Genomic DNA, 70024 nt, shown 5'->3' on the forward strand with positions numbered 1-70024 from the left:
ATGTGGATTTATAAAACACTGCACCAAAAGGTCTTTATAATAGAGTCATGTGAGTTCATACTAAATGTAATATTTCATAAAAATGCAGAAAGGATAATATGACACAATTATAATGAATGTCCTTGAAAACAGAGGTTGTTCATACAGGAAAATTGTTCCACATCTTGTTGTCTGCATGACCTTACTTTGTCTTTGCTCAGGTTAGGGCTGTTGCCAGGATACTATTTCCTATGGCAACACTTGAGCCAGCGAGGTGAGCAGCTCTGAAAGGATCCACATAACTGGCTGCTCTGTACCCAGTGGACCGGAAGTCCATACATGACCATAGAAAAACTTGCACAACCGCACACAGCCACACACAAAAAAAACCTCAAAGTTTAGTTTGCCTCAGCGTGTGGGATAATGTTTATCTCCCAAGCAAGGCAAAATGACTTCCGGTTATACCTTTGGAGGATATTTTTCATTAGATCATGTGTAGTATCTGCCATTTGGGAAACAAGGATGCTTTTGAAATTATTAGTATCAGTAACTCTTTACAAGTAATCAGTTATTTTGTTTTGTTGCAGTTGAGTTATTTGACGAATGCAGCACAATAATGAATATGTATATTTATTGTTCTGTCTGAAACTCAATCCTCGTTTGAAGCAACGTGCAGCTCTCGCTGTCGTCCATTACAGTAGAAGAAGGAATTGTTATATATGAATGCTAAATGAAGCTTATATCCATTTTCACTGCAAGACACATGGTCTCTGTCTATACGAGAGTCTACTGCCACCATTTGTTGCAAGAGTGTAACTACCTCTGGTGTGCAAATGCATCTCATGTCCAAAATGTATCTTCAGGTGTTTCAATCTAACTTTGAAAAGAAAGTACAATTCTTCAGTTTGCGGATCTTACTCATCTTACTCAGTTGCACAACGTCCAAGTTGTGTAAAAGCTTTTATCCCTTTCATTACATGTAATCTATACCATAGATATTACAGAACACAGTGGACAAACAGCTATGAATGGCTCTTTTCACAGGAGCATTGGGAACATCTTGGTCATCGCTGAACCCAAACAGCTGAACAGGATGAGGTACGTCATCACCACAGCACTACACCTACATGTGCCCACTGATCATGAACTCTGGTGGATTCAGACGAAGGAAGGGAAGTGTCAGGGACGCAGAGCTCATACAACACTGTGCTGTGATGAGCATGGTATGGCAGGGAGGACTGTTCATCAGTGGGACTCCATTATGACTAATCTGTACTAAACACCCACCTCCACTCTGTACTGGAAGCTTTCCTTTGTGCTGCTGAGTGTGTCTCACCTAGCACCTGAGAGGTGAGCATTGCTCATCCTTTTTGAATAATAAGCCAACAACACAAGGATGTCATATTGCTGCATAAGTATGTAGATAGTGGTAACAAAATGTGATCATGGCATTATTTACAAAGGCTTGCAAAGCTTTTTAGCAGTGTTCATTTATGCTGAAATATAAGCTTTAATCCAATACATGTATGAAGTAACTTTAGGTAGTAATTAGGCCTACCTACTAGATTCAGATCACATACAACATGTAATCAATGATTTATGATATTATTACTGCATGGTAATTGTACTGCATTGCTCCTCAGCGAAATCTACAATACCAATTGAATAAGGTTATAAAACATATCATGTAAAAATATCTATAAATCTAAACACATAAATAGCACACTACAACTTTTGCACCAGCACACCTTCAGTGCAGGTTGCAAAATTTGCCACTTAATATTACATTTATGTAGTGGTGTAAAGTAATTAAGTACATTTACTCAAGTACTGTATTTAAGATCAATTTTGACATACTTGTACTTTACTTGAGTATTTTGCTAATTTTGTACTTCTACTTCACCACAATTCAGAGGTAAATGGTGTACTTTTACTCCTGTTTGTTTGTTTGTAGCCTTTATTTAACCAGGTGAAAGCCCCTTGAGATCAAAAGATCTCTTTTTCAAGGGTGACCTGCAAACATTTATGTAATACCTTTAGTTACTTTACAGATTTGGATTAATTATGTGAATATAATCAAGTCTTAAATCAGACTTTAGTTACACCTGGAGTAAATTCACAAGCTACCCTGCAGTATACAAAGTCATTAAAACTAGCTGCACCTTTACCAGCTTTGATATCACTTTAATGCATCAATAATTATAATCAAAACATATTATATATATTATTCTGAAATGGGCCAATCTGCAGAAAGAGTACTTTTACTTTTGATACTTTAAGTATATTTTGATGCTAATACTTGTGTACTTTTAATTGAGTAACCTTTTGAATGCAGGCATTTTACTTGTACGAGTATTCCTACACAGTCTATGATTCCTACACTTTCGTACTTCTACTTTTACTCAAGTACAAGATCTGAGTACTTGTTCCACCTCTGCATTTATGTAAGCGAAGAAAATATACGAGCTACTTGCATAGTTTAGTGCTGGCCATAGACTGTATATTTAAAGGTCCTGGCCCACTGTACATACCCTCTGCATTCTTACCCCTCGCCGCCTGGTGGCAGCAAGTAAGCAAACATGTATCAGAGGTGCCTCTGTAAACGCCCCCTTATGAGGCGTTTACTACCTTCAAGTGTCCGTGTTTTGGATCGGTCACCTAAGTTTTTATCTGCCCTGTTGCAGTTTTACATATAAAAAAATGGCACGATTTCTCCTCAGAGCAGACCTCCGGAGGTGCGTCGCCTCTCAGATACGGATGGCATCTGATCAGGTACTGTCACACTGCGGTGGACTGGTGACAGATGTTGACTTTCTGTTAGCATTAGCTTGCTCATATCAGCAGGAGTAGTTGTTTTCGGACTAAGTTAGCAAGGCTAGCTACTTGCTTAATTATATTTAGGGGTCAACTATATTGTGCGGGTCGTCAAGACTGCAGCATGTTGCTTATGGCTACAATTTAATGTTGCTAATCTTGAACTCTGAAATATATAAATCCTGTTTAACTGGCAGGGCTTGAATCTAAGGAATAACATTTTACTCAATTGATGTTACTATTTAATTAGATGCTACTTAACACTTATGTTTTTCATTATGATATTGCCAGTGAGTAAATCATCTTAGTACTTTCCCCACATCTTGTGACACAGTCATAACATACATTTAGGTTTTTCCAAAAATACACACGTCTGCATAGACAGCAAGTAGGTTAAGGAGCAAGGAGTTACATGTGTGTCACCTTTCGCAGTGAGAGTATAGAAACATACATTAAATGTGCTTTGCCATGTCTTCCAAAAAAAGAATGAACTGTTTCCCTGTGCCTTTGCTGAGATTGTTAAAGGGTTATGTAATATGTTTTATCAATCGTTGTGTTGTTCTTGATTTATGGCTATTATCTTTCCCTTACAGATAAAGACATTGATTGTATTGTATTAGACATTGATTGTATTGTATTGTAGTTCAGTTCACACAATGAGCAATAGGAGGAAGACTTTAATTTAGTTATTTGTTAGATATAAGTTATTCAAATATTTTAAGCAACCTCATTTGATTTACAAACAAGAGGATCCTTTAAATGTGTATTTTTGATATCTAACAAATACAATTCTGTTGACCACCAGCTTGGAGAGTTGGGCAAGGGAGCGGGCAAAGGTGGAGGTGGAGGAGGCTCTGTGAGGGAGGCAGGGGGTGCATTTGGAAAGAGACAAGTGGCACAAGAGGAGCATTACTTTAGGTGAGAAACACGCCGGTATATTTGTTATCACATTGTAATAGGCTCATGCCTGTGGCCATGGTTTCACACATGATTTTAACCCAGCCACTTTTAACCTGCAGGCAAAAGGAGAAGGCGCAGATGGAGGCACTGAGGAAGCATCATTCAGAGGAGATTGAGCACCACAAAAAGGAGATTGAGCGCCTACAAAGGGAGATTGACCGCCATAAGGGCAAAATTAGAAAGCTGAACCATGACGACTAAAGCCAGTTATCATCATCTGATTCCAAAGTCAATCAATATCTTCTATTGATTGGTTTACTGCTGGCCAAGGCAGGTCCACTTTGAACTGCCTTAATTATTACCAATAAAGCACTTAATTTTTTTATTTCATGAAAGCTTTTGCAAATGTGTGTGGCTTTTTGTATGTCCTTTGTTTATTTCCAAAATGTCAGCTGTTTGTATGCTTTGGGTCAACTGTGTTTATTCGAAAATAAGGTTGAACCTGTTTTAGTTCTGCACAAAACAGATGAATATCATTGGGCACCTAGTAAGGATGCCACCTGGGCGCCTCCCTAGGGAGGTGTTCCAGGCACGTCCAGCTGGGAAGAGACCAAGGGGTAGACCTAGGACCAGGTGGAGGGATTATATCTCTTCGCTGGCCTGAGAGCGCCTTGGGATCCCCCAGTCAGAGCTGGTTGATGTGGCCAGGGAAAGGAAAGTTTGGGGCTCTCTGCTGGAACTGCTACCCCCGCGACCCGACCACGGATAAGCGGGAGAAGATGGATGGATGGATGGATGGATCATTGGGCTGAAGTCGTGTCAGTCAAAGTTCATCCTCTGTGGTTGGGTAGTTGATGATGAAGCACTTGTTTTTAAGTCCCCGCGTTGCCCGATTACGTGCTGAATATCTTTGCTACTTCAATTGGATGTAACTGTATCCTCTAATTTTGTTAGTGTGGAATGAAATATTCTTCCCTAATTTGTGTCAAGTATTATTTCATACTTTTCACAAGATACAGGAATGATATTAAGGATATAATACATCTGTGACATTACAGTTGGCGGGGACTATGCTGCAAATCGCCATGAAAAGTAGTCAAAACGAACACCCGTCCCACTGCGCGTTTCCCCACCAAATCTCGCGAGCGTTGCTGAGCGGTGGCGTTGTTCGGGCGAGCCGACGACGAGACCGTAGCTGTCTGGAAATTTGTCTCGTGGGTTGGACTCAAACGTATTCTTCATAATTGTCTTTTTTTTTTACGTGCGACAAGTTAATCGTCCCGCATTTTAACACACGCCATTGTTAGCGTCCCGAATCAGACTGGTGAGTTATGCTAACTATGTGTTGACACCTTGTACAAAGCATGTGTCTGAAAGCTGTCTTTCTGCACGCCGAGGCCTTCGCATAAGCTCGTTAGCTAGCCCGCTAAACAATAGCACTGTTGGCTCAAGATTATAATTTAACATATATTATGCAATGAAAACTGCCCATTTTATGTGACTGTAAATATATAGCGTTCGCCCAGTGTATGACTACATGTAAATATGAAAATAAAATGTGTCAACCTCGGTAGCTAGCAGGCTGCATGTGAAGGGGGCGGGACGGTGTCTTCCTAAGTCACCGTGTTATGTTACCGTGCAATATCTTCTCCTTTTCACATGCATTTCATTTGTCTAACAGTGTTTATAATGCATGTAATTCATAGTTTGCTGATTTTACGGTTTTTAGAAATTCCTTGTATTGCATCAATAAAGTAACGTTTATGGTTCAAAGTCAGATCACAACATCCATCCGTTTGAAAACAAGTTGCTTAATAACAGTTTCTTATTTATGAAATGTCTCTACTGTGAGACTAATAAAGGGTTATCTTATCCGTCTACAGGACAATGGCTGCCGCTGAGGTAAACGGTAGCTCTGCCCCGGTTAAGGAGGAAGAAGAGCCCATGGATGTGACAACAACACACACAGAAAACTACCAGACGCTCATTGATGCTGGGCTGCCCCAGAAAGTGGCTGAAAGTTTGGATAACATTTTCCTGACAGGTGGGTGAGAGTTTTTTTGTCTCTAAGAGCTTTAACATGTCATATTAAGAAGCTGGGCTGGAGTATAGCAGATGTAGCTTGTACTGACTCTGAACATGCTTTTTAAATGTAGGCTTGGTGGCGTATGTTGACCTCGATGAAAGGGCCATTGATGCCCTGCGTGAGTTCAATGAGGAGGGAGCACTGACTGTGCTGCAGCAGTTCAAAGAGAGCGACCTGTCCCATGTGCAGGTAAATACTTGAATGGATTACTGCCTTTCTGTCTTGGTGAGGAGTTTCATGTTATTGTAGACAAAATAATAACTTTTTTTTCTTTTTGTTATATAGAATAAAAGTGCTTTCCTTTGTGGAGTCATGAAGACTTACAGACAGAGAGAAAAACAAGGAAGTAAAGTACAGGAATCTACAAAGGGCCCAGATGAGGCAAAAATAAAGGTAAACAAACTACTGAAGCAGAGCTTTGCTGCATAAATGGATTAGAATGAATGTCATTCAAACATTCCTGCGCAGTCATGCTGCTCAGTTAATGTTTTTTGTTGTTGTTGTTTTTCAGACTCTGTTGGAGCGGACGGGATACACCCTGGATGTCACCACAGGGCAGAGAAAGTACGGAGGTCCCCCACCTGAGGATGTGTTCAAAGGAATACAACCAGGGATTGGAACAGAGGTAGATTAGAGACGTCTATACAGCAGCCTCTCATCATTCAATGTCTCATATTTATGGGGGAAACGGCATTAGATCTGTGTTACAGCACCATTTATAATTCTGCAAAACATGATATGTATTTATGAACAAATCCTAACACTTGTCCACCTGTTTCTCCTTTCTTTTTCAGGTGTTTGTTGGAAAAATCCCAAGGGATTTGTATGAAGATGAGCTGGTGCCTCTCTTTGAGTCGGCCGGTTCCATCTGGGACCTTAGGCTAATGATGGACCCTCTCTCTGGTCAGAACAGGGGTTACGCCTTCATCACCTACTGCAATAAGGATGATGCACAAAAGGCTGTGAAGCTTGTAAGTAGCATGGTATAGCCTTTTGAAGAAATGCATCAAATTATATAACAACTGAGTTAGTTTTAAAGGAATGCTGGAGACAGTTTGAAATAGTCCTATTTGATATATGGAGTATTATTTAAAAGGATACAAGCTTAAAATGGCCTAATTCTTAAAGTTGGTGTTCATTTATAATGAGTTTCACATGATTTCATTTTCAGTGTGATAACCATGAAATCCGCCCTGGCAAGTACTTGGGAGTCTGTATATCTGTTGCAAACAATCGCCTGTTTGTCGGATCAATTCCAAAGAACAAGACAAGGGAAAGTATATTGGAAGACTTTGGCAAAGTTACAGGTCAGTCCCAAAGCAAGGAGGGAGATTTTTGTCAGTAACTTCTTTAAAATAAATTAATTTAGGATTATAGACAGGACAACTGTTTTGGAAGTTAGAGATGTTATTGTCTATCTCACAGAGGGTCTCCAAGAAGTCATATTGTACCACCAGCCGGATGACAAGAAGAAGAACCGCGGCTTCTGTTTCCTGGAGTACGAAGATCACAAGTCTGCAGCGCAGGCTCGCCGCCGCCTGATGAGCGGCAAAGTGAAGGTGTGGGGGAACCCGGTCACTGTGGAGTGGGCCGACCCTGTTGCTGAGCCAGACGCCGAGGTCATGGCCAAGGTTGGTCCCATATATTTTCTCTTTAAAACACAAACATGCATTTTCTACAGGGCAACAAACTGTCTCTCTTTGTTTTTGATTTCATAGGTCAAGGTGCTCTTTGTAAGAAAGCTGGCCACATCAGTGACTGAAGAGCTTCTTGAAAAGACCTTCTCTCAGTTTGGAAAGCTGGAGCGAGTGAAGAAATTGAAAGATTATGCTTTTGTCCATTTTGAGGAGAGGGATGCTGCTGTAAAGGTGTGTTTTTCATTATTTGGACAAGATATGTTGCATGTCTGATTATCGCCATGTATGTTACAGTAGTTTATCGTTTTGTTTGGTTAGGCAATGGATGAGATGAACGGGAAGGAGCTAGGAGGAGAGGAAATTGAGATCGTCCTGGCAAAGCCGCCAGATAAAAAGAGGAAAGAGCGACAAGCAGCTCGCCAGACCACTAGGAATTCTGGGTGAGTAACAGAGACATGGGACTCCTGTGTTTTCCCTGAAAGCTCAGTATGTGAGTTAATACACATTTTACTGTTGAGGTAGTTTCTCTCTCTTCGCTGAACTCAGTTTTTCCCAGAGGGTTGGGCTTTGCAAACACACATAGAGACATAATTCAAACACTTGGCAGAACGCCGACTTGTTGTTCTTTCTAGCAATATTAGCTGCTGTGTTTCAGCAAAATTGGAAAAAAACTAAATGCCAAACCGCGATGCTCTGTTCTGTCGGAGAGTGACTTAAACTAAGTAAGAGTAAAAGAGATATGAACAAAGTTAAGTTTAGCTGCTTAACTTTGTTAGCTGCTAGGCTAATTTACAGTTTAAAATGCTTTAGGCATAAGTGTATTCTCTCATAAGGAATCATTAAATGAACTTGTCCTCCCCTCTGCAGGTATGATGACTATTACTACTACCCCCCTCCCCGCATGCCGCCACCAGGCCGAGGCAGGGGTCGCGGTGGCCGGGGGGGCTATTCCTATCCCCCTGATTACTATGGGTATGACGACTACTATGATGACTACTATGGCTACGACTATCATGACTACCGTGGTGGCTATGAAGACCCTTACTACGGCTATGAAGATGTCTACAGCATGAGGGGCCGTGGTACTCGTCCTAGCAGGGGGGGGCCTCCTCCACCTAGAGCTCGTGGGGCACCCCCGGCGCGAGGCCGTGGGGGCTACGCCCAAAGGGGACCACCCCTCGGTGGTCCTAGGGGTGGCCGCGGGGGGCGGGGAGCCCCTTTCCAGCCGCAGAGAGGCCGCGGGCCACGCGGGGCCAGAGGAAACCGCGGGGGGAACGTCGGCGGGAAGAGGAAGGCAGACGTGTTCAACCAGCCTGACTCCAAGCGCCGCCAGACCAACAACCAGCAGAACTGGGGGTCCCAGCCCATCGCCCAGCAGCCCCTGCAGCAGGGGGCCGACTATTCCGGTAACTATGGTTACAGTAATGACACCATGGAGTTTTCACAGGATTCTTATGGGCAGCAGTGGAAGTAGATGCACCCAAAGGTATTTGGCAAAGTGACAACAAAAAAAGAGAAAAACAACAATAAAAAGGAAAAAGAATTACAGGAGATTGGCCACAATTTTTTGATTGACTTTTTATTCTTCACCCCTCATGAAAAAAAAAAGATCTGTACATATGTCAGAAAAAAATGGACAGACCCCAGAATTGGCTCGAAGTGATTGGCTGGAAAGCCTTTTGGCTGAAGAAGTGAACGTAACCGTTGTGGTGAATCATTTCTTACTCTTACGGTTACATTGGGACATTTAAAAAAATACACAAAACACTTTTATTGTTACATTTTGTTCCTGATTCATTTAAAGCCAACAATGAACATTTACAAAAAGTGGACATTGATTCCCAAAAATCTGAGAGGACATTAAATAATGATATTGCCTTGTAGGAAGTTTTTGTCCATGCCCCTTCCCCCCTTCCCTTCTTGTACTCCCTTTATTTGTGGTTTCTCATAGTTGCTTAGGGACTTGCTTGTAAATAAATGCATATGGTTAGAGCTTCATACTTCATTTTTTGCACTGGTGGAGAAAAGAATCCACAGGAAGGAAGAAATCAAAGTTTTGTAATGGTCAAAGTGTATGCCTAGCATTTCTAGCGGTAGACAAATTGTGTTTTTAACTGATACCATAACTTCCTATGTTTTCTTTGAACTTGCCCAATAGAATTTGGTTTGGCTTACCTTAAGAGCCATAGCAGTTTGTTCTGATGTTCTTTGTATTTATAACTTTTACGTTTGTTCCGTTTCAATAAAACTCAGCTGAGCATCAATCAATTGTCAGATACTCAAATTCAGTGTTGTCAGTATTTGATTTGATTTTACCTCAATTCTCTCATTTGGATGAAGATCTTCTTTCCAAGTCAAATTTCTTGCCTCAAAGGAATAATAAAAATACTGAAAATGCACAAGAGGATGATAACAGGATTTTAACCCTTTTTAATTTTCAGTGCATGTTACGTCGGACTACAGTCATTTCCTGCACTCAATTTTATTTACAGAATATCACAGAAATACCAACAACTGCAAATGTGACTTATTGCTGTTACTCAAGATTGTACCTGTCAGTTTGTTTTCACAGGTAAACAGTGTATGCCTCACTAAATCCACTTATCTGCCATTCATGAAGAAAAGGAAAACACTGAGTGCTTCATATAGGTACATTTATCTTTGTGAAAATTGTGGGTGCCAAATGAGCTTAAAAATCTTTAAATTAGAACTGTCCTTTTTCTTTCCATTTGACCTCTTCTGCGCCATCCAAATACATATTTTTGGGATACGGCTAAGGAACCAATTTCATGTGCAGAACATTAGCATGTTGTGCATATTATTATGGGATGAAGTTTAGTCGTGCTCCAATTTTTTTTTGTCTTGGCAGGTGAACATTTATTGAAGCATATACCTTGTATACCTGTGCAAACAAACTTTACTGACGGACAATCTTGAATAATGGTGGAATGTCACTTGCACTGGTATGATCCTGATACTGACACCTTTACAACAGCTGGAACATCATATTTAACTGAATGGATTTGTACGTGTATGCTGAGTTTTCTCAATTTGGTTTTTAATCATCTGAACCATCTCTGCTCCCTTTTTTGAAGACACCAAGGATCTGACCATCCAAAGGGTTACAATTCTAAAACGTGCCTTCTGCCATAACAAGTGACCACCTAATTTGTTTACCATAGAAAGTGTTTTTAGCATCTGCCTTGTGGTTCCATGGTATCATTGTATTTTGTTTCATGTGTCTGTCTCTTATTCCAACCTGCCTAGGTGGTGAAGCATTGAGAGCCGCAGCGCTAGAATGAGGAACTCCCCTGAACGGTACTCGAGGGTGAGCTAGCCTTGCACAGAGTACTGTCTCCTCTCCTAGCTAATGTAATCACTGGAGAAACACTAGCCGTAATTATGCTTTATTCTTTTAATTGTTTTCTTACTAATATACTGCACTATGAATCAAGCTTCTGTTAATTCAGTAGGAGAGTCAATTGTTATTTTCCAGGCTATGACGAACCCAAGTCATAAAAGTTGACTGAAGAATCATTGGGAATATTACAATTAATTTTAGCAGTATGTTTCTGGGGCTTAAACACATGAGGAATGTGTATTTCCTCCAGACATAGTGAATATTTTCCCCCTTAGGCAAAATGAAAAGTCCTGCACAAGCCGGAATATCTGGAAAGTGCTGTGAACCCTTAAACCCTGCAAACACCTGTTGCTTGTCTTGGCTCCCTGCACCAAAATCTTCTCAGCTGTCTGCACACACACACACACACACTCTGAAAGGGAGGGTGGTGGTGGTGAACGTTTCCCTTCCCACACCTCTAGAGGCAGCAGTTTCACACCAGCACGAATAATGATCCATTGTTCCTTTTATCCGACGCTGCGTTTATTGGGCATTTCCTGAACTGGAAATGCATTGAGTAAAATGTAGATAACACTTTAGAAGCTGTTGTTTAAATGTATTTAACTAGCAGGGGGGGATCCGAATGAAATACTGATTAAATTGGCTGATGTTGGAACAATGGCCGTGCCTCTAAACAGATGTCTGTACATCATAACTCCACAAGATGGCAGTAGATAGACCACAGTATTTATATTGCACAGGTAAGGATGAAAAAGGGAGCACATGGTAACATCAGGAAGCTCATTGTTTCACACGTTTTGTTTTGCATTAAAGTGCCATCAAATGCTGGAGTTTCCTTTACAGTTTCTCACATCAGAACTGTGTCTCTATATGTTGCCTCTTGTCACCAGGCAGTAAAGGAGCTGCCCCATCCTGAATGGGTTCACACAAATGGAAGGGATGGATTGGTAAGATTGTTCATTATCTGTACTAATGCTCAGAAAGTTGCACTATATTTCTGCCTCTTTTAAATGACTAGTATTTTGGAGCATAATGTTTGATTTCGTTGTCTATTAAGTTGAAATGTATTATGGCAAAATTATTTGTATTTTTACCTCCAAACACACAGAAACAGAGATATACTCAGAGCCACACATGGCAGCACCTAATAACATACAAATATTGACAGTACACAAGAAAGTAATGTATGCATTCAATGAATTATCCTTGCAAACTGTTCAAGGCTGCAAAAGGAACAATTGTTCACCTTTTTATGACCTTATTTCCCAGAGCAAATATATTCTGTAACTTTTTTTTTTTTAAAGATACGACCCAGCTTCCTGTTCCATATCTGGCATATACTTTTTTTTTCAGATGTTTTAGCTATTATTGCATCATTTTGAAGATAATGGAGTATGTCTCCTGTGTTTTGATGGTGGTGATGGTCATGTTGATGCTTAGGAATGGATTACCATGGTTGGTTAACATGTCCTTTTCTGTGTGGCCCTTTTCTAGCTCCGAGTCAGGAGACTGCTCGCTGTGAGCCAGATGGTTTCACAGCGCTCAGGATGAACTGCTGGCTGGACCGGGGCCAGAACTCGTTGGAACATGAGCTGAATGCCCTTTTTCCAGGTCAGCAGCCGACACAGGTGAGAAATAATTGTGGATTAGTGCGTCAACTCTTATATTGGATTCAGTTTTGGCTTGGAGTCTTTATATTGCTAAAATCAACTTCTTGGTGTCCTCAGGTTAATGACAAGTCTTTATTGGATCAAAGACTAGTGCATATAAATCTATTTATATATATGTAGTACAGCAGTCTTGAGTAATGTCATAGATCTCACGGATCCTTGAAAGTCTTTACATTTGTGAGGTAAGACTTGAACGTTTTAGTAAATAGACATTGGTTATTAAAAATGCTTGAATTTATATATGTGCAAAATAAAGACTTTTATCAACTCTGTAAATATGTCTCTGTCTTTGTCGCTATACTTACACATATTAATGTGCGGTGTCAAACCTCTTTTTAATTGTGTCTGTGAGCCTGCTAGTTCTCATTCTAGCAGTTAATTAACCTTGACCCTTGTCTCAAGCTATACCGTGTTCTGTCCTTGAATTTTAAGAAATTGGTCATTGAAAGTCATTGGATTTGATATTCAGAGCTGTTCTATTGTTGTACCCAAATTGTACTTCTAGCACTCCGCTTAACATCAACAGTGAGGAGCAACCAATAACAAGTGGTATACATGTAGGTAGGTAGTTTTTCTTTATTTTTTATAATAATTGAAATATTGTTCAGAAGTTGCCTTAAGTATTTTTTTTAGCTTTTTGTGAAGTTGTTTAACTTTTTATGTTATTATTCTAGTATTACATCTTTTTTCAGATGTATCATTTGCACTTAAAACGGTTGCTTGTTTTTTATTGTGCCAATAAAAATAAATTATAATAATAATTGAATGTTGCATGAATCGTATTCAAGGCAAGGCAACTTTATTAACAACACATTTAAAGTAGTACATTCACTGAAAAAGCAGAGGGACATTGCTCCACCATAAGGTTTACATTAGGAATCATTGACACAAAGTCTGTAATGAGAGCATTAGTGATGCTTATCCTATTCCACACAGGAAATTAGAATATATTAGTGGGATGTCTAACCGTGGGGCATGTAAACACAATGGGTGGAACACTGTCAGTTTTTCACTGTGCTGCGAAATCGAGGTTAAAGGTAGGGTGGTTTATGCCAAACCCGTTGTGGAGGAGCAGGGTTTTTAACCATGATATAGATTACGTAATTCAGAAAATGTACAACCGTTTTAGTCCATCGTTCTTAAATATGGGGTTTTAATTGAGCTCGTGCAGGAGTTGTAGATTACTGATGTTCACGAGATGCATTCACGTAACTTTACAGGAAATGTAAAGGCTGGTAACGACCATGGACTGTATACTGTCCTGGTTCTTGGTGTAATGTGTGCGATAGAGAACCAATGCAAGGCTCTGTTGAATGGTCTCAAGTGAATCTAAACAAAAAAAGGTGAAGGAGTCGAGATCACCTTTGTTAAATGTCATTGGGTAATCTTTCAAGTGTTGTCATATTGCGCACAATAACACTGATTATCCTGCATTTTCCCAATTTGACACATGGGCCGTTTCTCAATGTCGAGGAAGGCTGCTCCAGAGCCACTATTTCAAGCATACTACGTCATCGAGTGCCGCCGAAGGACTGGCTGTTCCAATGTCCAGCATACTTGGAATTCTACCGAGGCCGGCGTACTTCGTAGCGAGAAATTTCGAGGCTGCACATGTGTAGACTTCACTTCTCCTCATGGATCTACTTTATGGAACAATAGAGTGATTATCATAAACAGAAAATCCTTGTTTAGGAGTGATTGGCATGAGAGGGGTATTTTGTTTGTTAATGATTTACTAGATTGCAATGGTAAACTGCTAGATTTGTTGGCCTTTTCAACTAAATACAATATAACGTGTACTGCTAAAGATTATAACAAAATCTGTAAAGCAATTCCTGTACCACTTATTGGAATGATTCATAATACTTTACTGTACTCAAATGTTGTATCAGTTTTACCTAATTTGGAAATTATTGGCGATACTCTTAAGAATAACAAATCTATTAATGCTTCCCTGAAATCCCACATTTTTCACAATTTTAACAGAGGCTTATTTCCTCAAGTGACCGATTTAGACACTTTATCTGTAATGGAAAAAGCTCTATCTTATTTTATAAAATGGCCTATTTCCCCTAAAGCAAAAGAAACTCATTTTAAAATTGTTCATAAAATCTACCCGGTTTCTACTTTTTTTTAATTCAAGATTTAAATTTGAAGTGGAATCATGTTCCTTTTGTAATTTATCTGATGGATAGTTGGAACATTTATTTTTCGCATGCCCTTTTTCTGAATTGTTTTGGTCGAATGTGAGAGATTGGTTGTTACTTAAATTAACAAATATTCCGGCCTTCAAAATATATCACATTTTATATTATATTGATAATTTGGACTCTCCCATTTCTGATTTGGTAAATATAATTATTATTTTGGGTAAATACCATTTACATTGTAGTAAATGGAGAGGAGGCAAGCCCTCCTTTCCCTGTTTCATAAATGAGTTCAAGTCCTTTTTTCTGTCCCTTAGAAAAATACAATCTTGTAACCTGTCTATAAAGATTTGCAATGACATTTCCAAATGGTTATTATTTTAAGTAAGCTTAATGCCTCTTAAATGTTTTTGTGCCTTTATGCTTTTTTCTTTCCCCCTGGCTCTTATTGGATGTATTATTTATGTTTTTTTTGTCTTATTGTGAATGAATGTCTTGAACTTATGTTGATAAGTTGATGATATCCTCACCGAGCTTTTGTATGTTTAAAAAATGTTCAATAAAACATTTTTTTTTTTTTAAAGTAAAAAAATGTGTAGACTTCTTAAAATCCCCACAATGCTTTGCGCACGGACCAATTTACAAATCTTTGGCGGAAATCGCGCTCCATTTAAAGCTCCCATGTCATGCTTTTCCGGTTATTACCCGTCCCCTTGTGTGTTATGAAGGTTTTTATGCATGTAAACGGTGTGCAGAGTCAAAACCCTCAAAGTACACCCTGTAGCGAGTAAAACTCTAACACAGAAAATACCTCCCCAAAACGCCTCGTTGGAGATACGTCACTGCCCATTTGATTCTTCTGGGTACCGCATGATGTCATGCGGTACCCGGAACGAAATGGACCAATCCCGAAGAGCTATGGCCACACCAGCAGCGGCGTGTTCCTCCTCCAGAGGTTCGAAGAACCGGCATTTCACAGACGAAAGCTTCCAAAACATTGCCCAGTTTGAGGCCGGATATGCACAGCTTGTTTGGACCGTTTGGAGCAGGGGAAGATCTGGGTATACAACCTGTAAGTTTGCATTGTTATTTGTGTATTTATCAAACAAGACTGTTTAAATGTGTAAACTGTGTTGGACTGCTAAGCCATTGACACAGTGCTAACTAAGTTGCTAGAGTTTCCATATATCAACTCTAATATCAGCAGATGGCCTTGCATACATGTATCTCATAGCAGGAGAATGTCTGCATTCACACACAAAATACCTATTGACAGTATACTCCGGGTGATTTGCCGGTCAGTCGCGAAACGTAATTACATTATAGCTGGCGTAGCGATCTAACACACGGAGCTAGAGCTAGTTTCGGTCAGAAAAACATTTTTGTGATGCTACGTTGCTAGCGTTTAAATATATCAACTACAATGTCAGCAGATGGCCTTACATGTTTGTCATGGCAGGAGAATGTCTGCAGTCACACACACGGAATACTCATACAGTATACTGTACTGTGATTTACCGTACATTGTGACCGTACATATACTGCATGTAGCTAACGAGGCTAGCTGTATGCTAGCGCAAAACAATGTATTCATGCAAGTTACATTGTATGGTAGCAGAATACCCGTATACGATTGCAATTATAAACACGTTATTGCTAGCCTAATATGAACCACTAGCTTTTGTTCATAGTAGTTTTATTACACTGCATTATAGTTGCCTTTCCTCCAAGCTAACGTTCATATCGTGTTAGCTACCAAGGTAAACAAAGCTAGGTTAGCATATTAGCAGGCAAGCTGTTCATTACACAACTACTACTAACTAATCTAAAACAACTAAGTTTCTCTAATATTTTGTGATTTGCATTTGATTTCGTCCAGCCAGATCCTGGCGGACAATCCATGACGGGGAAGGGATTCTACTACTACTGAGGGTGCTAAAAGGCACCGCACCGACTGTGCGCAGGCAAGATGCGAGGAGGAGGAATGAATGATATACCGTGTGTATATATGTATATTTATGTTCATTTTGTACATTTCTAAAAATAAAGTTTAATGGAAATACTTAGTAGGCCTATCCTTTCTTCCCTGAATTCATGTATAGCAAACCATGATTTGATTTCTCATCAAACAGTAGTAGTTTATAACGGGTAAAAATAACTTACTCTTTGTTATGAGAGTAGCTCGTAGGCCACAACGGAAAGACAAGGAGACATACACGAGTTTACAAAACCACGGCACATTTATTGTGGTAAATGCAAAGATAGGTGGTTGAGAGGATCGCAGAGTTAGTCTTCCTGCAGCCGCTTTGGAGAGAGACTGTGTCCGGAGGTGTCCGTGATCGTGCTGATTAGCCTCTTCAGCTCCACCCCATCGTAAGACAAAGGCCCTGGGGCCGTCACACTCTTCTATAACAACAGTTAAAAATATATATGTATATAAAATATACCGCTGTACCGACGCCATGATAAGACTGATGTTACGCTGAGAGCAGCCGGGAAAAGCACTGACATGGGCGCAGCCTCTCTGGTGGTTGACTAATCAGAACGAGTGGCCGAGCTGACCAATCGGAGCACACTAGGCTCACAGGGAGGGGGGGGCAAGAGCTCCAACGAGTCGTTTAGTGGAGAAAGTGAATACTGCTGAATACACATGCTTGACAGAGATGCTGTATGCGAAACCAATGTGAGTTTGGAAAATTGCACAGTATAAATCTATTTTAGTATACCTCAACAATGTAATTATGATCAGTGGAAATGGCCATGACATGGGCCCTTTAAGGCGGGGCCTCGCATATGACGCACACCTGTTAGCCTGTTAGCCGGCTAGGAAGGATTCTTGCCTCGCTTGCCATGTGCTACCAAGCAAGCGTCCTCGACATTGAGAAACACCCACGGATATATTTGCTTGAGTCAAAGCGGAAGTTCCTGAATTTTCAAAATAAGGCAAGGATATATCTATTTATTTATGAAACAAATTAAAACCACGTGTCCTTTTACTAATGAAATGTTTTGTATTTTCCGTGCTAATTACAGGTTATTAATAATAGGAAAAAAGCAGTTTCGAAATAAGCAGCGCTATTATATAAGTTGTTTTTTAATATGCATTCTAAAATAACCATATCCTTTCCATTTATATAATTTAATTCATTATTATTGACGTACATTTATTCATAAGATGAAGTTGTAGAAAGCAGATAAACTTTGAACGACTTGCTGTAAATGAACTGCATGGTCACGTGGTTCCTCTACGTCACATAAGCCAGGGGGAAGATGGCGGCCGCCGGAGGAGAGTCTTCTACCACGAATGTGTCGGATGAATTATTTCAAAACTTTTACACGGAGGTATGATAAAGCTAATGAGACTTTGTGTTTTTTGAAAGTGTTGCTCGCTGTCTCTTCATCGGCTGAAGCCGGCTACTCAAAAGCTCTCGTGTTTATTAGCTAACAGGCCTCAGACATGAACACAAGCTAACGATGAGAAGCTAACGATAATATTCACAGAGGTGTTTTCTTTCTGGTGTTCAGGACACCCCCACATATAGTCTCAGGCTTATTCTTTCCTGTTTTTGAACTACCACAAGTCACTTAATCTTTATCACAGTTGGATAACTATAATTATCCTCAATGCAGTTGCTGTTAGCCTACTATCTAGCAGCTTTATCAATCGCAGTGCAGTGTACACACGCTTTGACCAGTAACATCATATCAAATGAATGAGGTCAGGCTCCCAAAAAAGCTGCAGAGGATCCTCCTGTCCACCACTAACACTCCTGCATGCTGGCTGTGATCACAGAAACCCCCAGAAGAGAATAATACTCAGAACATCCCCAGAAAGTGCAGCTTACGATGGACGCTGCAGTTCGACTTTGAACTAATCTTTATTTATATTGCATCTTTCTTACAAGCATGTATGCAAAAGAGGTTCACATAGAGATAAAACAACAATAAGTTGGCAATGTAAAGGCAAAAATCACAACAACATATTAAGAATAAGTAAATAAGCCAATAGAATAAAATAAAGACCAGGATTAAAAATAATGTAGAAAATGGATTCAAGAGGGAGAGGTTTTCCATTTCCTTTTTGAAATGCATAGCAAACTTTGATATTTTTCAGCATTAAACCACCATACAGTTTCCTTTTCTTTTTACAAACTGCTACTTTGTGAAGGAAGTGTTCATGATCATAATGTGTTTTTTTTTTACAGGTGAAGCAGATTGAGAAGAGAGACTCTGTGCTGACCAACAAACAGCAGATTGACAGACTGCTCAGACCTGGCTCTTCCTACTTCAATCTCAATCCCTTTGAGGTGAGTACACCACCAATGAAGTATGTTGCTGAGGTTTGTTTTGATTAGTTTAATGGTTAATACATTTAAATATATACAAACGTTAACTGCCAATCATCAAGTTATGAGACATTAACATATATCTGATTAAATCGCTAATCAACTCAAGTATTGATTTCTAATAACATAACTGTTAGGGAATAATTTGCTTAGGTATTCAACCTTCGACACAGTTCATCGTTTTCTCTTTCTTCTGTCTCTTTTCCCATGGCATAGTTCTACGGCCTTGGGTATTGCTGCTATCTCTCTTAAGGAGGAGCAGCTTGGGCGCATTGTTGTTGCCACTCTATGACAGAGCACAAGCTGCCATGAGGTAGTTTACTGTTCAGGGACGAAGGTTCCCTGGCGCACATTCTTTCTAGTTAGATTCAGGGTCCATAATTGTTTAGTCTCACTGATAAAGTATGTTGATTATTACACTCCGAACTAGTTAAAACCTCGAGCTGCAGAAGAGTTCTTCAGAATTGGTTTGGCAACCGCTGTGTCAACTCGTGACACACAACCTGTCTTGTCAATTCTCCGGTCGTAACTCCAAATAAACCGTCAGTGTTTGCCATCAAAGCTCCAGCTCTCCTCATGTCTCTCTGAGTCCTGTTTCCATTGCTTCAGAAGTTTCCATCACAATAACATTTTGGGGAATCAGATCTTGAAATGTATACAAATGTCCTTTTTTCTTTACTTAATGACTAGCCATTTATAATCAATGTAATACAAATCCAATCTGTGACATAAAATCTTACTCCCTACTTTATAGGTTTTTTTTTTTATTTCCCCCCCAAAAAGAATCAGAAAAATGTGTTGAACTTTTGGGTGAATTTTATTTACAATCTCAATAGGCTGAAAAATCTGCTGTCGTCAAGCCCTCATCAGAGTATGAGCCACCAATTACTGTCTTAACAATATGATCACAGCAGAAATATTCCTCTTGTGTTGGCACTTTGGTTAAGATCTCGATGCGATATAAACTTACCAATGTTCACCTCATGCTCAGGTGCTCCAAATTGATCCCGAGGCAACAGATGATCAATTGAAGAAAAGATTTCGGGCGGTAAGAATACAACAAAACAATTGTCAGCGCTCTCCACTGTGACTAGCTGTGGATGTGGTGCCATAATGTGTTTTGTAACTACATTTCTAATATTTGCTCTCTTTAATCTGCAGTTATCCATCTTGGTCCATCCAGACAAAAATCAGGATGAACAAGTCAGATCGCAGAAAGCCTTTGAAGGTAAAATCTTTACCACCATGTATGTGTTGTAAATTCAGAGACTTTAACTGTCACATGCACAGAAGCTACAGGGTAGTTGTTGGCAATACAAATGTTTAGTCGTCGGCTCCTCCAACAATGCAACATACATAAGACATATAAGTACTTCTATATATTGATGTTAGCTTATTCGGTATTATTGCATGCCACTTTTGCTGTAACAATGTACATTTCCCCCGCTGTGGGACTAATAAAGGATTTCTGATCTGAGAAAGAAAAAAGAAAAAATATTGCAAATTATATAATGGTGCAAGTAGGAATAAGCAGGAAAAAGTCAACTATATATGTGTAAAGCCAATGGAGATAAAACAGAATGCAAAAATAAAGTATTTCCAGTAGAATACAATCCTGTATTTTAAACAATGTTATAACTATTTGGACTAAAAATGTATGTAGGTGAATACACTTCACAGACCTCAGGGGAATGAATATGCTCTAAATTGGCTGTAATTTAAATTGATCAATTGTTCTCATCTTAGCCGTTGACAAGGCGTACAAGCTCCTCCTGGAACCAGACCAGAGGAAGAGAGCGTTGGACGTGATCCACGCAGGACAGGAATATGTGGAGCATCATGTGAGTTTTCAACACATCTCTTACTCTTCAAACACTCAAGGCATTTTGCCTGCATGTTACTCAGCTCTCCTGGTCTTTATTTGTTTGGTAACATTTTCCCTGCCATCCTGTGCTCCCAACAGGTAAAGGAGAAAAAGAAACAGCTGAAGAAGGACGGGAAGTCGTTGGATATGGAGGAGGACAACCCTGAAGTGGTAAGTGAAAGTTACAAATATATCTTGCATACAATATAGCTGTCATAAAAATGAAATGGAGTCATTGTGATTACATGCACTCTCTGTCTATTAGTTTAAATTAATTAAACTAATAAATAGGATTTTCACAAAGTTGAGATAGCGTATATTTGTAATGTTACCAAATATAAGTTGACTTGTCTTTTTACAGTTCAAGCAAGCCGTGTACAAACAGACCATGAAGCTGTTTGCAGAGCTCGAAATCAAGAGGAAGGAAAGGGAAGCAAAAGACATGCACGAAAGGTAAATCACACACTGTTTATAACTCCTTTTTTTTTTTAAAGAAAATTAAAAAAGGTATCCTACCTAAACCTCTTTTTTATTTAAATGTCCGAATGTAAATCATTTTGATTCTAAATGTTATCACGGACTCTCTAACACAGATTGTCATTACCTCTTTCTCTCAATTCACCAGAAAAAGGGCAAGAGAGGAAGAAATCGAGGTGGCAGACAAAGCAAAGCGGGACCGAGAATGGCAGAAAAACTTTGAGGTGGGTTCCTCCAACAATGCGGTCACTATCTTATAAATAGAACCACGGCTGCTTTTGGCATTCAAAGGAAAATGTTCACCCATTTTTTTTTTTTTATGTGGATGCCTTATCGGGGTTAATGGTAAATGTTGTCAACTGCAGCAACAAATTATCCAGTGTGTGTTGTATTGACAGAAAAAGTTATTCAAACTGATTCTGAACTTCTTATTTGTGACTTTTTTACGCCTTTTATATTATTACTTTTTCTAATACATGAAAAAGTAATAGTAATAGTAATAGTAGGACATACTATGACTTTTAATTACATTTTATGAGATGCTTAACTCATCTTGTTTTATGACTTGGACACACATTTCTCCTTTTTTTTAAATTTTTTATATTTCTGCAACACATTTTCAGGAAACAAGAGATGGACGTGTGGACAGTTGGAGGACCTTCCAGGCTAAAGGAAAGAAGAGCAAGGAGAAAAAGCCCAGGTCCTTCCTCAAGCCCCCGAAAGTCAAGATGGAACAGAGGGAATGATGCTGAAAAATGGGACTTTATTAGATTAACATCCTCTGTTCTAAAAACCCTAGTTCTGTGTCATCACCTCGTCGTCTGCAGTCAACTGTGAAGTCTTCTCTCGGATACTTCGTACAACAAATCTCTCATCCAACCCTGACAAACGTAGTTTTGTACTTGGTTTTCTAATGTACATATTTGTGATCTGGACCCGGAGATCATACCTGCCTCATGAAAGAGAAAACTATGTATCTTCCACTTCTGTCACTGATGAGAAAAATGTGCTCTGTCATTGTTGTTGTCCTTTTTCTTTTTCTTTTTTACTAAATAAAGCTTGGTCCTAACAAGCCTACATTACAGCGTGCTACGAAGATGAGTCTCAAATATGCACCAAAAAAAGGTATTAAAAAAACAAGTTTTGAGGTACTTGTTGGACACTTTACTAAGCCAAAATACTGACTGGATTCACACCAACCTTAAAACATGCTGTTGGATCAAAGCAGAACAGAATATGATCTGGAAACTTTACAGAAATATTTTCAGTTGTCTGCAATGTCTTAAGGTATTCATTAAGATGCTGTCAATAAAGGTATCTGACTGGTGTCTGCTGCACATACTTTTATATTTATGTTGGATAAAATCCCCTTTAGTTTCTGCTTTTGTATTTTAAATGATTCCACCAAAAAAAGCAGTCCAGGAGTGAACACCAGATCAGTAAAATTGTAGTCATTCAAGGTCAAAGTGTCAGAGATTTACTCAATATCAACATATTCCATTTTCACAAGTAGCTACAATGCAAAACAACCATCATGAACAATTAATATCAACTGAAAGAAACCAAGACAGACGAATATATTGGCCTTCTCCCCTCTTCCTGGGTTAAGGTGCGAGCCTCTCCCTTTCCTCCGTGAGCTGTCTGTCCTTTCAGTCTCTTGAGGACCATTTGATTGTCGTGCAGTCAGGTGTCACATGACTTTGCACTGATCCCCCCCCGCAGCAGCAGAGGACCGGCTGCTCCCCAGCAGCTCGTCCAGACTGAGGCCCTGAAACGCTCCGAAGAACGAGTCGTCCTTCACCGAGGCCGGCTTCCTGGGGGGGTTGGTCTGCTGCAGGTGGGAGAGGGTGGAGACTGTTAGACGTATACTGACAACGAGGGCTGCAACCAACACTTATTGTTCTATTAAATGTCAGAAAATATTGCCCTTTGACCCTAAAATGTCCATCCCAGATTTTCAAATGTAATGTCTTTAAATTAGATTAGGGGTACTTGGTAATGTACATCAAGAGTAGAAAAATATAGCCATAGAGTACCCAATATACAGTTGGAATACACTACCACAGACCAACCTACTACTTAAAAATGTAAATAAAGGATAGTATATACATATATACGTGTGCAAATAGCAACATAACAATTTAAATGTCTTATTTTGTCAATCCAAAACCCAAAGATATTCAGTAGTTAAAGTTAAAACAAGAAATGTCAACATTTGAGCATGGGAAAACTGCCAAAAAATGGCCAAGTCAGTCTTGACAAACTAATATATTTTGATTTGTTTTGTTCACCTACCCTTGGGAGGCAGTGGTGGCTCCTGAATTGAGTTCTCCTGAGTTCTCTCTGTGCGTTCTTCTTGGCACGTTTGGTCTGCTGTTGTTTCCTTTGGCAAACAGCACAGAGCCACATTAGGAACAGCACAGGGGTAAGCAGCTTACTCATGTGAGGAACAGCCTTATCCTCATTAAACCATGTTTGTGTTGCCAAGCTGGATAACAAACACCATCAGAAACTAAAACTCTGAATGAGTCACTACACTTTCAGAAATCAATGAACACAATTTTGGGATAAATAACTCATAAATGATATAAGAGACTAGATTGCCTGTTTGAGAACTAATGACATAGGTGTTCCCCTACCTCTCCCTCTTCAGCTCCTCCTGGTACAGTCGGAGCCAGGACTCGGGGACTTTCTGGCTGCTGCAGGGCAGGCTTCTCCTCCTGCTGACGCTGCTCCTGCGGGCGAAGCTGCTCCTGCGGCCACACTGCCCGCCCTTCACTCCTCTCTTGGTAGAGGGTTTCTTCCCAGTCACACAGCTGGTGAAGTGCTTCAGAGGAGCCCCGAGCGACATGAGGGAGTCCATCTCTAGGCTGTCTGGAGCTGGTGCTGTTTGTGAGAGCTCACAGGTTTAAACACTGATGTCCAGGACAGAAGTCAGCGCTGTTGCTCTGCTTTACTTTCCAACAAGGGATGAGGCTTTTATCTGCAGATACAGAAAATAAACACTTTTATCCAGTAATCTTAGTTTATAGTAACAGCAACAAGTCAAGACATAATCATCTCATTAATTCATGACGTAGGGTTCTGTTCAATACATATCTATACATTTTCACAGACTATTCATTCTCTTAAAAAGACAATAACTGTAAGAAAACAAGCTTAAAGAAGATTGGCTACACCGAAGTATTTCAATGGAAATACATGAGGGTTCCTGGTATATTCTGTCTTGTAAGAGGTCTTCTGCTGAATACATTGTACAGTAGATCTGTCTTTTTTAACACAATATACTTTGTATTAAATAATCAACATTACTCACCTGCAGGTATCTCCTGTAGACACAATCAGCTGATGGTAGGATTTGTTAAAGCTGTAGAGTACTCTCGTTGCTTCCACTACCTCAGTGTGTGTACTTGTATACACTTCTGCTCTGTCACAGTGCTCTTATGGGGATTTACCCGATGAGCTCACTGGACCTCAAACCGGATTACCTGAAGATGCAGGAGTTTATCTCATTAACAAGAGAGTAAAACAAACAAACAAACAAGCAGCTTCTATTTAAAGGAAACCTATCATGCTATATTTAAATGATATATTGTAGGGCCATACCTATATAAGGTATATTTATACGTTTCTGTTTTCAAAATACCAAACAGATCATGCATTTTAGCCATGCCTCATTTCGCTCTATGTGCTGTTTGCTGTCTACGGGGCTGATCTCTGTGAGCTGCAGCTGACCACGCCCCCCTGCAGGAGAGGTGAGCCGTGCTCTGATCAGCTGCTGGGCTGTCAGAAGAGGGGGAGAAAAAGAGATCTCTGTCCTCCTTGTTTTATTATATAGAGTCGTTATTCATTTGTTTTAAGGCTCAATAAATAACAAAGAAGACCTTTGACCGGCACTTTTCTAATTTTGTCCGGAAGATTTCAACTTTAACGGACATCTTGACCGGCGAAACAAACTGAAACTGAAACTCTGCAGCACGGTCCCCTCCTTGGAAGAGGCGGAGAGGTGGGTGTTTGTCATCTGCTGGTGGACTAACCGGAGAGAATTACAGTGCTTGCCTCGACGGGGAGGGATTGCATTGCAGCGGGAGCAAACGCTTGCCTCCGGGAGGGAGAAAGAAAGCCACAGCGGAGAATAAACAGAAGGGTAACCATGGTAACCAAGTCTTCTTCACTGCTTTTGTGGCAGACTACAGCGCCACTTACAGGCCTGGCATATGTACTACAGCGTCTCCAGCGCTTTCGAACGGCAATGGCCGTGGCTGTCTCCTCCTGATTGGTGGAGTTGGCCCAATAGCCGTAGCGCCACTGTCCTGACGTCAGGACAGTGTTCAAATCTGGATCAGTTTTGATCAGATCCGTTGCAGCCCCTTTTTTTTAGAGATTTGGGTATGGAGGAAAATAGAGAGGGTTGTGTTTTCTGACACTTGGTGAGTTCCCTGGAACACCGGGGACACATATTCATGGATAAAAGACGTACAAAAGTGCATTTTGCATGATAGGTCCCCTTTAAGGATTTCCAATTGGACAGATAACAAGTTCGCTGTTTCTCCCTGTTTCCAGTCTTTGTGCTAATCTAACCGTCAGCTGTCAATAAAGGTATCTGACTGGTGTCTGCTGCACATACTTTTATATTTATGTTGGATAAAATCCACTTTAGTTTCTGCTTTTGTATTTTAAATGATTCCACCAAAAAAAGCAGTCCAGGAGTGAACACCAGATCAGTAAAATTGTAGTCATTCAAGATCAAAGTGTCAGAGATTTACTCAATATCAACATATTCCATTTTCACAAGTAGCTACAATGCAAAACAACCATCATGAACAATTAATATCAACTGAAAGAAACCAAGACAGACGAATATATTGGCCTTCTCCCCTCTTCCTGGGTTAAGGTGCGAGCCTCTCCCTTTCCTCCGTGAGCTGTCTGTCCTTTCAGTCTCTTGAGGACCATTTGACTGTCGTGCAGTCAGGTGTCACATGACTTTGCACTGATCCCCCCCCCGCAGCAGCAGAGGACCGGCTGCTCCCCAGCAGCTCGTCCAGACTGAGGCCCTGAAACGCTCCGAAGAACGAGTCGTCCTTCACCGAGGCCGGCTTCCTGGGGGGGTTGGTCTGCTGCAGGTGGGAGAGGGTGGAGACTGTTAGACGTATACTGACAACGAGGGCTGCAACCAACACTTATTGTTCTATTAAATGTCAGAAAATATTGCCCTTTGACCCTAAAATGTCCATCCCAGATTTTCAAATGTAATGTCTTTAAATTAGATTAGGGGTACTTGGTAATGTACATCAAGAGTAGAAAAATATAGCCATAGAGTACCCAATACAAAAATATACAGTTGGAATACACTACCACAGACCAACCTACTACTTAAAAATGTAAATAAAGGATAGTATATACATATATACGTGTGCAAATAGCAACATAACAATTTAAATGTCTTATTTTGTCAATCCAAAACCCAAAGATATTCAGTAGTTAAAGTTAAAACAAGAAATGTCAACATTTGAGCGTGGGAAAACTGCCAATTCTACATGAAAAATTACTTTAAAAAAATGTAAATGGCCAAGTCAGTCTTGACAAACTAATATATTTTGATTTGTTTTGTTCACCTACCCTTGGGAGGCAGTGGTGGCTCCTGAATTGAGTTCTCCTGAGTTCTCTCTGTGCGTTCTTCTTGGCACGTTTGGTCTGCTGTTGTTTCCTTTGGCAAACAGCACAGAGCCACATTAGGAACAGCACAGGGGTAAGCAGCTTACTCATGTGAGGAACAGCCTTATCCTCATTAAACCATGTTTGTGTTGCCAAGCTGGATAACAAACACCATCAGAAACTAAAACTGAATGAGTCACTACACTTTCAGAAATCAATGAACACAATTTTGGGATAAATAACTAATAAATGATATAAGAGACTAGATTGCCTGTTTGAGAACTAATGACGTAGGTGTTCCTCTACCTCTCCCTCTTCAGCTCCTCCTGGTACAGTCGGAGCCAGGACTCGGGGACTTTCTGGCTGCTGCAGGGCAGGCTTCTCCTCCTGCTGACGCTGCTCCTGCGGGCGAAGCTGCTCCTGCGGCCACACTGCCCGCCCTTCACTCCTCTCTTGGTAGAGGGTTTCTTCCCAGTCACACAGCTGGTGAAGTGCTTCAGAGGAGCCCCGAGCGACATGAGGGAGTCCATCTCTAGGCTGTCTGGAGCTGGTGCTGTTTGTGAGAGCTCACAGGTTTAAACACTGATGTCCAGGACAGAAGTCAGCGCTGTTGCTCTGCTTTACTTTCCAACAAGGGATGAGGCTTTTATCTGCAGATACAGAAAATAAACACTTTTATCCAGTAATCTTAGTTTATAGTAACAGCAACAAGTCAAGACATAATCATCTCATTAATTCATGAAGTAGGGTTCTGTTCAATACATATCTATACATTTTCACAGACTATTCATTCTCTTAAAAAGACAATAACTGTAAGAAAACAAGCTTAAAGAAGATTGGCTACACCGAAGTATTTCAATGGAAATACATGAGGGTTCCTGGTATATTCTGTCTTGTAAGAGGTCTTCTGCTGAATACATTGTACAGTAGATCTGTCTTTTTTAACACAATATACTTTGTATTAAATAATCAACATTACTCACCTGCAGGTATCTCCTGTAGACACAATCAGCTGATGGTAGGATTTGTTAAAGCTGTAGAGTACTCTCGTTGCTTCCACTACCTCAGTGTGTGTACTTGTATACACTTCTGCTCTGTCACAGTGCTCTTATGGGGATTTACCCGATGAGCTCACTGGACCTCAAACCGGATTACCTGAAGATGCAGGAGTTTATCTCATTAACAAGGGAGTAAAACAAACAAACAAACAAGCAGCTTCTATTTAAAGGAAACCTATCATGCTATATTTAAATGATATATTGTAGGGCCATACCTATATAAGGTATATTTATACGTTTCTGTTTTCAAAATACCAAACAACAGATCATGCATTTTAGCCATGCCTCATTTCGCTCTATGTGCTGTTTGCTGTCTACGGGCTGATCTCTGTGAGCTGCAGCTGACCACGCCCCCCTGCAGGAGAGGTGAGCCGTGCTCTGATCAGCTGCTGGGCTGTCAGAAGAGGGGGAGAAAAAGAAATCTCTGTCCTCCGTGTTTTATTATATAGAGTCGTTATTCATTTGTTTTAAAGCTCAATAAATAACAAAGAAGACCTTTGACCGGCACTTTTCTAATTTTGTCCGGAAGATTTAAACTTTAACGGACATCTTGACCGGAGAAAGAAAGCCACAGCGGAGAATAAACAGAAGGGTAACCATGGTAACCAAGTCTTCTTCACTGCTTTTGTGGCAGACTACAGCGCCACTTACAGGCCTGGCATATGTACTACAGCGTCTCCAGCGCTTTCGAACGGCAATGGCCGTGTCTGTCTCCTCCTGATTGGTGGAGTTGGCCCAATAGCCGTAGCGCCACCGTCCTGACGTCAGGACAGTGTTCAAATCTGGATCAGTCTGTATCAGATCCGTTGCAGCCCCTTTTTTAGAGATTTGGGTATGGAGGAAAATAGAGAGGGTTGTGTTTTCTGACACTTGGTGAGTTCCCTGGAACACCGGGGACACATATTCATGGTTAAAGATGTACAAAAGTGCATTTTGCATGATAGGTCCCCTTTAACATTTGATCACTGAAGCAGTAATAGAGGATGAAACCCTCTTTAATGGTCACACATGCAGAGCACACAGCACCTAGTACTAGGAGCAGTGGGCAGCTATTGTACAGCGCCCGGGTAGCAATGGGAGTGGGGGGGAAGGGAGATGTCCGGTGCTTTGCTCAAGGGCACCACGGCAGGGCAGGAGGTGAACTGGGACCTCTCCAAGTAGCAGTCCACACTCCATATTTTAAGTCTGTGTGGGGACTTGAACCGGCGACCCTACAGCTCCCAGTCCAAGCCCCTACTGACTGAGTAACGTGACTTGCATCGCAGTTCAGTGTTAGACTTCCAAGTAGACTGGTTGGTTTTCATTAACTTATAGTAATGAACACCTCTACAGTTTGTTTTGAAGTAACAAGATGAGATCATTTGCTGATAGTTAGAGTGAGCCGGACTGACGACATGGAAGGCGGTCAGAGGATTTCTTCGCTTGATGCCAGAAAACATTGTACACCTGAAGGTCTCATTTCATTTATTCATTCACAAATGAATCCAGGTCAACATGAGACTCCCAATCCATCACATCTCCACTTGGTTCTCAATTCTGAATTATTCCTATTCAAATAACACTAAACTCAAGTCTATATTTAAAAATAAACGGTATGTCACAAAAGTCAGTGTAGTATGACATGAAAAGCTTCTTTTTTTTAATCATTCAAATACAGAAATCTGTATTGTATGTTTAAAAAAAGTCAAGAAAAAGTAATGGTTTAGTATAAAAAAAACTTGTTTAAGTAATGAAAAAAAAAACATACTATAAATAAGGTGATAGTATAGGATTCAAAAGTTTAAGTTAAGTATGTCATAAAAACTCAAAGTAAAAGAAATTCTGACAGAAATGACACAAAAAATGTATACTTTTCACATTTAGTTATTTCTTTTAAGGCGATCTTCTTGGTACGTTTCTTTTCCATTTTGATTCCCTTTTACTATGTTAATGTTTTGCACCAATACCAAAGCAAATTCCTTGTACTTCTAAAATGAGTCATCATATCTGCTCATATATCACTTCCTCCTTCTCTGACCATGTCAGGCGATGGGACCAAGGTTGAGTTACAGAGGCCAGCTGACCTGTGACCCAGAGATCTGACCTCAAGGGTCCCAGCCTTTCTGTGGGACATGTTAAGCACACAGTGGTAAGACCCTATTGAGTTTATTTTAGTCTTGTGTAGCAGGGTCATTTGCTAATCCTGGTATTGACGCCCCCATATAACCTCAGTTATATAGTCGGCTGTAGAGCATTTTAATCGCTTCATTTACAGGACAAATGTGGAGTGAGAGAGAACGGGACATCGAAGCAGGTTATAAGATCAGCGCGGCTGCGTCACCCTCAGCTTACATGACGCTGCATCCGTGCACCTGTTGCAGCCGTCCCGTGTTCCCCTCCTGACAGCTGAGCTCTGCGTTTGGAAAGAAGTCAGAGAGAGATTAGTTTCCAACAGACATTGGCTCACAAGAAATTAAAGGTAAAATGAGGCATACATTACAAGTTCAGTCGAGCACCAGGAGGACAAAATCAGTTCAAACTAATATTTAAAGATCCTGCAGGCAGCGGGAAATAAGAAGTTAAGTCAGCCACTAAGATAAAGATAGTGGTAAGGGTCTTCTACTGGTGAACTACTTTCTAGGAAAACTATTAAGTGAGAAATTACACATTTTTAAAGGTTATTTAATCAATAGAAGTTAAATGAATGCTGTGTTATTACTTTCCAGCAAGCAGTAAGTTTATCTTTATTTATAGGAGTTCCCTAAAAACAGAACAATGCAGACTCCATGTTGACCTTCAGTTCAGACGTCTGACTTGAACATCGTCCAGCAGCGGCTTTAGTGAGAGAGGTAAAGATGGACTCAGACGCAGGGCTGGTATTTAAAGACGGGATGCCTCCCTTCAGCTACCAGAGGCCTGAACCCATACTGAGAGCACCATAAGCCTTTGGTAAGGAGGACTTAACTTTAATTCTACACAATCGTACATATATACAGTTTTATACGCTTTAATTTCTTACAAAAAAACAAGTAATGTACAGTTGGGGGGTGGGGACTATGACCTATATGAACTCAAAATAAATACCGGCAACAGGAGTTGTGTGTGGCTCGTTGGCTACTTCCTATGTGCTTTACCTCGATGGAGACTTCAGGTCTGACCGAATCACACGTGAAAAAAGGCAGTTTATGTTTTTCGGGTTTAAAAGAATGCAAGAATGTTCCCATGACTAATGCTGAACTACTAACAAGTCACTGAGCAAACATTAATATGAGCATGTCACCCACACTGCCAACCCATACACACACACACACACACTCACACCCAGAAAGCATTGTATAACGTAACACATATCTATAAGACAGGCCACAGAGGCCTGTGTGTGGAGTGCCCACCATTATCATCTCATTGGCGAAAAATAACAGGCCTATAGATCTGTCTCCATATAGGGGAAAATCTTTTAGATGTATAAAAATAAACATGAAAAACGATATGCAACGCAAGAACTCACTTGACCAAGACGTAAACATAAAACTTGAGACACTTGTCTCTTCTGGAGATAATTGCAATTTCCAAAGAAATATATATTCAATTTGAATTAATTGTTTCTAGCATAATATAATATTACACGTCTCCATGTTAAGAGTGATGTGGGTGAGGACTTGCACTGCATACACAGCTCTATCTCCTTTTAAACCTTTCCTTAGACTTAAGAATCGGAAGACATTTCTTCCCTTAAACTGAGTGATTGGGTCACCTGTAGTGTAGTGTATATTTCCTTCTAAGACGGTGAATTATTTTCTTTACATGCTAATGAAAAGAATATACGGATGGACGGAAGGAATAGTCAAAAGGAAGAGAGGAGCTGCATAGAGGGCTACTTTGGGTACAAACAATCTTCCACCAAAGACCTTTGTCCTCTGTGGAGGCTGTGGCGGGCAGAAAAGATTCATTCTTTTCAATTAGTCCAGTCTTTGTGTTACTTTGGTCTCTGCTGCAGAAACATGCCTCATGTGGCTGCAGAGGTGGATGTCCGATGGGCAGGGTGGTGGAGCAAGAGGAAGTTAAGGTGTCCATGCTTTATTGACAAACGACAGAAAAACATCCAGAGCCCCGATTAATTTAACAGTTCGCCTGCTCCACGATAAAAAAACGCTTGATCTTCTGTGTCATTCAGTCTCTGGAGGCTCAAGGGTCACCGGCTGATGTCCCGGTTGCCCTCCCAGCTCTTGCTGCTCCCCGCCTCTGCGGCCGCCCCGTTCTCAAAGAAGGGGTGTTTGAGGGAGTCAGCCAGCGCCAGCCTCTTGGTGGGCTCGTACTCCAACATGCTTTCTATCAGGTCGAACAGCTGGTGGTGCTCCTCCGCCTCCGACAGCAAGTACCGCTGAGAAAGGGAGTAATGAGACACTGTCAAGGTACAGCAGTACACAACACAAAAACGTTTTATTTCTTCTATTAATTTCACTTTTTTTACTTTCAGCCCTGTGAATAAACATCAATCCTTATTTCCTTTTCTACTCCCCATCCGCCCTTCTTACCCGTAAGGGTTTGCAGTTTTCTCTGACGTATTTTCCCGCTGAGGAGCTCTCGTCCCAGTCCAGCCGGCCACGGTAGAAATACTTCTGCTTTCTGAGAGTTTACAGACGTGACAGTGTGAGTGATGTGTAACTTTTATAAATAAAATATGTATTCATGCGTGTTGTAGGCACGTGTATCTTCTCACCTCGTTTTACGAATCATTCTGGAGGGCACTGGTCCCAGGATCCTCTCCATCATGGCCAAATGCTCCCTGTTGTCGTGAGTCTGAAAGAAATATGAGTAAGGCATCCATAACTCATCATTAAGAGGGATACACTGATTCAGACTATGAGTGTTGAACTGCTGCTGGTTCTGCTACATGAAGAGTAAAAGACACAGTCAGAGCTCAAAAATGGTGTTAGTTTGGCTATTTGGTGATACAGGCTATAATGTCTAAATTTAAATGTCAAAGTAGAAAAGTCTTTAACTTTTATCTTAGGTTCCAGCAGTGGGCTGTCATTGTACCTGAAACAAGGTGAAGCCCAGGTAGTACTCAAACAGGATACAGCCGATGCTCCACACGTCACAGGGATGGCTCCAGCCCAGCTCTAAAGAACAAAAACATGCATCCAATTAATGAAAACATCTAAACAAATGTGTAAATGTTCAGTCTTCTTAAAGCTGGTTAACTGCTCGCTATCATTACACAAGAATTGTCAAATGACTCAAAAGCATTTCAGTTACATGGGGCAATCCAGTTCATGGCACAAATATCATGTGGCTCCAGGAAAAGATTGCAAGAGGCAACGGCTCATTGACTTTAATTGTGTGATTATTTCTACATTAATTGTTTAATCGGATTGATCTTGAAACCACTGCTCCCTGACAGAAGTATTGTTGTTGCTGTTGATAATATAGGAATGTAAGATAGATGCAAACTGGGCTTAATTGGAAGAGGCTTTTAAACAGAGGAATGCTGAGCTGTGCTTGTTTTGGGGGGGGGGGGGGGCAGCAGTGGGTGTGTGTGTCTACAGAAGGTCCAGTTGTGATAGACACGGTTCGCCACTGAATCTTAAGTGTAAAGATGAGAGGAGGAACAACAGCTGTTAATCTCTAAACTAATTTCCCCATGACCCTATTTTAATTGGATCTGCGATAGGTTTAAATCATAAAATAGTAGTTTCTGAGCAGTAGTGTTTACAATTAGTTTATGGCCCAGAGCCTATTGACGCACTCACCCAGTATGACCTCGGGTGAGCGGTAATGCCGCGTGGACACAATGGTGCTGTGGTGCTCGTGGTCAAAAGTGGCGCTCCCGAAGTCCACCACCCGAACCGCCGTGCTCTTTACTGTCCGCTCCTCTCGCTTCTGCAAGAAGGAAAACCGTGTTCACAGAATTGTTGAGACTTGACTTTTCTCGGACGCATTATGTAAATTCCGGCTGCAAGTAGGTTCAAGGTTCAAGGTTCTTTATTTGTCAAACAAACATAGCTACAGTGTAGTTATGTAGATGAAAATCTTGTGTCACAGGCTTCTCCAACAGTGCAACGCAAAACACAGATACACAGAAAAATATAGTGCAAGTAAATAGTAAATACAAGAAGAAAATAGTTTAAAAAAGTGAAATAGTGCAATAAGAGTCGATATGCAAGTCATTGAAATATGATATATTAGGTAAATAGATCAATCATTTTTAAGTAGCAGCCAGATGAATATTGTGGATGTTGTTTCAACAGTTCAGGTGTTTAACAGTCTTATTAGTAGTGTCGTTTTATGGAAAATGTGTAGTCTGTTTCTTCAAACTGCAGCTATGGGTATTACATTTGTATTCATGAGACCTCTAAGCAGTATCTTTTACCAACATTTAAACAATAGACACATCAGAACTATCAGTAGGACATTTAAAGTGGGATGTTGTTGTTTTTTTAAACGTTCCACTTAAGTCTATTAAAAAAAAAAATTCTCCCTTTCCTTTGCATCTTACCTTTTCTACATTGAAGGACATGGTGAAGTCTGAGTTGACAAACAGGATGTTCTCAGGCTTTAGGTCTGTGTGTGTCAGCTTATTGTCGTGTAGGACTATGGAGTAAAAACACGAGTAACTTGTTATAAAACACATGGAATAGTTCAAAGACACTTGAGAGGTAATTTGACAACTTAAAGAACCTATCCAGGAAATCTTCATTACAGCATCATTTTCCAATAAGTTATTGAACACTCTCTTCTGATTGGCAGTTGGCCTTATAATGCCCTCATGTGGCTGCAGGCTGGTTACTACAGAGGCTTTCAGTCCAGACCCTTAATTTGTAGGCAACTGAGACACATCACTGAATAAGGGTGTTTGAAGGAAAATAAGGAAAGCAAATTGTGTTACAAAATCCTACTAAATCTTATTATTATTATTATTATTACACGTCTATTGCCTACACTAAATATGCTAAATTGGTTTCTTTTACTTGTTAGATCACAAATATTTATCTTGTAAGTTAACTAAATGAAAGACAATTAAAAAGTAACTTACATTTCACAGAAAGACAGAGTTGGTAGGCCATGTGTCGGACCTGACCGATGGAGTAGGGTAAGTAGTTGTTTTCCTTTAGAAAGTCAAAGGTGCTGAGAGCTAGCAGCTCAAAGGAGATACACATGTGACCGTGGTAGTCAAACCAGTCGTACATCTGTACACACAGGCTGCAAGAAAAACAACATACACAAGGTTAGAATGTGATTCAGTGGGTTAGGTAACTTCCCATTAATCAAGTATTTTTAGAAGCTAATTCAGCACAGTGTTTGTGTGTCAAAAGCTTTCAGAAAAGGGTGAGGCTTTTATTATCAAAAATGAGCTAATGTTATTGTCACTACAGTACTAGGTTGCCCAGCTCTAATAAGGTAAAGGATGATACTTGACTTTGAAGTTTATTACAATACAACACTATTCAATCAAAACTCACAATTTGTTATCAGGGTCCTTTTCATTGATCTTCTCTAGAACATTTATTTCCAGGCGAGCTGCTTCCTTGTACTTTTCCACATTTTTGATAATTTTCAGAGCAACAGCGGCTCCTCCCCTATAAAACAAAACAAAACAGTATGAAGCCAACTACAGAGGACATAAACACAACCTTAATGCAGGGAGCAGATGCCTGACCAAATGGCCTGACTTAATTGTCCGGCAGTGGCTGAGTCAGTAGGGGCTTGGACTGTGAGCCGTAGGGTCGCTGGTTCAAGTCCCCGACCAGACCTAAATATGGAGTGTGGACTTCTACTTGGAGAGGTCCCAGTTCACCTCCTGCCCTGCCGTGGTGCCCTTGAGCAAGGCACCGGACACCCCCCTTCCCCCCCCACTCCCATTGCTCCCCGGGCGCTGTACAATAGCTGCCCAGTGCTCCTAGTACTAGACTCCTTGTACTAGGATGGGTTAAAAGCAGAGGCCAAATTTCACTGTGTGTGCGCTGTGTGCTCTGCATGTGTGACCATTAAAGAGGGTTTCATCCCTCCCTATTCTTCTTCTAATAGCAGATGCTAAAGGGAAAAGAAAGTTGAACTTAAAATGATATGACTTTGTAAGTAAAGTCCCTCATAATGATCAAGTTCAATGGTGGGAATATGGGAAGTCCCTCTTTGCCATAAGAACTTTTTTTATGCAGCTTCATCAGCTGGATAGATATGAACAAAGAACCCCAAACAGGAATCTCCCACCCCTCAAACGTGTGTCTAAGAAAAATCAAATACAGTGAGCAGGTGTCAGCTTTTCGGTGTCAACTGATACATACCTGCGGTGGTCGATGCACTGCATCACCCTCCCAAAGGTGCCTTCCCCCAAAGTGCTGACAATCTCATCTGCAACACAACACAGAGAGAAAAGGAAGGGAGAGGGAGGGCGGGGAAAGAAAGAACAGGAGCATTAGACATGTGGACTTAAGTAGGAATACATGATGCAAAAGTTTAGACAGGCGAATCAATCTTAGCGCCCATCCCCTTTTTAAATTCAATCTGTATGCTACGAGATGTGTAGAAAATAAGGGAGTAAAGCGCTCCCTTTCTTTGATGACCAATTTGAAGCCATCGAATTAAGGGCACATCCCCCGGATGTGGCTGTCTTTGCCCAAAAGGAAAGTGGGGTATTGTGTAAAACTGGAAAAATTATTAGGTGTTTCTACAAAACTGTGCTTGATCCTGAAAATGACCACAGTGTAAAGTGTAGGTTGTAATAAGACAATACTGAGTAAGTGATGTGCATGTTAGATGTCTACAACAAAAATCCCTGAAACCCCTTATAGTGGAAAAAGCTATCTTAAGTTACAGATTTAGAACTGTAACTGATTTCTAATCTGAAACGCAACAGAGACAAACAGCTGCAGATGGGATTCTATGTTTAGGAAAGTCAAGTAACCTGTGAAACATAGAAAAATGCTCCACAGCTTAAAATCCTAGAACAAAAAGGAGAAGGTATCTAAGGTCCCTCTCAAAATCTTCAACATTCCTGCAATCCACCCTGCTATTTCAGCTAGAGCGAAGAGCATTCTAGCAAGGCATCATCATCATCAGGCACTCCCATGTCATGTAAATGCTCTATGCTTTAATACTCATATGGAGAATGGTTACGATAGAGTAGTGGCAGTGAGTACATCTCTCTTGTAGGACGTCCCCACTCCGACAGATCAGGTGCCCTTCCTCGTCGTCCCTCACACTCAGTGCCCGCGTCCGGCTGTCGCTCCGCTGTTTTCACACCCAAACCGCCATCAGCAGGTCACGACACAACCGGAGGGAACGGGGGATATTCAGGGACAGCCGCAGCAATGGTAGACGAGGAGGGAAGAGGAGGGTGGTGTTGGTGGTAGTAGGTGGGTTTGGTGGTCATGGGGCGATTCACGCATGACACCACGTGAAGGAAATATATAACGATAGGGATATAGTGCAAGGGAACAAGTCAAAAATTACATGATGCTCCTCCCTCTACCTTTAACCCACAGCTGCTTACAAAAAGGAAGCAACTTGCATTCCATTCATAAACGCAAAACCAATTCAAACTGAAGTATAACTAAGTCAGAATAAATAAGATGGAAAATAAAATGAGAAGGAATATGTGTAATCCAGAAGGAAATATTTAAAGATAACCCCAACATATTAACACTAAATTCAACCCCTTGCTTACTTACATTTATACTACTTAACACAAATCTGTGTATAAATTAATCCACACAAATGCATTTGAACAAATCTAAGACATTTCAAATGTCCATAAAAAATGTTTAATTGCTTGGTAGAACATTTTCACTTTTTTCCATCTATCTGTGCTGTATTCACAAGTGGCATACCAACTGTTACCACAGGCATTTGGGCTTTACACAAATAACTGACAATCTAAAATATAAAGTTTTATGAAAGGTAGGGCCACAGACACAAACTAAGTGTGACCAGGTGTAACTAGGCATTCAAAAGGAAAAGTGGAAAAGCTGTGATGGGCGTGTATAGGAAGAACATCAATAATTGGCAGTTAATCATTAGTGAACTAATATAAAACTTAATTGCATAAAAATGAAAATGCTCTCCCAAAAAGAAATGCCAATTCAAGCAAACCCCATCTAGACAAAAAATAAACAAAACCCTCTGAAAGAACAAAAAAAAAAAATCATAAAGATTGTACTACTTACCAACTCCAGGAGCTATGGAGCGGAAATTGTTAAAGAAAGAAAGAGACAGAAGGAGCTGAGTGGAAGAAGAGACAGAGATGGAAGGAGAGAGGATGAGGAGAGCTAAAACACAACCTCAGGACTGGCTGTACTCACCGAGGAGGATGGGCTATAGGACCTGGTTCTACGCCGCCTTCGTTTGTGCTTACGCCTGCTGCCTTTCCGTCGGTACGACTCTTCCCGTTCTCGCTCCCGCTCGCGGCCACGTCGGTAGTCGTACAGGTTTGGGGTGAAATTGCGTGGGTAATAACTTTCAGCTGCTCCATGTGGCTCCCTTTCTCTGTCGCGGTCTCGGCTCGGATCCAAGCGTCTGTATCCGTCGCAGTATCTTCTGTCAAACGGCCGTTGCTCCGTAGAACGATTGTCATAGCTACGACTGAATCAGAGGACAGAGACATACATTGAAAGCTAAAACTGACAACCAACCAGACCCCAAAAAAGATCAGCAGAGTTGGTACTTTGAAATAGCAGTAAAACAAACAAAATAATTTTCAATATACACACAAACATACCTCCTTGAGCGTACAAAGCTTCCTTCCTGTCGGTGTCCTCGTCCCCTTCGGTCTCTGTCTCGATCTCGGTCTCTGTCACTGCTGGAGGAGAAAGAAGGTGATCTTCTGTGCCGGTGTCTTCGCCCTCTGTCTCTGTAGCGGTCTTGGTAGCTGCTTCGACTGTCTCGTTCCGAAGACGAGTACCGTCTCGTGTGAGGCATCTAGTGAATTATGAGGACAAAAGCAAACATCATTAAGATTTTTAGTACATAAGATGCTTTTTCAATTTGGAACAGTTGCAGGACAGCTGTTTATACATTTACTCAAGTTTTTAGTCAGCTGCTTGCATCACTGGGACAGCTGACCACTGCCAGACTTGTAAAGGGAACTGTGGGAGTCAGTAGGTGGGCAGTTGTAGGATAGAAAAATGAAAAAATTTGATCCAAAATTAACTGAATATCAGACTGAAAGATTTTTTCACAACCATTCTACTGTATGTGAAGATGTTGATTGACGTCAACAGCTTAGTAAACAAACTTGTTTTTTAAGAATGTGATTACCTAGGAGGCCCATAGTTATGTTTGAATAGAAACATACATTTTAAGTATATTTCCTAAGTACTGTACAATTTCGGGATACTAGTACTTTACTTGAGTATTTGCATTGTTTGCTACTTCTAGCCCAGTACAATTGAGAGTTAAATGGTGTACTTTTACTCCACTGCATTATTAAATATCTTTACTTCCTTTGCAGATTTGGATTAATGATGTGAAATATAATCAACGCTAAAATAAGATTGTAGTTACTATTTTAAATTCACAAGCTACCCTGCAGTATACAAAGGATATACATGTGCTGCACATTTAACAGTTGTGATAAACACATTAATGGATCAATAATTAGAATCAAAAAATATAAATATATATTAGACATTTGGCCAATCTGCATCATGAGTAGTTCACTTGTGGTACGTTAAGTATATTTTGATGCTAAAAAGTGATGCTGCTACTTTTGTACTTTAACTTAAGTAACATAAGCAATGAAGGACTTTTACTTGTACCAGAGTATTGCTACACTGTGGTATTTCTACTTAAGTACAAGATATGAGTACTTCTTCCACCTCTGAGTTTAAGACTCCAACTTCTACGAGCATCCTGAAGCCTATACATTTGTGCAAAATGACCTGCAGCTAGACGAGCAAGTGTTACAGTAGGCCTTGGAATATGTCAACTGATCAGATGCAGGAATGCATTTTAATAACCCTGTTGCATGATCCCATTTAACTAATAACAACCCAACACAGTTAAGCGTAAATACAACGACGGCAAACAACACACTGACGTTAATTGGCCGTTAATTAAATGAATTCAAATAACGTCACTGTTTCATCAGTTGATTAGTGTAACGTTAAATTCATACAGTTATAAGCGTCTAAACGTTGAGCTGATATCATACCGACGTGCGTTAGCAACCCGTTACCGCTGTTATGTTTTTGTCACTGAGATATATAGTGCTGTCACTCCATACTTTTCAAAAACATACACATGAAAGGAGAAATATAGATGTAAACTTTAATCAGCTAACTAGCTAACTGACCAGCGTACTGGCTGTAAGCTTGCCGGGCTAGCAACATTAGCTAACGTAAATACTTTGACCGCCATCTTAGCTTAGCTACGTACATCAGCTAGCAAAACAGATACTTTTGCTAGCTGTCGTACTAACCGTTTTGTCGCAATGTGGCTAACATTACATAACGAAACGTCTTGTAAATGGTTTTTACCGTTTTAGCAGCGAGGCCTGTACGTTTGTCCCACAATAAATCCGTGTTGGCGTTCCAGTTTTTCCTCTTATTATCTTATCGCCAGCACCGATGTTCAATGCTCTGTTGCTAGCAAGCGAGCATCAGCTCTTCCCTGCCTTCGCTGTACAGACAGTTCTGGTTCAGACTGGTGGCTGCTACGCCGAGACTGCAACTCAGTCCTGAATGTACACAAACCAACACAGCGCAGCACTCTGAACCCGCAGCCAGAATAACTCAATCATATGTTTGACTATCTTAATGGAATGTTCTTCAAAGTTTAATTTAACCTCTGTCATGCGCGTATTTTTTAAATATGAAATCAGAATTGAAACCATCTCATCATTCCTGTTTTATGTCATCGCTTTGTAAAGCATTTGGTCACAGATTTACCTTTTTTTTTAACAGCTCTATAAATAAACTTGACTGTAATTTCTGGCCAAATAAAAACAACAGATGCCGTTTTTTTGTGATTAGGAAGGGGAAACTATTTAGTTTAGTTTTTTAACGTTTTAAAATACATAATACTAACATAAATGGACATGTAATCCTTTTCTGACAACCACAATTATATCGACAGATTAAATTCACACAATTAACATTATTATTTTAGAAAAGCATTATCTATAGGCTAACGATAAAAATATGAATCTACCCTTTTTTTTTTGACATTTCAAATGTAGACCATTGTTTAGCTGACAACGTTTTTTGTTACTCTTCTTTTCGTTATTTTGTACATTGATGTACAACTTTTTGTATTCAATTTATTTCAAAAATGTTGAAAGAGGCAGAATTTGACTCAATCTTTACACCTGGTTCCCTACAATTTTTACTTAACTCAGCGTTTAGACTTTCGAGAAATTTGAATAACTGTCTTAATATTGGCTAAGTCACATATAATAATCTTCCTTGCAGGTCCGCTGCAACTCTTACTACTTTTAAATCCAGGCTGAAGACTTTTCTTTTTGCCGCTGCTTTTAATTGAACTATTCACATCTTAAACTGCACTGTAACTTTTATGACGAAGGTACGTTTTAACCGTTTGTTTTTTAGTTCTAATTGAAACGAAAAAAACAACAGAAACGGGTCGTTTTTTTGTTTTTCAATTTTGCCCCAAAACCAAAAAACGGAAATTCAGCTCGTTTTTTCGTTTTTCTGTTCTTACTGTTAAAACAAGTATACCACTCGTTTCGTTTCCATAGGTGGGTGGGTCTCCAGTGCCTCCTTGCTTCTGATTGGCTAGTTTGCCCTATGCTTGCGCTGTAGCCTACTCTTCAAAATAAAGGTTCTAACTCTTTGCCCCACCTAGTGTCAGCAGAAAGTATTAAAAATAATGATTACAAAAAAATGTAAAAAATAAATATAAAAATATATAAAATATATTTTAAGATCATGTTTAATCATCTGATTCGTCTGTACATTGCTGTTTTAGTCTGTGTTCTTCTAATTAGTGTCTACAGTGTGTGCCTATTGAGCTGTTTAGAGCCATGTGGGACAAAACCTGATCATGCCCCTCCCTCTCACTGTCTAAGTGAACGGTGACTGTAAAAACTACACTGCGCATGCTCAGAGTATTTTCCTATTTAATGTGTGTGGCAAAAAAATAATGACCATAGGGGCACTGAGCTGCCATCCCCACCATACATCATCTCACATAATTCAGAGCTGATTGGCTGTAAGTACGTGTGCCGCGAAAAGTGTGGTGTGTGAAGAGGAGACGAGAGAGGTGCAGTGACGCGTCCTAAAACCAGGAAGTAAGCTGCGCATGGCTTGCCTCGACAAAAAAGCAATGAGATTTCTCCATAGGATTTTAGAAAATAGCTCGAAATAAGATCTGTGGGAAACGTACCTTTTAGATAAATGCACGTTTTGTTCACCCGGATAATATCCACGTCTACCCTACTTTTATAATTTTCGAACTTTTGAATTCGACTTTTGATTTGATTTTGATTCGACTTTTGAACCTACAAGAAGATAAGGAGGACTTTTACAAAAAAGTAATAGAGATTTTTGTCCAGAAGGATAGGAAAATGGACTTCATCTTCAAGTCAAGGTAAGACCACCATTTTATTGAAAATGGTGGTCTTACTAAGAGAGAACAATTCAATATTTAAATGATAAAATTACATCCTTTTGTTGAACTGTCTGTTTAAAATTAATCGAAGCATCAGACTAAAAAAGCTTTTGAAAATAATATTATATTTTGATTTAGGTCAAAATATAATATTTGTAAACCTGAAGAGTCAGTGCCAGTGCCTCACCAGCCATGAACCTCACTGCACGTCACTGCAGAAGCTTATATAGACATCTAAGTTTTTTGTGCCTCACCACTTTTGTACATATAAAAACACCACTGCTCCTGTCAAAGTCCCCTCCATGGTACAACAATGCCTGTCTTGCTGCTATATGTGACGACTGACGAGCAATACAAATACTTTTAAGTTCTTAAGAAGACTGATCATTTTGGACTCAGTAGTTAGACTACTAGCGCAAAGACTATAAAATACTTTTATTTTGTACTTTCAGATAAATCCTCTGTCAAATTGTCCACCCTGAATACCCCATGCAGATGCTCCTGTTGTCTGTCAAACACAAGCAGAAACATTACTTTCCAAAAATGGAAAGTTATCTTGGTCCCCCACGTGAAAAACAGGGTAAGTTTAGTGCTGCTAATGTAATGAAAATGGCTAGTAGTGTTTTATTTAAATGGATATTTAGATAGTCAACTAAGAAACATAAAGTACTTGAAATGTACATTTTGGTAACAATTTTGAATATGATCATTTTCTTGAGCTTTAAACTCCTGGGGTCAAAATGACCACCAAGGATAGAGGGTGTAAAGCAAATGTGAAGATAAAGGAGGCTTAAGAATACATTATATAGCAGTTTTTTGTTTTACAATATCCTAAAGTCTATTTTTAACACACTGTTGAGTTGGCTTTTTCATTACATTTAAAATATGAATTGTACCTAAAATAATACGGAGTGAGCAGGGTATACCTATTCACACCATATGCAATCATAGGATATTTTTAGTTCGAAAGATATTTGTCCAAATTGACTACACAATAGTACAAATGCAAAACATTTAAAAAAAAAGTTTGGTGAGTGAAGTCCAAAGCCGTATTATAGATTATTTGATTGTGTAATTACAAGGTGAGAGAAAATAAATCCACATTGTCCTATTAAACTTGTATTTTTCAATTCGTTAGTACATTTTTCTCAGAAAAACCTTTTCTAAATTAAAGTAAATTATTTAAAAAGGTTGAATAGTTGAAATTGAACGTAAACTGTGTCAAACACCACTCCTGAAATTGACTTTGGTTGAAGTTTATTATAATATTGATATTATATAAAGATCTATATATAACATTGATTAAGCCTTACGGGTCCCTTTTCCTCTGTTCTGGGCTGACAGTGCCTTATTTTCAATTTGAAAACACATGGCAATTTTATTAATACAGCAGATGGTGTCATTGGCTCTCTAGATAAAGGCAGTATCTGTTTGCTAACCTCAGATATTGATTTATTTAAATAAGTGAACTTTGAATACATATTGCAAACATAGCCTTAAAAAGGTGCAGGAAAAGGACTTCAAATATTACTTAAAGACTGGACTTTTTAATTTAGTCAAGAGAAGAGAAAAGAGAAGAAAGGAAAGAAAATTGTTATAAGGGGTGATGTAACATTAATGACAGACATAATATGACTAGGGAGGCTGTGGCTTGATCTTCGGATCAGGGGGGACTGGTTCAATCCCCACTGCAGTCAACATGTCGTTGTGTCCCTGGGCTTCACCCCAAATAGCTCCTGTGAGGATTGTCCACAGTATTGAGTGTATGTAAGTCGCTTTAAGGTAAAAGCAACTAACAAGTGACATGTAGAGGTCAGTGGCACTCAGACTCTACAGGGGTCATTTTTTGATCATGGGGCATCACCCCTGTACAGCATCAGGACAATATCTCTATGGAGTCAGACACTGAAAGTGTGCTGGCTGATGCGTTGACTGGGACAGATGGAAAGATGAGGCTGATGACACTGAAGAATCTGCGAGGAACGAACTAGGGGCAGAGAAATAATCATATTTTAATCCTTTAATTGCCAGACCAAGAAGAAATCTATGGACAAATTATTTCTTTGCATTTTTTTATCAAATAGGACACAAATAACCACAAACCATTTTCATTTTTTTTACTGACCACACAGTTTTGTTTTTATGAGCCTCTACCAACTGGTCAAGCTGGCCTTGGCAAAAGTGCATTTTCAACAATCATCATATAGTACAGTATTTGTATGCATCAAACTCAAATAAAACACAAACTCAAATACTTTTTTTTCTTTTATGGAAGATGAGCAATATATACAACCAGATATATTCATAAAAAATAATAAATTATAATTGTAAAACAAAAAGGTAATGGAAAGTGTTTTTCATTATAAAAGGTTTGGCCTAACAACAAACAACTGGCCTAACAGCAAATGTCTATATCCTGTGTTGGCCTAACTTGCTCATGTGTGTGCAACTTTGGGCTGCATTTCATGCATGAAAGGTGCTATATAAATTATTATCGCTCTTTCACTCTGAGACTCATAAGGCAGTACTAGATTTAGTAATATTACCATGAATCTAGCCATTTATTTACCATATTTTATTGGAAAACATCTCTGAAACTCTGAAAAAGTTGTATTGCTAGTTTACAATATGAAGGCCAATTCGACCGGTTGGTTGAGCATATTTTCAAAAAAGTAATTACACCCTTGTTACAAAAATGTTTTGTGCATCAAGTTATCTAATAACTGATTTTAAATGCCATTTTCTTAATGTCTTCCATTTTTGTAAAGCACTTTGAATTGCCTTGTGTTGAAAGGTGCTATATAAATAAACTTGCCTTGCCTTGCCTTGCCTTCCTTAATATCTCAGGTTGTATTTTTATAAAAAAATGTTTTTTTGACACTTTGTTTCATAATTTGACACAATATTACATAATTTGTGTTTTCTGAGCTTTTTTTCTGAGCTTTTCTGGTTCAGCTCCGGTTGCCCTTTTCAGCTCCCGCTCTGTTCACACCGCCCAGAGCTGCCGCTGCTGCGTCATGACGTCACCGTTTACATCGCTGATTTTCTCCCCAACGGAGCTCACAACAACAACAACAACAACAACAACGGGGGGGGGGGGACTGCGTCGGGTCGATGATCGTGTTGCTTTTAATCATACGAAACCAGATTAAATTAAATAACGACTTCTCCAACCTTATACTTTTCTCCAGAGTGCCGTGGTTCATTGTTTATTAATGTGTTTCAGCGGCATTTACCGACCGCTGCAGTGCTGGCTGCTCTTCCACGGGAGTTTATTCTCCCGTTAGCTCCGGGTTAGCTCACACGGCTCTAAAGTATTCACTGTCTGACTGTCACACAAGCAGCTGATACATATCCCCAGTTCCCCTTAAGTGAATGTGTGTCAGTCTGAATTGACGCTGTTTGGCATCACAACGCTGTTATGAAAGTTTCTCTGGTATAACATGGGTGATGTTAGCATAGCAACTGAAGCTAAACTGACTACTTGCTAAGCCATTTTCTACAGGCACATTTTACCGGCGTATTTTTCATTATGATTCTACTTGTGATAGTCGGACATGACAACCTGTGCAGCCCATGTATTGATTCCATCCGATAGCTGCTATAATAACAAACAAAACGTCTGCCTGCTCTCCACAATGATCAATAACAGCGAACGGATGGTCAAAGTAAGGTACAAATAAACAGAATCACACGAAGCATGGTTAGTGTTGCCTGACTTTATAAAGTATGTTTTTTTTTATAAGTGTGTGGTTGCCTTCTAGTCACTTTGCTCAGTGCTACTGCTTGTAGGCAGGCATGACGAGACTCTTCAGTCGACCCATGTTCAGGGGAGGTGGGTTTAGTTTCCTGCACGCCTCGACGTAAGCGACGCCGCCTCTAGCTCCGAAGCTCTTGCCTCTAGACCGACAATTTTTTGGAGCTGGAAGTGAACCGCATTCCGGAGCTATGAGGCGGCGCCGCTGCGGTGTGAACAGGAAAAACCGGTACTTTTCAGGCTCCAGCTCCGAGCTGGAGCTGAAAAAGCGCCGGTGTGAAAGGGGCATGTGTGACTGACCCGAGCCTCGTCGTTGTGATAGCTCCGCCCCTTCGCTCCAACCCCCCTCCCTCCCCCCACATTTACAGGTGAAAATTACTTTTGCGACACATTCATTGCAAGAAGTGTCGATTTATACTGCCACAGAGCAGATTCGTGAAGTTGTAATGACTGATTTGAGAGGTTGTAATAACCAAGTGAACATTTCATCACTAAGTTCATTTTTTTTCTACAAGCTACAAAACTTTTTTTTTTCTTCTGTGACTTCAAATGTGGTTCACAGATACGTGGATATGTTATTGTTACGTGCCGTAGTGTGTGTGTGGGTGTGTGTGTGTCTCTCTCTCTCCCTCTGATTCTCCAGGTGCAGCCTGATTGTCTCCAGGTGCAGCCTCTCTCCCAGGTGCTCCCAATCCCCAATCAGGGCTTCCATATAGGACCTGAGGAAGGCTGCAGTCGCTCTCCTTTTTCTCCTCTGGCTGCATGGGTGCAGCACGTCGTCTTGGGTCTCTGTGTGGGGCCTGGTTGTCCTTTATCGTTGGATTAAATCTCATGTGTGAACAAAGAGATCAGTTTCCTCTCTTTTTTCTCGTGCTGGTCGTTCTGTGTTTTGTTACTCTCCTTCGTACCCCTAGATTTTGGAGGGAACGTAACAAATGGGGGCTCGTCCGATCTTTGAGACAAAGAGTGAGTATCTGTTTGTGGTTTAGCGTTGATATTGTGTAGCATTGGCTGTGAAGTCTCTTGCTGTTTAAAAGCTTCCTCAGTTTAGATAGGGGAGTGTCTAGCTGGGCTGAATCAGTCTTTCCTTCAGGCACTCATTTTTTATTTTGCCTTTTTTATTTTCGGGGTAATCCTGGGTGGGGATTTATTCCCTGTTGGGGGCAGGCGTTTCAGGGTTTCGGCCGCTGATGTTTGCCTTTAAAGTCGCCTCGAGCCCGGCACGCTCCAGAAGATAGTTAGGTAAGTTTGGTAGGCAGGTTCTGGGGAAGTTTGTTTAAAAAAAAAAAAAAAAAAAAAAAAAAACAATTGTAAGTCGCCGTTGATAAGGATGGCTTTTGTTTTGGAGCAGTTTGTGGCCAGTCCTACTGTGGGTCAGCTAGACTGGTGTAGGAAGGTTGATTTGCGGTTAGTTGCTGACCATTATCACGTTTCTGTCTCCTCTGCTCTTGGTAAAAGTGAACTCAAGGCTACTGTGCTAACTGGACTAGTTGAACAGGGGGTTTTGAGTCTGCCTACTTCAGTGGAATCTCCTGGAACGGTGGCCGGGGCTGTAGCAGCAGAGTCTCCTGGTGGAGGCCGCGTTGGTGTTACTCCTGGTGTTCAGAGTGCTACGGAACAGGCAAAACTTTTCAACATGCCTCAGTTGGACTCGTTTTCGGCAGGGTCCTCACCTACGGGGTCTAAATTAGATGCCAGGGTAAAAGTGCGTATGGCTCGTCTACAGTGGGAGAAGGAGGAGCGTGATAGGGATTTTCAGCTCAGGAGGGAGCTGGAGATCAGGAAGTCGGAGCTGGAGATCAAGAAGTTGGAGGCAGACACTGATATCAGGAAGAGGGAGCTGGAGATCAGGAAGTCGGAGCTGGAGATCAGGAAAGTGGAGGCAGACACTGCTGTCCGGATGCGTCAGTTAGAGCTTCAGGCAGCTGGGGGGGGTGATTCTGCCGTTACATCTTCTGGTCCTGCTGCCTCCTTCGACGTGAGTAGGCATATTTCTTTGGTCCCTGTGTTTCGTGAATCAGAAGTGGAAATCTATTTTGGTGCATTTGAGCGCATTGCTGCTGCTCTGCGCTGGCCAGAAGACGTGTGGGCTATTCTTTTACAGTGTAAGCTAGTCGGCAAGGCTCAAGAAGCTTGCTCTTCTCTTTCTGTCGAGGATAGTTTAGTGTATGAGAATGTTAAAGGTGTAATTCTCAGGGCATATGAGCTTGTGCCTGAGGCCTACAGGCAGCGGTTTCGCGGCCTGAAGAAAACTTCTGGCCAAACTTACGTGGACTTCGCGAGGGAGAAGAAAGTCCTCTTTGACAGGTGGTGTAGAGCTTGTAAAGCTGACGACATTACTTCAGTGTGTGAGCTAATGATGTTAGAGGAGTTTAAAAACTGTGTACCTGAGCGTACGGTAGTCTACCTGAATGAGCAGAAAGTAACTACACTTCAGCAGGCTGCCACTCTGGCAGACGAGTTTGCACTGATACACAAGAGCGTTTTTTTTCAGCGAGACACTTATCGTAGAGCTCCTGACAATTACGTTCCCTGTGCCAGTGTTCCAGTGTTGGATCCCAGGCTAAACAGAGCTTGTTTTTTTTTGTCATGACCCAGGTCATGTGATAGCAGACTGTGCAGGTTGGAAGCGAGAGCAGACAGCGGCTGGCAAGCACCCAGAAGGGGTGGGATTGGTTACAGCAGTGTGTCATAGTGGATGGGCCACTGTTAACAAAGGGCCTGATGAGTTTTTGAAACCGTTCATCTCTACTGCCTTTGTCTCTCTGTCAGGAAAAGTGGAGGACCAGCGGCAGGTCACGGTGTTACGAGACAGTGGTGGCTCACAGTCGTTCATTCTTGCCAGTGTCCTGCCCTTGAGTGCTGAGTCTGCCTGTGATGCAAGTGCGGTGGTAAGAGGTATTGGGATGGGTTGTGTGCCTGCACCTCTTCACAAGATCCAGGTACAGTCTAAACTGGCTACTGGTTTCTTTCCAGTTGCTGTGCTGCCCAAGTTTCCTGTCGACGGAGTGGATTTCATAATGGGTAACGATATAGCCGGGGGTAAAGTGTATCCTACTGCTGAGGTTGTAGACGTTTCAGTCCCTGGTGCTGCAGGTGGTGACCTAGCTCAGACTCATCCGAAGGTGTTTGCAGGTTGTGTTTTGACCAGAACTCGAGGTCCCAAGAGATTATGTTTCTTTTGTCTTGATCCTGGTCATCTAGTGGCAGGGTGTGTAGCTTGGAAGCAGCAGGTGGCAGCTTCCAAGCAATCTACGGAAAAGTCAAAAGACCAGCACCCAGAATACAATATCGTCATCAAGCACAAGAGGGGAGCAGATAAGGTGGTGGCCGATGTACTGTACTGTGGGTGAGATTACGATTACAATGGGTCACGATCATGTCCAATAGTCTGAGTGTTTTTGGTAACTGTGGCCAAACACTTGTTTGGTTTTATGGGGGGGGGTGTTACGTGCCGTAGTGTGGGTGTGTGTGTCTCTCTCTCTCTCCCTCTGATTCTCCAGGTGCAGCCTGAGGCGCCGTTTACACGAGGAGAAAACTGCTTGTATCTGCATAGTTTCGCGTGCGTATAGCCCTATTATTTACACGAGGCCGATAGAAACTGACCCCACAAACAATAACGGGTCCCAAGGTGGATAGATTTGCAAACGAAACGCTCTGGGGGGTCAACCGAGTCCGTGTAATCACCTCTATACGAATATTTCCTGGAAAAATAGGATAGCCCCGCCTCTCCTGCTCACTGCTGTACTAGCAACTATCAAAAATAGCTGTGTTAATTAAACGCACAAGGGGTTCTTGAATGAAATAATATTATAAAAGGCAAACCAGAATTGTTAACGCCCAATATACTCCTTAAACAAAATAAACAGAGTCAGATTTCATGCATTGATCCATTATATTGACAAAGGTGCATCTCACCCGGTGTTTGTAGAGAATATCTCTCTTTCTGAGCCGTCCTCTCGATGCAATATCCACAGAGACGTGCTTCTTGGTTTCTTTCAGTTAACTTCCCCGTTGCATTTATCCATATGCTGAGGAAATGACTATATCCCGCTGAATACCAGCAATCGCCACACACACTGACTTCCTCCTGTCAGTAGCTACTGCTAGTGCTACTGCTACTGACCATGCTACAGATATTAGTGCAAAAATATACAGCTCCTCTACCACAACCATCAGCAACAACAGATTCGGTTTCTTTCAGTTTCTTTCAGTTTCAGTTTCAGGGCTTAAACAGAAGGGTAGCCATGGCAACATTGCTGCGGGGCTGCTCCAGGCTGCTCTTCTTCGCGGCTTTTGGTGTATTTTGGCGGAAGTTACAGCGCCACTTACAGTCCCAGCATATGTACTACAGCGTTTCCAGCGGCCTCGTTTAAACAGACACGTTAAATGAAACAAATGCATGTGAACGGAAGACTTTTTTTGAATACGCATACTGTGCATAAACGCAAACGGTCCCGTGTGAGCGGGGCCTGATTGTCTCCAGGTGCAGCCTCTCTCCCAGGTGCTCCCAATCCCCAATCAGGGCTTCCATATAGGACCTGAGGAAGGCTGCAGTCGCTCTCCTTTTTCTCCTCTGGCTGCATGGGTGCAGCACGTCGTCTTGGGTCTCTGTGTGGGGCCTGGTTGTCCTTTATCGTTGGATTAAATCTCATGTGTGAACAAAGAGATCAGTTTCCTCTCTTTTTTCTCGTGCTGGTCGTTCTGTGTTTTGTTACTCTCCTTCGTACCCCTAGATTTTGGAGGGAACGTAACAAATGGGGGCTCGTCCGATCTTTGAGACAAAGAGTGAGTATCTGTTTGTGGTTTAGCGTTGATATTGTGTAGCATTGGCTGTGAAGTCTCTTGCTGTTTAAAAGCTTCCTCAGTTTAGATAGGGGAGTGTCTAGCTGGGCTGAATCAGTCTTTCCTTCAGGCACTCATTTTTATTTTGCCTTTTTTATTTTCGGGGTAATCCTGGGTGGGGATTTATTCCCTGTTGGGGGCAGGCGTTTCAGGGTTTCGGCCGCTGATGTTTGCCTTTAAAGTCGCCTCGAGCCCGGCACGCTCCAGAAGATAGTTAGGTAAGTTTGGTAGGCAGGTTCTGGGGAAGTTTGTTTAAAAAAAAAAAAAAAAAAAAAAACAATTGTAAGTCGCCGTTGATAAGGATGGCTTTTGTTTTGGAGCAGTTTGTGGCCAGTCCTACTGTGGGTCAGCTAGACTGGTGTAGGAAGGTTGATTTGCGGTTAGTTGCTGACCATTATCACGTTTCTGTCTCCTCTGCTCTTGGTAAAAGTGAACTCAAGGCTACTGTGCTAACTGGACTAGTTGAACAGGGGGTTTTGAGTCTGCCTACTTCAGTGGAATCTCCTGGAACGGTGGCCGGGGCTGTAGCAGCAGAGTCTCCTGGTGGAGGCCGCGTTGGTGTTACTCCTGGTGTTCAGAGTGCTACGGAACAGGCAAAACTTTTCAACATGCCTCAGTTGGACTCGTTTTCGGCAGGGTCCTCACCTACGGGGTCTAAATTAGATGCCAGGGTAAAAGTGCGTATGGCTCGTCTACAGTGGGAGAAGGAGGAGCGTGATAGGGATTTTCAGCTCAGGAGGGAGCTGGAGATCAGGAAGTCGGAGCTGGAGATCAAGAAGTTGGAGGCAGACACTGATATCAGGAAGAGGGAGCTGGAGATCAGGAAGTCGGAGCTGGAGATCAGGAAAGTGGAGGCAGACACTGCTGTCCGGATGCGTCAGTTAGAGCTTCAGGCAGCTGGGGGGGGTGATTCTGCCGTTACATCTTCTGGTCCTGCTGCCTCCTTCGACGTGAGTAGGCATATTTCTTTGGTCCCTGTGTTTCGTGAATCAGAAGTGGAAATCTATTTTGGTGCATTTGAGCGCATTGCTGCTGCTCTGCGCTGGCCAGAAGACGTGTGGGCTATTCTTTTACAGTGTAAGCTAGTCGGCAAGGCTCAAGAAGCTTGCTCTTCTCTTTCTGTCGAGGATAGTTTAGTGTATGAGAATGTTAAAGCTGTAATTCTCAGGGCATATGAGCTTGTGCCTGAGGCCTACAGGCAGCGGTTTCGCGGCCTGAAGAAAACTTCTGGCCAAACTTACGTGGACTTCGCGAGGGAGAAGAAAGTCCTCTTTGACAGGTGGTGTAGAGCTTGTAAAGCTGACGACATTACTTCAGTGTGTGAGCTAATGATGTTAGAGGAGTTTAAAAACTGTGTACCTGAGCGTACGGTAGTCTACCTGAATGAGCAGAAAGTAACTACACTTCAGCAGGCTGCCACTCTGGCAGACGAGTTTGCACTGATACACAAGAGCGTTTTTTTTCAGCGAGACACTTATCGTAGAGCTCCTGACAATTACGTTCCCTGTGCCAGTGTTCCAGTGTTGGATCCCAGGCTAAACAGAGCTTGTTTTTTTTTGTCATGACCCAGGTCATGTGATAGCAGACTGTGCAGGTTGGAAGCGAGAGCAGACAGCGGCTGGCAAGCACCCAGAAGGGGTGGGATTGGTTACAGCAGTGTGTCATAGTGGATGGGCCACTGTTAACAAAGGGCCTGATGAGTGTTTGAAACCGTTCATCTCTACTGCCTTTGTCTCTCTGTCAGGAAAAGTGGAGGACCAGCGGCAGGTCACGGTGTTACGAGACAGTGGTGGCTCACAGTCGTTCATTCTTGCCAGTGTCCTGCCCTTGAGTGCTGAGTCTGCCTGTGATGCAAGTGCGGTGGTAAGAGGTATTGGGATGGGTTGTGTGCCTGCACCTCTTCACAAGATCCAGGTACAGTCTAAACTGGCTACTGGTTTCTTTCCAGTTGCTGTGCTGCCCAAGTTTCCTGTCGACGGAGTGGATTTCATAATGGGTAACGATATAGCCGGGGGTAAAGTGTATCCTACTGCTGAGGTTGTAGACGTTTCAGTCCCTGGTGCTGCAGGTGGTGACCTAGCTCAGACTCATCCGAAGGTGTTTGCAGGTTGTGTTTTGACCAGAACTCGAGGTCCCAAGAGATTATGTTTCTTTTGTCTTGATCCTGGTCATCTAGTGGCAGGGTGTGTAGCTTGGAAGCAGCAGGTGGCAGCTTCCAAGCAATCTACGGAAAAGTCAAAAGACCAGCACCCAGAATACAATATCGTCATCAAGCACAAGAGGGGAGCAGATAAGGTGGTGGCCGATGTACTGTACTGTGGGTGAGATTACGATTACAATGGGTCACGATCATGTCCAATAGTCTGAGTGTTTTTGGTAACTGTGGCCAAACACTTGTTTGGTTTTATGGGGGGGGGTGTTACGTGCCGTAGTGTGTGTGTGTGTGTCTCTCTCTCTCCGTCTGAGGCGCCGTTTACACGAGGAGAAAACTGCTTGTATCTGCATAGTTTCGCGTGCGTATAGCCCTATTATTTACACGAGGCCGATAGAAACTGACCCCACAAACAATAACGGGTCCCAAGGTGGATAGATTTGCAAACGAAACGCTCTGGGGGGTCAACCGAGTCCGTGTAATCACCTCTATACGAATATTTCCTGGAAAAATAGGATAGCCCCGCCTCTCCTGCTCACTGCTGTACTAGCAACTATCAAAAATAGCTGTGTTAATTAAACGCACAAGGGGTTCTTGAATGAAATAATATTATAAAAGGCAAACCAGAATTGTTAACGCCCAATATACTCCTTAAACAAAATAAACAGTCAGATTTCATGCATTGATCCATTATATTGACAAAGGTGCATCTCACCCGGTGTTTGTAGAGAATATCTCTCTTTCTGAGCCGTCCTCTCGATGCAATATCCACAGAGACGTGCTTCTTGGTTTCTTTCAGTTAACTTCCCCGTTGCATTTATCCATATGCTGAGGAAATGACTATATCCCGCTGAATACCAGCAATCGCCACACACACTGACTTCCTCCTGTCAGTAGCTACTGCTAGTGCTACTGCTACTGACCATGCTACAGATATTAGTGCACAAATATACAGCTCCTCTACCACAACCATCAGCAACAACAGATTCGGTTTCTTTCAGTTTCTTTCAGTTTCAGGGCTTAAACAGAAGGGTAGCCATGGCAACATTGCTGCGGGGCTGCTCCAGGCTGCTCTTCTTCGCGGCTTTTGGTGTATTTTGGCGGAAGTTACAGCGCCACTTACAGTCCCAGCATATGTACTACAGCGTTTCCAGCGGCCTCGTTTAAACAGACACGTTAAATGAAACAAATGCATGTGAACGGAAGACTTTTTTTGAATACGCATACTGTGCATAAACGCAAACGGTCCCGTGTGAGCGGGGCCTGATTGTCTCCAGGTGCAGCCTCTCTCCCAGGTGCTCCCAATCCCCAATCAGGGCTTCCATATAGGACCTGAGGAAGGCTGCAGTCGCTCTCCTTTTTCTCCTCTGGCTGCATGGGTGCAGCACGTCGTCTTGGGTCTCTGTGTGGGGCCTGGTTGTCCTTTATCGTTGGATTAAATCTCATGTGTGAACAAAGAGATCAGTTTCCTCTCTTTTTTCTCGTGCTGGTCGTTCTGTGTTTTGTTACTCTCCTTCGTACCCCTAGATTTTGGAGGGAACGTAACAAATGGGGGCTCGTCCGATCTTTGAGACAAAGAGTGAGTATCTGTTTGTGGTTTAGCGTTGATATTGTGTAGCATTGGCTGTGAAGTCTCTTGCTGTTTAAAAGCTTCCTCAGTTTAGATAGGGGAGTGTCTAGCTGGGCTGAATCAGTCTTTCCTTCAGGCACTCATTTTTTATTTTGCCTTTTTTATTTTCGGGGTAATCCTGGGTGGGGATTTATTCCCTGTTGGGGGCAGGCGTTTCAGGGTTTCGGCCGCTGATGTTTGCCTTTAAAGTCGCCTCGAGCCCGGCACGCTCCAGAAGATAGTTAGGTAAGTTTGGTAGGCAGGTTCCGGGGAAGTTTGTTTAAAAAAAAAAAAAAAAAAAAAAAACAATTGTAAGTCGCCGTTGATAAGGATGGCTTTTGTTTTGGAGCAGTTTGTGGCCAGTCCTACTGTGGGTCAGCTAGACTGGTGTAGGAAGGTTGATTTGCGGTTAGTTGCTGACCATTATCACGTTTCTGTCTCCTCTGCTCTTGGTAAAAGTGAACTCAAGGCTACTGTGCTAACTGGACTAGTTGAACAGGGGGTTTTGAGTCTGCCTACTTCAGTGGAATCTCCTGGAACGGTGGCCGGGGCTGTAGCAGCAGAGTCTCCTGGTGGAGGCCGCGTTGGTGTTACTCCTGGTGTTCAGAGTGCTACGGAACAGGCAAAACTTTTCAACATGCCTCAGTTGGACTCGTTTTCGGCAGGGTCCTCACCTACGGGGTCTAAATTAGATGCCAGGGTAAAAGTGCGTATGGCTCGTCTACAGTGGGAGAAGGAGGAGCGTGATAGGGATTTTCAGCTCAGGAGGGAGCTGGAGATCAGGAAGTCGGAGCTGGAGATCAAGAAGTTGGAGGCAGACACTGATATCAGGAAGAGGGAGCTGGAGATCAGGAAGTCGGAGCTGGAGATCAGGAAAGTGGAGGCAGACACTGCTGTCCGGATGCGTCAGTTAGAGCTTCAGGCAGCTGGGGGGGGTGATTCTGCCGTTACATCTTCTGGTCCTGCTGCCTCCTTCGACGTGAGTAGGCATATTTCTTTGGTCCCTGTGTTTCGTGAATCAGAAGTGGAAATCTATTTTGGTGCATTTGAGCGCATTGCTGCTGCTCTGCGCTGGCCAGAAGACGTGTGGGCTATTCTTTTACAGTGTAAGCTAGTCGGCAAGGCTCAAGAAGCTTGCTCTTCTCTTTCTGTCGAGGATAGTTTAGTGTATGAGAATGTTAAAGGTGTAATTCTCAGGGCATATGAGCTTGTGCCTGAGGCCTACAGGCAGCGGTTTCGCGGCCTGAAGAAAACTTCTGGCCAAACTTACGTGGACTTCGCGAGGGAGAAGAAAGTCCTCTTTGACAGGTGGTGTAGAGCTTGTAAAGCTGACGACATTACTTCAGTGTGTGAGCTAATGATGTTAGAGGAGTTTAAAAACTGTGTACCTGAGCGTACGGTAGTCTACCTGAATGAGCAGAAAGTAACTACACTTCAGCAGGCTGCCACTCTGGCAGACGAGTTTGCACTGATACACAAGAGCGTTTTTTTTTCAGCGAGACACTTATCGTAGAGCTCCTGACAATTACGTTCCCTGTGCCAGTGTTCCAGTGTTGGATCCCAGGCTAAACAGAGCTTGTTTTTTTTTGTCATGACCCAGGTCATGTGATAGCAGACTGTGCAGGTTGGAAGCGAGAGCAGACAGCGGCTGGCAAGCACCCAGAAGGGGTGGGATTGGTTACAGCAGTGTGTCATAGTGGATGGGCCACTGTTAACAAAGGGCCTGATGAGTTTTTGAAACCGTTCATCTCTACTGCCTTTGCCTCTCTGTCAGGAAAAGTGGAGGACCAGCGGCAGGTCACGGTGTTACGAGACAGTGGTGGCTCACAGTCGTTCATTCTTGCCAGTGTCCTGCCCTTGAGTGCTGAGTCTGCCTGTGATGCAAGTGCGGTGGTAAGAGGTATTGGGATGGGTTGTGTGCCTGCACCTCTTCACAAGATCCAGGTACAGTCTAAACTGGCTACTGGTTTCTTTCCAGTTGCTGTGCTGCCCAAGTTTCCTGTCGACGGAGTGGATTTCATAATGGGTAACGATATAGCCGGGGGTAAAGTGTATCCTACTGCTGAGGTTGTAGACGTTTCAGTCCCTGGTGCTGCAGGTGGTGACCTAGCTCAGACTCATCCGAAGGTGTTTGCAGGTTGTGTTTTGACCAGAACTCGAGGTCCCAAGAGATTATGTTTCTTTTGTCTTGATCCTGGTCATCTAGTGGCAGGGTGTGTAGCTTGGAAGCAGCAGGTGGCAGCTTCCAAGCAATCTACGGAAAAGTCAAAAGACCAGCACCCAGAATACAATATCGTCATCAAGCACAAGAGGGGAGCAGATAAGGTGGTGGCCGATGTACTGTACTGTGGGTGAGATTACGATTACAATGGGTCACGATCATGTCCAATAGTCTGAGTGTTTTTGGTAACTGTGGCCAAACACTTGTTTGGTTTTATGGGGGGGGGTGTTACGTGCCGTAGTGTGGGTGTGTGTGTCTCTCTCTCTCTCCCTCTGATTCTCCAGGTGCAGCCTGAGGCGCCGTTTACACGAGGAGAAAACTGCTTGTATCTGCATAGTTTCGCGTGCGTATAGCCCTATTATTTACACGAGGCCGATAGAAACTGACCCCACAAACAATAACGGGTCCCAAGGTGGATAGATTTGCAAACGAAACGCTCTGGGGGGTCAACCGAGTCCGTGTAATCACCTCTATACGAATATTTCCTGGAAAAATAGGATAGCCCCGCCTCTCCTGCTCACTGCTGTACTAGCAACTATCAAAAATAGCTGTGTTAATTAAACGCACAAGGGGTTCTTGAATGAAATAATATTATAAAAGGCAAACCAGAATTGTTAACGCCCAATATACTCCTTAAACAAAATAAACAGAGTCAGATTTCATGCATTGATCCATTATATTGACAAAGGTGCATCTCACCCGGTGTTTGTAGAGAATATCTCTCTTTCTGAGCCGTCCTCTCGATGCAATATCCACAGAGACGTGCTTCTTGGTTTCTTTCAGTTAACTTCCCCGTTGCATTTATCCATATGCTGAGGAAATGACTATATCCCGCTGAATACCAGCAATCGCCACACACACTGACTTCCTCCTGTCAGTAGCTACTGCTAGTGCTACTGCTACTGACCATGCTACAGATATTAGTGCAAAAATATACAGCTCCTCTACCACAACCATCAGCAACAACAGATTCGGTTTCTTTCAGTTTCAGTTTCAGTTTCAGGGCTTAAACAGAAGGGTAGCCATGGCAACATTGCTGCGGGGCTGCTCCAGGCTGCTCTTCTTCGCGGCTTATGGTGTATTTTGGCGGAAGTTACAGCGCCACTTACAGTCCCAGCATATGTACTACAGCGTTTCCAGCGGCCTCGTTTAAACAGACACGTTAAATGAAACAAATGCATGTGAACGGAAGACTTTTTTGAATACGCATACTGTGCATAAACGCAAACGGTCCCGTGTGAGCGGGGCCTGATTGTCTCCAGGTGCAGCCTCTCTCCCAGGTGCTCCCAATCCCCAATCAGGGCTTCCATATAGGACCTGAGGAAGGCTGCAGTCGCTCTCCTTTTTCTCCTCTGGCTGCATGGGTGCAGCACGTCGTCTTGGGTCTCTGTGTGGGGCCTGGTTGTCCTTTATCGTTGGATTAAATCTCATGTGTGAACAAAGAGATCAGTTTCCTCTCTTTTTTCTCGTGCTGGTCGTTCTGTGTTTTGTTACTCCCCTTCGTACCCCTAGATTTTGGAGGGAACGTAACAGTTATACAAGTGTAAATGTATGCACACAAGCTCAGATTTCTTTTCTGCAAGTGCTCACATCAGGTTTTACATGCTCTCGCATTTTGCACCAGAGTTGCTGTATGTAGTTGTCCAATATGGCGGACCATCTCGCACATGCGCAGTACAGATCGGGCAGGGGGACAGATCGGTTAGTGACAGCCGGACCAAAACCGCGGCGCAGCCGTTACGCGACGCAGACGGACCCGGTGGAATCGAGGGGTTAGGCCATTAGTTTAAGAAGGTGACGACCTGCATCATCTACATCCTCTGCTCAAATTAAAGCTCAGGCAGAAAGGGCTGCTTTAATCGAAAGGTCTGCAGCACTGAACATTCAACATGAACTTGATGTACAAGGGGAACAGTTGAAACAACAGTTGAAACGAAAGAAGGAACAATTGGATTTACAAACTGAACTGGCAGCAGCAAATGCCAGGATAAATGTGCTCAGCATGGGATCAAGACACACCTCTAGAGCATCAGATGGGATGAACTCTTACTTCAGAAACCCTACAGCAAGATTTAGGCCGTTTCTCAATCGCGAGGATGCTGGCTTGGTAGTCGCGTACTTCCAAGTCACTTCCTTCAGAAACGAAGCAAGTATGCTTCCAAGCCACGGCTTCGGAAAACGAAGAAGAATGGAACAGGCTAACAAGTGTGCCAGGTGTGCGTCATATGAGAGGCCCCGCCTTACATTTTCCGCCACTGATTTGGGGAAATTGGTCCGTGCGCAAAGCATTGTGGGGATTTTAAGGACGCGAAGTCTACCCATGTGCAGCCTCGAAAGTATGCTGGACATTGGAACGGTCCTGCTGCGCCACTTGATGACGTAGCATCCTTGAAATATTGGCTTGGAAGCCAATATCCTCGCGATTGAGAAACGGCCTTAATCTACATGCAACTGAATTTTCACCTCATCAAGCCCAAACCTCTATTCCCGGACAAAATATACAGACACAACAGGGACATGTTGACATCACACCACCTGTAATCAACAATGGTAATCAAGGTGACATCTATAACTTAATCCAGAGGCAAAATGACATCACTGCTATGCTGGCTCAACAACATCTTACTTCTACTTTACCACCAAGAGACATTCCTGTTTATGATGGTGACCCATTGCAGTTTGAAGCCTTCATCCGTGCATTTGAAAGAGGAGTAGAACGGAAAACTGATGATGAAAGTGACTGCCTGCATTACCTAGAGCAATACACCAGAGGACAACCAAAGGACCTAGTGCGCAGCTGCCAACATCTGCCTCCAGCTCAAGGCTATCAAAGGGCAAAACAGCTGCTTAAGGAACACTTTGGTAATGAGCACAAGATTGCCACTGAACAAAGCATTTACCTGGACAATGATCAAAACCGAAGATGTGAAAGCACTGCAAGCCTTCTCTTTGTTCCCAAGAGGTTGTTGCAATGCAATGGAACATCTCACCTATATGGATGAAATGAATGTTGTTTCAAACGTGAAAAACATACTTCAGAAACTACCCTACAAACTCAGAGACAAGTGGAGGAATAGAGCATGTCAGCTACAGGAAGAGCGTGGGCATCGAGCTACATTTCCTGACCTTGTTGACTTCATGGAGAGACAAGTGAAGATACTGTCAGATCCTCTGTTTGGAAACATCCAAGATGATAAACCATCTACAACTTTCAAAACCTCTACCTTTTCAAAAGAAAGGTCAAGACCAAGAGTAAGCAGTTTTGCAACAACTGTTACCTGCCCAAGAACACCAGTGCTAGAAAATACAACAATAAATGGGACTGAAGATACCTGCATCAACCACCAAATCCCTATATTTGTGTTTGTTCTGCAGTAGAAGTGGTCACTCATTGGGGCAGTGTCCACACATCCTGAAGAAAACACAGAGAAAGGCTTGACTTCTTGAAGGAAAAGGGAGTCTGTTTTGGATGCCTAAAAATAGGTCACATGAGCAAACACTGCCACAGTCGTTTGACATGTTATGTGTGGAACCAAAATCATCCTGAAATACTCCACATTGAACAAAAGGGCAAAAGAAAGGAAGCAGAACACACAGAACAGAATGGGAAACCAACTAGAAGAAGAAGAATTGGGAGGGATGAAACCCTCTTTAATGGTCACACATGCAGAGCACACAGCACACACAGTGAAATTTGGCCTCTGCTTTTAACCCATCCTAGTACAAGGAGTCTAGTACTAGGAGCAGTGGGCAGCTATTGTACAGCGCCCGGGGAGCAATGGGAGTGGGGGGGGGGAAAGGGGGTGTCCGGTGCCTTGCTCAAGGGCACCACGGCAGGGCAGGAGGTGAACTGGGACCTCTCCAAGTAGAAGTCCACACTCCATATTTAGGTCTGGTCGGGGACTTGAACCAGCGACCCTACGGCTCACAGTCCAAGCCCCTACTGACTGAGCCACTGCCGGACCAGTAATTGGACTGGAGGTAATACTGTTGTCTCACTTCAAATATGTGGTCATATTGGGGCGGGAGATGATCGTCCCATTTTCTCCATCATCCCAGTTCAAGTAAAGAGCCACAAGGGGGACAAAGTGTTGCAAACGTATGCCTTTTTGGACCCTGGAAGTTTATCTACCTTTTGCACAGAAAGTTTAATGAGGAGGCTAAACCTTACAGGACAAAGGACTAACATTCTCTTAAAGACAATGAATCAAGAAAAAATTGTCTAGTCATATCTCAGGTTTGGAAATATCGAGTCTGGACAAAGACAATTTCCTTAAACTATCTAATGTTTTCACACATAAGACCATGCCTGTTAACAAACACAATATTCCTGTGCAAGAAGATCTTGAAAAATGGCCTTACTTCAAGGACATCAAAATTCATGAAATTGACTTTGGCATTGACCTACTCATCGGGACAAATTCTCCCAAGGTATTGGAACCTTGGGAGCTGGTCAATAGCCAAGGAGAAGGAGCGTATGCTATGAAGACCCTACTGGGGTGGGTCTTCTATTGTCCCCTAAGAGGAAGCAATGACAGCAGAGATTCTAACAGCAGCGCCCACACATGTTTTCAAACAGACAAAATGCTGAAGGCTCCGGAGAAGGTTTGTCACCCGTACAGCCGGAAAGCTGCTTACGTGGCACGAGAAGAAATCAGACTGAAAAAGGACGAGACAGAATAAAGACAAAGCAACACGTCGGAGCTGCATCGGTGAGAACATTTGGATCCAGAAAAGACGGCGTTCACCAAGAAGGATGCCTGTGACATCGTTGATAGGTTTGAACCTGAACTTGAGCAGATTGAGCTGATGAACGGCATCAAAGGTCGACAGGGTCGTCAAACAGACCATGGAGCGAGAGCGGGAGCAGTATGAGGTCGGGTTTGAGATCCCAGACATCATAAATGCAAAAAATCTGAAAACATTCACGGAGTGGACTGGTGACCTGAAGAAACCTATAATAACCGAATAACCAATAACGAAGATATGTCTGCTCCAGGAAGCTGAGACATAAGTACCACAAAGACAAGGGAGAAGAGAAGAAAACTGAATAATCATTAATAATTAAATACCAACACATAGAACACACCATTTGTATTTTACATAGCTCCTTTATTGGTAATTGTTTTTTGTTTCATACTAAAGCCAATTAGGGGCCGGTGTGTAGGAGCCATTTTATGGGTGTTGTTGGTGTCTCAGTTTACCTTATTTATATGTATAGTGCAATATTATTTTTGAACACTTGGTGGCAGGGTTTAGCTGCACCGGGTGTATAAAAGGGGTCATAGGTGACAGGAAAGGATGAGGACACAGGAGGAAGAGCATACCGATTCTACCAGCCAGACAGCCGGCAGATGCTCATACCACAACCCTTTGACACTGCGTCTGCGTCAGGATCACTCTAAACCCTCCTGTGAAGTAATGGCAAAAGGATATAGGACATTGGAATAATAAAATTGCCATTAAAAAGGTTGATGGAAATGAACATATCATTTTTATTAAGTTATCACACACTAAAATACATTTATTATAAATGGTCTACATCTTCATAAAAACATATGCAAGGCCCATCGCATTCCCCAGGAAAACAGAGACATTCTCTGCAGTGACATTATCTGATAGGCATCAAATATATCAGGCATGTCGGAGGAATGATCTCCACAGACATTGTTCACATGAACAATGTCGGAGGAATGATCTCCACAGACATTGTTCACATGAACAGCATGGGCATTGACCAGGTCAAGGGCAATGAATCAGATGTCTAATACTGTAAGCCCTTCTGGAACTTTACTATAATCTTTATGGTTCTCAATGTAAATGCTCAATCGGCTCAGCTGGAACTTAAGTGCGGATTCTCCCCAGTAAGCTTGAAAAACGTTCCAGCGTATCCTTGGAGAGCACCTTTCACTAAATGAAGGGGCCGCCATCTTGAGAGCACACAGCTCTCTTTACACATCGTCTTGTTCCATCAGGGTGCTGCCTTTGATGATTCTGAAGAACACAAGACATATAAATGCATGAGAGATAAAATAGGTCTCAGGATTAACTTGAATAATGATTTTATTTAGGTTAAGAAACAAATTTACCAGCAACTACAGAAGATGTATTCTTCTGCGCCAACTTATCTGATGACACTAAAGTCTTTTGATTATGCGTTCCAAGCATGAGGAGCCTCGGTAGATCCATTCCTCATGTTGATCTGTCTATGATTGATGACACACAAACTACTATGAGTCAAGCAATCTAAATACATATTGCAGGGGAGAATAAACCAAGAATACTGTTGGAAATAGTTTTAAGAAAGATGTTCACAAATACTGACCGAAACGAGAACTTTAAACAAGCTGGAGTCGACCGTCTGCACCGTACACCTCTGTATTATTCCATTTAATTCTGCATTTATGGACTGTCCAACCCGGTACTGTGTCTGGGGCGGGTAAGGCCAGGCCTTTAAATACCGCTGCATGAAGCTCTTGTGGCTGCCATCTGGAATATCGTCCAAGGGGTCCGTCACTGTCACAGGAAAAACAGACAGAATCTGTCACTCTGCTTACTGACAGAGTAGTTGTAGGTACCGTGAACAGATGTTTTGACAGGTGTCAAATTTGAAGCTCTAACTCCATAGAGCAGGGGTGTCCACACTTTTTTCACCGAGGGCCACATACAGAAAAATATACGAAGGGCTGGGCCGCTCACTAGAGGTATATTGCCTCTTAGTTTTAAGTTAGAATGTAGGTAAATTGTGGTTGATATTGATGGAAAAAACACAGCTCTCCGTAGGGTTTCATTTATTGTGTTGGCAGCTCATTCCTTAAAACAGGAGGCTCAGATTGCTTATAAGAGGAAATATGAAGGGTATATTTTAAGGTTGTTATGTAAATGTGTTATTGGGCTTTTTTCTTATCAATTTGTTAGAAAATGTTTTCAACTTTAATTCACTGAATTTATTTAACAAATTAATACTGTGTTATATATTTAAACATTATATATTTAAGAAGTACAATAGCAGATGTTTAATTTGTGGGCCATAATTCATTATACTTTTTTAATTTGCTGAGGGCTGATTCAAAATGGCCCGCGGGCCGCATTTGGCCCCCGGGCCATAGTTTGGACACCCCTGCCATAGAGGGTCATCAGTTAAATGTATCATAATGCTGCTCCGTAGTTTAGCATTAAGGCAGGCTAACCTACTTGCTGATGGCAACAGATGCCAAATAAGTGGGTAAGTTGTTGAGAAATAACTGCTGCACATGCATTGTTGTCAGGAAGCTTATGCAGTTATTGTTATTCGCATATTTCCAGAGGTAACATGTTTTTAACGGACAACATTTTTGGGTTAATTATTGCGTATGGCTGAATTCCATTTATCTGCTTCAGTTTCAGGGTCCTGGTGATTACCGGTACACTTGAATAGAGCAGAGTGAAACAATGTCTAACCAGAGTGAGGCAGCAAACAGCTCTCAAACTGGACTCAGATCAGACCAACTTGTGCTCGTAATCTTCAAATCTGTTGATGTGAATGAATGAGACAAACTTACATGGTCTGCACACCAGGTGAAGTCTAGGTAAGTTCACATAGAGCGGCGTGTGATCATCCATAAAGACCAGGAACCTGGAAAACAAATACATGATTTTCATTTTTATTTATTCATTTATTTAACAGGGACAGTGCACATTAATGAACATTTCTGTAAATGTGCCAGAGTTAGCCAAGAGGCTATTTCTCATCTGTAGTCCCTGGACAGATTTTAAATAAGTAAATACAATACATTTAAAACATGCAACATACATTACTGGGATACTTAAATCATCATCACACAATACTTTGGCTAATGCATCCTCATGTTATCATAAGAAATATAGATTTTATCTCAATGCTTTTATCTGGTTAAATAAAGGTTTTATAAAAAATAAATAAATAAAAAATAGGGCTGTCGTGGATTGATTGTCCAAAGTAAACTGGCGATTAGTCACAAATTATTTGTACGTTTTTTATCTATTCTAAATTAACCTTATTTATTTTACATGTTTTTGATATTCTTATCAACATAGGAGTGGACAAATATGATTGCTTTATAAGTGTTTTGTCAGAACCAGAGAAGGGCAATTCAAAATCTGGCTCCAGTCCAGCAGGTGGTGACAGGGAGCCTAAGATCTGTGGTTCCACTGGAGATGTGGCTCAAAGAAGAGTGTGAGTCTCCTATTAATGAGCTTGATGCAACGCACCTGGGAATGCACTCTCAGCAGAGGACAAACAATTCACTGTGAGAGAGGAGAGGAGACTCAAAGATTCGACCAAAGACGCTGCTGGTGATATATTTGTAAATGTATTTATCCGTTTGAAGACATGTTTGATTAAATGAACTATTATTTCTAGTCTTATGAGGTATTAAGCTAAAATATAAGATGCTGGAATATAATTTACTTTGTTGAGATGATTTTACTTTTGATTAAATGTTAAGTTTAATTGTAACTTGATTACATTTAAAACCATAGAGCAGAAATGAAAGTGCTTGTTTAAGTATGGCATGTTTTTCATTGAAATGTTATGCCTAAAGTGAATGAAAGTATGTTTTGTGTTAAAGGTTTTCAACCTAAATGATGCGACAGGAAGCTGAATGAAGCAAAAAGAAATCTACAATAACTCAAAGAGGAAGGATTCAAATTTGAGTTGTCCCGTGTGTCCTTTGAGTGAATCAAGCCATTTTCAAGTTTAGGCAGGAGTCAATCTAGCAAACCAAATCATAACTTGACAATAAAAAATGTCTGTTTATTCAATACAATAAACATAATTGTTTATTAAAGATAAATATTCTCCAGAATAACCCCAAAGTATGCTCTAAAATTAGGCAAACTGAATCCCCACATTAAACAGATGGGCATATTGAATATAACATTGGATAGTAATACATGTAGTTTAAAACTTAACACTTGTCAAGGTTGACTAAACATCCCCTGTTTTTTTAAGCAGCTCAAATCATCATTGGATCCTTCAAACGTAAAACAGATAATCTCACACAATGTAATTGTGTCTATCCTCACATGGGGGCAACATCATAAAACAACCCCTTCTGCTAATTGGGATCAAAACAGGCTGATACAAAACAAACAAAAACAATACATAAAGTGTGCTTGTAACAGTAACTGGTACCACAGAACCAGGACTCGGCCTCTATAGTGCAGTTAGACCAGTTATGATGTCCACTCGGCTCCTTCAAAAACTATCCAGAGTGGTCTGCTTGCGAGGCGGAGGGGTGCGTCTCTGTGAATCAGCACTATGCCTGGCCAGAAAGTGATATTTTAAACTTGACCTACTCCGGTCGTTACATAATTCCGATTGACAGTAGGTACATATTACTTTGGTCTTGTCGAGAAAACCACCTGGCAGGGCTGAACATGCAGCTTTCAAACTACGGAGCGGTCCCAAGGTCACAGAACGCGCACATTAAAAAAACGAGTGGCGTTTAAAGAAGTTACGTTAACGCGTTAACTTTGACAGCCATAAAAAAATATGATAAATGCCACTTCTGTTTTTAGACATGGTAAAGAAGATTTTTTTTTTTTTAAATGGCTGAGTTGACCTTTTCTCCAGAATTATACATACTGGTTAACAATTATATGCTGCACTCACTCCCGTCCTCTGTCAATCGACTAATTGTCCACGTTGGGTCGAATGATACAGCCCGCCAGCAGTCAGAGCTGACAAAAAATGATTTTGAGAAACTTTTTAATCTTCTACGGAGCTGTGAAAAGTCGGTTTTCATCTCAGGTCCGATGGCAACGCTGGCCCGCGGAGCAGGGCATTTCAGTAGGATCCTCAGCCTCCACACTTGGCTCCAATCCGCCTGCAGAGCTCACGATTTAGGTTTTATTGACAATTTTAATCTATTTAGCTTTTAGCTATTATGCCCCGACAATCTGGAACAAACTACCCAAATCATGCACGTCCGCAGAAACGCTTACTATTTTTAAAATCGAGACTAAAAACATATCTCTTTGCCGCTGCTTTTAATTGAGCTGCTCATATTCGAACTACAGTATGCCTTTTAAACATGTATTGTATACCTGTGGTGTTTATTTTTATTATTTTATTATCTTTGCTTTGTAATTGCCTGTTGTAAAATGCCATTATATAATGTGTTTTTACTGTATTTATTCCTAAAAAGTATTTTAATTTGTTTTGTAAAGCACTTTGAATTGTCGCGTACAGAAAAGTGCTATATAAATAAACTTGCCTTGCCTTGCCTATGAAGTCATTGGGAACAAATTGAGGATCAAAGTAAAACACATTTTAACGATGGAAAAAAAAGACCTGTGATATGTGAGAAATAGTGTAGCTTAAGGGTATAAGTTTAACTTGATCCTCAAAGGTATTCCATTACACACGAACCTCATGCGGTTTTTCCTGTTTGGGAGCTCTGCCAGGATCCCGGGGCAGAACTGGCCCTCTTCAGTCTGATGCTTGACCACAACACGAGCGCCGACAATCAGCCCGTCCACTTTTGGCATGTAGTCAAAGGCCATGTGGTGGCCGGAGACGAGGCTCTTCAGCTTGCTCTCAAATTGGATCTTGTATTTAATCCGTCCATTTTCTGCGAAAAAAAGAAAGCAACAATTCTAAATACTATTTATTCTATATTACTTATTAAAAGCAAAAAACCTCTTTAGACAATGTCAGCAATCTGCAACACTAACTTGTGTCGTCTACATTTCGCCTCATCTAGGTTGTTATTGGGCTGCTCATTATGGGCCTACAACTATATCCTTACAGTAAGCATTACAACTATTTTAACATCTAAGCTGCAATTTTCAAATCATTTTTTACAAGTCAGTTATCTACAGTTTTCACATATTCGGGACAGATTATGACCATGTGGTGCCATCAATGCCAACCGTCTGATTTTGGGGGACAACTCCGTGATAAAATAAAAATGTAACTCAATTTGATTTGTATTAGTGTGGACATGGCCTTAGTCACAGGTTATATGAGACTACTTACAAACTGTATAAAACACTATTTAGTGAAATGGAATGATACTGGTTACCTAAAAAGCCTTGAAGATTTTGCAGAAATGGCTTAATGAGCAATACCTTAGTTAATACATGTACTGGACAGGAGAATGGATAGCTTAAACTTGTATTACACTGCTCTAATACTTTTAAAAACATTGTACATGATTGAACTGTTTTAACATTTGTGGTAAATTTCCCTCTACTGACGTATTCTCTGATGGTTCTCAGGCCTGAATTTCAACAGCCACATTAATACAATTTCGAATCAGCCCGTTATAGCAATTTATGAAATGTATTCTCATTTAACCACCCTTGTATGAACTGTGCACTCTGTGAATGTTGGGACCCTGCAATGAACTCCTACCATGGTCTTGCAGTACATTTCCCCAATGAATCTGAATTTTATATCTATGAAACTGTCTTCTGTTTTCGTGTGGGATGGTTAGTTAACCTCCCTTTTTATGAAAGAGATAACACTGTGATAAGACTAAAAGTGGGCTAGCCTACCCCGTTTCTCTTCCCACCATGAGGTCTTTTACTTGGCTTTGTGTCTGTCAAATCATTTATTTTAAAATACTACTGTTGGTTATAAATCCCTGGTTGGTTAAAGGTGGGGTAGGTAATTTTGGAGAAACCAGCTCGAGTGAGCTAGAATTTGAAAATACACAGCCGGAAAAAATCTGCCACTTCCTTATAGAGCCCCTCCTCCAACACACACAAACGCGCACATGACCAATGAGGGCACGAGATAAGTTTGTGCACAGATGGAAGGCTGACAGGCAGGTATGCCATCCAGTTATTTTAGCCGGGCCGGCTAAAATGATTGGTCGTGCTTTTTACAGTACTACAGCTTCCACAGATGACATCTTTTATGGATTTTTTGTCAAAGCACTTAAGATATTCATTGCTATCGGGATGTTAAGAGCATTCCATGGAATATAACAAAAAGTGTATCTCGAGCCGGTTTCTCAAACTTACCTACCCCACCTTTAAGTGCCTAAATACATTTCTGATCTTCTGCCTCATTATGAACCATCCAGTGTGTCTGGGATGGGTCATGGCTGAAGGCTTTCTCGTTTGCCTAAGCCCTTTTATCAAATCAGATACCTATTAATTTATTACACATAACATTAACTTGTATTCTTGTCTTGTACTCCTGTATTATGATATGTTTAGCTTGTTTTATATAAAGCACTTTAATTCCTGAAATGTGCTGTACAAGTTAACCCTGCCTCTAGGAATGTTTACTACATTTAATCGATTTGTACTACATAATCACTGACAAACCAATTTTTCTGCTAGCTTAGAGACAGCTGCATGATTAAAGGCCCCGAAAAAGACAAATACCTGTCAAAATGAAGAATGTGTTGCAGTGTGTTTATTTTTGTGCCGGACAGATTCCTTTTTTTCTTACCCCTTTCTAACACCTCGAGGATTATTCCCCGATGCCAGCTCATGGACTTCCTTCTCGCCAGGACACTCATGGTAACCCTGATCCCTCCTAGTGGCGCGCTGGGAGCAGTCTCGGTAACTTGGTCAGACTTTTGGCAAGGAACAGTTACTTTGTGTTCTAGGCTTGCTCCTGTCAGTGGAAAAGAAACATAATAGGGTATATCCAAACTGATGACGGTAAATTAATTTATAGTTGCCCATATAATTTTTTTAAAAGAGAGAATAAATGTTGCATCTTATAAATTATGTCTCAATATCCACCATCTGTAAAATAGATGTTTATGGTGTGCATTATTAATTCAGGTGACTGCGAGTGGGCCAATAAGAGTTAAGTGTCACCCAATTCAATTGCAAAAAGAAGATGGATCAGCAAACTGAATAGTCATTGTTTAGGTGTTTCTTTATCTCATACTTCACTTTAAAAGTAAAAT

At 41.5% G+C, this 70024-nt stretch overlaps 5 protein-coding genes and 1 pseudogene across 7 annotated transcripts in view; 4 read left to right on the forward strand and 2 right to left on the reverse strand.

Annotated features, from left to right (window-relative positions):
* Positions 1-2588: 2588 nt before the first annotated feature.
* Positions 2589-4088, forward strand: LOC117477825 (ATPase inhibitor A, mitochondrial-like). Its single transcript, XM_034124590.1, has 3 exons — positions 2589-2751; positions 3599-3711; positions 3813-4088. Exons 1-3 carry the CDS (start codon positions 2680-2682, stop codon positions 3952-3954), a joined length of 327 nt encoding a protein of 108 aa, XP_033980481.1. The 5' UTR covers positions 2589-2679; the 3' UTR covers positions 3955-4088.
* A 439-nt stretch (positions 4089-4527) lies between these two features.
* Positions 4528-9704, forward strand: LOC117477823 (heterogeneous nuclear ribonucleoprotein R). Its single transcript, XM_034124588.1, has 11 exons — positions 4528-5017; positions 5577-5737; positions 5850-5968; positions 6065-6172; positions 6291-6404; positions 6574-6750; positions 6951-7086; positions 7205-7410; positions 7498-7647; positions 7735-7856; positions 8284-9704. Exons 2-11 carry the CDS (start codon positions 5581-5583, stop codon positions 8888-8890), a joined length of 1896 nt encoding a protein of 631 aa, XP_033980479.1. The 5' UTR covers positions 4528-5017; positions 5577-5580; the 3' UTR covers positions 8891-9704.
* An 8141-nt stretch (positions 9705-17845) lies between these two features.
* Positions 17846-22608, forward strand: dnajc8 (DnaJ (Hsp40) homolog, subfamily C, member 8). Its single transcript, XM_034124589.1, has 9 exons — positions 17846-17936; positions 18800-18901; positions 19932-19988; positions 20102-20168; positions 20687-20781; positions 20904-20975; positions 21166-21257; positions 21430-21505; positions 21905-22608. Exons 1-9 carry the CDS (start codon positions 17865-17867, stop codon positions 22025-22027), a joined length of 756 nt encoding a protein of 251 aa, XP_033980480.1. The 5' UTR covers positions 17846-17864; the 3' UTR covers positions 22028-22608.
* Positions 22609-30847: 8239 nt separating this feature from the next.
* Positions 30848-40750, reverse strand: clk2a (CDC-like kinase 2a). 3 transcript variants are annotated; one of them, XM_034124763.1, is made up of 13 exons: positions 40450-40750; positions 38691-38890; positions 38275-38554; positions 37114-37204; positions 36259-36325; positions 35437-35553; positions 35010-35176; positions 34473-34567; positions 33727-33853; positions 33014-33096; positions 32694-32773; positions 32509-32599; positions 30848-32354 (listed from the first exon to the last, which is right to left on the reverse strand). In XM_034124763.1, the coding sequence occupies exons 2-13, from the start codon at positions 38888-38890 to the stop codon at positions 32166-32168; spliced, it is 1587 nt and encodes a 528-aa protein (XP_033980654.1). In that variant the 5' UTR covers positions 40450-40750; the 3' UTR covers positions 30848-32165. The 3 variants fall into 3 exon arrangements, with proteins under 3 accessions (XP_033980654.1, XP_033980653.1, XP_033980655.1); XM_034124762.1 differs by having other exon boundaries at positions 33727-33856; positions 40450-40748; XM_034124764.1 differs by lacking the exons at positions 37114-37204; positions 38691-38890; positions 40450-40750 and having other exon boundaries at positions 33727-33856; positions 38275-38356.
* Positions 40751-61430: 20680 nt separating this feature from the next.
* LOC117477761 lies at positions 61431-62097 on the forward strand (annotated as a pseudogene).
* Positions 62098-62596: 499 nt separating this feature from the next.
* Positions 62597-70024, reverse strand: part of LOC117477940 (histone-lysine N-methyltransferase SETDB1-B-like) — an 11138-nt gene continuing 3710 nt past the window's right edge. The window contains exons 5-11 of the mRNA XM_034124760.1: positions 69556-69723; positions 67519-67720; positions 64667-64740; positions 63451-63641; positions 63215-63331; positions 62810-63119; positions 62597-62767 (exon numbers count right to left, since the gene is read on the reverse strand). Of these exons, the coding sequence (XP_033980651.1) occupies positions 63263-63331; positions 63451-63641; positions 64667-64740; positions 67519-67720; positions 69556-69723 (704 nt within the window). The 3' untranslated portion in view covers positions 62597-62767; positions 62810-63119; positions 63215-63262. The remainder of the gene's footprint in view (positions 62768-62809; positions 63120-63214; positions 63332-63450; positions 63642-64666; positions 64741-67518; positions 67721-69555; positions 69724-70024) is intronic.

Source organism: Trematomus bernacchii, unplaced genomic scaffold (assembly GCF_902827165.1).
Source record: "Trematomus bernacchii unplaced genomic scaffold, fTreBer1.1, whole genome shotgun sequence".
NCBI classification, from domain to species: domain Eukaryota; kingdom Metazoa; phylum Chordata; class Actinopteri; order Perciformes; family Nototheniidae; genus Trematomus; species Trematomus bernacchii.

What these genes read in the sequence shown, in the direction of transcription:
- LOC117477823 (XM_034124588.1), top strand. Translation starts at nt 5,581, where the DNA reads ATGGCTGCCGCTGAGGTAAACGGTAGCTCTGCCCCGGTTAAGGAGGAA. An exon ending in GCGACCTGTCCCATGTGCAG is followed by an intron (nt 5,969 to 6,064) that starts GTAAATACTTGA and finishes TTTGTTATATAG; the next exon opens with AATAAAAGTGCTTTCCTTTG. An exon ending in ACGCCGAGGTCATGGCCAAG is followed by an intron (nt 7,411 to 7,497) that starts GTTGGTCCCATA and finishes TTGATTTCATAG; the next exon opens with GTCAAGGTGCTCTTTGTAAG.
- LOC117477825 (XM_034124590.1), top strand. Translation starts at nt 2,680, where the DNA reads ATGGCACGATTTCTCCTCAGAGCAGACCTCCGGAGGTGCGTCGCCTCT. An exon ending in TACGGATGGCATCTGATCAG is followed by an intron (nt 2,752 to 3,598) that starts GTACTGTCACAC and finishes GTTGACCACCAG; the next exon opens with CTTGGAGAGTTGGGCAAGGG. An exon ending in CAAGAGGAGCATTACTTTAG is followed by an intron (nt 3,712 to 3,812) that starts GTGAGAAACACG and finishes TTTAACCTGCAG; the next exon opens with GCAAAAGGAGAAGGCGCAGA.
- clk2a (XM_034124762.1), bottom strand. Translation starts at nt 38,890, where the DNA reads ATGCCTCACACGAGACGGTACTCGTCTTCGGAACGAGACAGTCGAAGC. An exon ending in CCTATAGCCCATCCTCCTCG is followed by an intron (nt 37,205 to 38,274) that starts GTGAGTACAGCC and finishes GTGTGAAAACAG; the next exon opens with CGGAGCGACAGCCGGACGCG. An exon ending in AAAACTGCAAACCCTTACGG is followed by an intron (nt 32,355 to 32,508) that starts GTAAGAAGGGCG and finishes TCCCTTTCTCAG; the next exon opens with CGGTACTTGCTGTCGGAGGC.
- dnajc8 (XM_034124589.1), top strand. Translation starts at nt 17,865, where the DNA reads ATGGCGGCCGCCGGAGGAGAGTCTTCTACCACGAATGTGTCGGATGAA. An exon ending in TTCAAAACTTTTACACGGAG is followed by an intron (nt 17,937 to 18,799) that starts GTATGATAAAGC and finishes TTTTTTTTACAG; the next exon opens with GTGAAGCAGATTGAGAAGAG. An exon ending in TCAATCTCAATCCCTTTGAG is followed by an intron (nt 18,902 to 19,931) that starts GTGAGTACACCA and finishes CCTCATGCTCAG; the next exon opens with GTGCTCCAAATTGATCCCGA.